At 45.0% G+C, this 72,089-nt stretch overlaps 2 protein-coding genes across 2 annotated transcripts; both read left to right on the top strand.

The window, feature by feature from the left end:
- Window positions 1–25,496: 25,496 nt before the first annotated feature.
- LOC136500536 (ADP-ribosylation factor GTPase-activating protein AGD3-like) lies at window positions 25,497–67,625 on the top strand. Its single transcript, XM_066495911.1, has 6 exons — window positions 25,497–25,619; window positions 65,555–65,655; window positions 65,825–65,857; window positions 65,955–66,048; window positions 66,788–67,284; window positions 67,511–67,625. Exons 1-6 carry the CDS (start codon window positions 25,506–25,508, stop codon window positions 67,623–67,625), a joined length of 954 nt encoding a protein of 317 aa, XP_066352008.1. The 5' UTR covers window positions 25,497–25,505.
- On the top strand, window positions 26,046–32,193 carry LOC136500535 (chitin elicitor receptor kinase 1-like). Its single transcript, XM_066495910.1, has 11 exons — window positions 26,046–27,086; window positions 27,956–27,992; window positions 28,234–28,385; window positions 28,843–29,039; window positions 29,126–29,215; window positions 29,937–30,030; window positions 30,112–30,263; window positions 30,337–30,431; window positions 30,533–30,671; window positions 31,166–31,264; window positions 31,507–32,193. The coding sequence occupies exons 1-11, from the start codon at window positions 26,441–26,443 to the stop codon at window positions 31,669–31,671; spliced, it is 1,866 nt and encodes a 621-aa protein (XP_066352007.1). The 5' UTR covers window positions 26,046–26,440; the 3' UTR covers window positions 31,672–32,193.
- Window positions 67,626–72,089: the final 4,464 nt, after the last annotated feature.

Raw genomic sequence — 72,089 nt, 5'->3', positions numbered from 1 at the left:
TTAGAAGTAGTGGTGGTAGTAGTAGAACTAGTGGTAGTAGTAGTAGCAATAGTGGAAGTAGTAGTAGAAGTAGTGGTACTACTTGGATATATTCTTCTGCATGGATTGATATCCAAACTACATGGCTTCTCTTGAGACATATGTGCTTGTCGGCCATCGTGCCGTTGTTTTTTACAGGTTTTAGAAACCTCACCGTGCAGAGGAGGTTCTGCCAATTTTTTTAAATGACAGTTTTTTGTTCCATTTTTGTAGAGAAGAGCCCGTCGGAGCCGAGTCGGAGTTCCCGTTGCCGTGCCGGTCTGCCTGCACCGTGTCGCCTCGCCACTGCACTGACCCGTCATGGCCCCGCTAGCCTGACTCTGCCGCCACCCTAGGTATAACCCCTCTTTCCGTATCATGGTCGTAGATCACATAACCCAATTAGGCGTCTTCCGTTCGAAAGAGATACGGCTGGAGGTATGCAGATCTTTGTATATCTATGACCGTATCTGTTTTGGATTATCCACATTTTTTGGATAGCCCGTGGATGCGCAGATGGGTTAGTTTCTATGGTCTGCTCCGGTCCGAGACAGAGTTTCGGCATCACCTCCCTGTTGTTCTCCGGATACGCACTCTATTTTGGTAGGACGTGTATCTAGAGAACAGCGGGGAGGTGCTGCCAAAATTCTATCTCAAATAGGAGTAGAGCATGGAAACTAACCTCATCTACGCATCCGCGGGTGGGATTAGGACCTATCCTCACCAATTAGACAGTAGGAACACCATGTAGATGCAATTGATGGTTACATTACTCGTTAATACATATGTTAGAGGATGGATGACCGTCAGTGGATGTACACGGGCTGGAGAAGTCAGAGTGATTACACCATGGAATGGATGAACAAGACCGATGCTTTCATGAACAGTGCATTTGGCAAGGCTGCTAAAGGACATTGCCTAGTTTTGTGTCCCTGCAACAAATGTGGAAACAAGAGAAGGGTAAATAAGGTGGAAATGGGTAAACATCTTGTGAAGAATGGATTTACGCCGGACTACACCCAGTGGGTCCACCATGATGAAGCCCATCGTACGAGAGAGGAGGTGGTGAGACCACGGGTGGAGGCTTTTGATGCTGATGTGTAGGGTCGAGATGGCAGACTAGAGGGGGGGGGTGAATAGTCATTTCTAAAATTAATCGCGTCGGCTAATCAAAACAAGTGCGGAATTAAAACTATCGGTCTAACCAAGACTACACTCCTCTATCTATGTTCTCTAGCACCTTCCAAAGATACTAATTAAGCAACAAAAGTACCGGGCTAGCTAGAGCTCACCTAACCAATTCTAGAAGCAAGGTCACACAAACCTATGCCACTAGTAATTTAAACAACAAGGGAGTTCTTATACAAACTAGTAAGCAAAAGCACAAAGCTATCTAAGCTTACTAGCAATGCTCAATAACAAGGCAACCAATGCCAATTTAAGGAGCATAATTACTTAGCTACACAAACTAAGTAAAGTGACTAACAAGGTTATACAAACCTAATTAGCCACGCAAGGGAGCTACTTCTATGCTACACAAGCAAGAAGGTAACTGTAACACCCCTGGTGTTAGTCTTGCATAATTGCACTTGCATTTCAGGAACATGGGCATCATTCATCCATTCATGAGCCTATAACACACGAAACATGTAATCGAAACATTGCAACATACTCTATATTTCATGAAGTGTTGTTTTAGGAAATGAATAGTGTGCAACACCCAAGTGCAACATGTGCAACTCATTGTAGTGGAACCTAGATAGTTAGAACTATGCAACAAGATCATGAAACATGTGAAACATGGCCTTGAAACAAATATAACATTTGTATTGTTTTTCATCGTTTCAGTGCATTTTGTGCTTGATTCTTGCGTGACCAATGTGTGGTATGGCTAAATATATTTTTAAACACCTTAGCTATGCTTAGAAAGTCATTAGGAACAATGTTCATGTTGACCATTTTGACTAATTAAGTTTTCAAATAGTGGTTGACTTGTTTTGACTCCTGGACTCTTTAGTTTGACTGTTTAAAAAGTATAACTTAGAGTCTATGCATGTCTGAGCAACCTAAAACAAAGTTGTAGCAAACTTTATAAGGAACAAACTTTGTTTAGAAACCAAGTTATGAAAATGTGCACAACATGATCAAAAAGGGCCCACAAGCCAGAATTTGGGTTGGGTTCAACACTTAGAAATTTTCTAAGTACAAAACTCCATTTTTCAGTTTCATGAACACGACTTTGGCATGAATTTACTCTCTGTCCTTTGCGAATTAGCTTAAGATTTCTATAGAACAATTGTAGCCCTAACATAGCTTTGCAACTTTCATGTATATGATTTGCACTGATTCACCACGATTTGGGAGATCTAGCGCTATCAAGTAACGCTGTCAGTCAACTCGTTGTTTCAACTGATTGCTGAAATTTTGAACTCGGCACAGTGCCGACCGGTGACAGCTCCTGTCCGCCGCGTGGCTGCCACGCGCCATGGCCGGCCTGACGCTGTTGCTCGCTGGCGAACGCTTGAAGGCCGCGCCCGCCTGCCAACGCACTCGCACTCGCCCTCTATTTCTTTCTCTCGCGCGCGCTGGAGCCACCGAGAAAAGCCACCGCCGTGACATTGCTCCGCCGAGCCCAGGAACCCTCGCCATTGCCTCACTTCTCACTCCGGCTAGCCCGCGACTCCATCATCATCATCTGGAGCTCGTCCATCTCGCCACTGAGCAGGAGAGTCAAGGTAGGCGCTGTTTTTCTTCTTCCCCGCAGCGGAGCACCATTTCCGCCGGCGTCGGAGTTGTGCTCGCCGTGGACAACCACCACTGGAGCCCTCTCCCTCCTTCCTCTCCCTTCCCTCGATTTCCCTGAGTAACCTTGATGCTCACGCCAAGCTCTGATCGGACCGCCATGGCCGGAGTTGGCCGGCGCACCTCGCGCAGCGCCGCCGTGATCGCCATTGTCGTCGGCGACCTCCTCCGCTGTAGCTAGGGGGTTCATTTTCTACTTCCATCGGTGCGGGACAACCTGCTGTGCACGCTGGTGCCACCCCCTTCGCCGGACTCCTCGCCGTCGTCGAGCGGTGGCCGGTCAACCGACCTCCCCTGTCTCCGGTCGGCTGACCAGTGGGGCCGGTTGACCCGCTGGGACCCGCTTGTCTGTCTCCCAGTAGCAGTCTTGGGTGCAGATCTGGGTGCGCATAGCAGTTTTGGATCCAACTGATTTTCGTTTATTAAAAAAAAGGATTTTTCAGATTTTTGTTAAAGACTTTGGAAAATGTTTGAGTACTCAAATTTGCTCCAAATTTGTTGAAACAAATTTTGCTAGGTTCCTTATCACCAGATCTACTAGGGAAAATTATTGCATGCCATTTTTGAAATACTTTTCTGTGGAACTTTATTTAATCATGAATATTGCTGATAACTTGAAAAATATGTAGAAAAATCTATAGGATTCAGAAAAATATGATTCCAAGTTTGTTAATCTTCTAGTGTCATGTACTTCTTAGGAAAAATATGTTTCATGCATGTGTTGTGGGAAAATTTTGAGGTGTAGTTCAAATACCTTTAATGGCTGAATTCTGTTATTTTTGTTAGAGAGCAAACTTTGTATAAAACATGCATGTGATAATTTTTGTACAGTCATTATATGCTATTAAGAACCTAGGAAAAATACTAATTCTGTTGTTTGACACTTTTCATAGTACAAAGTAATTTCATGCTCATTTTTATGCTATAGCTTGTCATTTTTGTGTAGGATAGTTTACTTATCCAAATTCCATGAAATTTTTATGGTAGTCTGTTTAGGGTAGTAGTATGCTACTGTAATTTTCTCAGATTTTTAGGAACATCAGAAATATATGTTGCTATTCAAACCTATTATTAATTTAGAGTTTAAGCAAGTGTTGCTTTAAGTGTGATTAGGAAATTAGTAAAGCTTTGGTGTATCTTTGAAGCATTTCATAAGGTATGTTAACTTAACATATTAGTAGTAGAAGAGAATGCAGTAGATGACATGTGCTTGTAGTATAGTTCTTGGATGATGTTGACTACCTTGCATTTCAACATATCCATTACATTCATCTCCTTCGATGCACCGTTTGCATAATCACTTACGCGCATTGCATCATACAGGATCGCAAACCGAGAACCCAGTCGTCATACCCGAGGAGCCCGAGGAGCAGCCCGAGGTGCAGCAGCAGGAAGTGCCAGAAGTCGACGAGGAGGACGTTGAGGAACTTCCGGAGTGCCCCGATCACCGTCCGAGCTCCTTCAAGAGAGGCAAGCCCCGGAGCATTTTCTCCCGGTTTGCAATTATTTAATTAAATACTTTACTTTAAATTGATGCATTACGTTCAGGAGTTGTTTGCAACCGTTGCTGCATTATACCTTGCTTACCTTTGTTATACTATATCCTTGTTACCCTAGTATCCGCAGTCGAGTCAATGCTTAGCTGGCTTAGACCGGTAGAAGTCGGGTGATTTCCTGTCACCTGCGAGCTATAGGTGGTTACCTGGATCTGCTTGGATGACTATGAAGTCATGGTATAACTAAGTGTTAAATGAAGTTGAGACCGGACGGAGACTTGCAGAGTTTTGGACTGTAGTGTTTCCGTCTGTGTCGATTAAGGACCGACCGTTGTTGGGCCTCGAGTCATGTTGAACGCATGCCTTACATTTAGCTGGCCGGATAAAGTACCTTCCGACCGCGAAGCTGGGAGATTTTTCGGGCCGAGTAGATTGCCCGCAACGCACTGTACCGGAGCAGGTGTGGTAGGACACGGGGGCGGGATGACAAGACCAAAGTGCAGTCGGTCGGCCCTCGGGTACATGTGGTTCCTGGCAAACTCGAGATTCCTGGAAAGTTGACTCGGTGATCAATATCTCACTTTAGCGGGTGAGTGAGGTTTGTGTAAGGAATAAATCACCAGCTGGTTAGGAATCAATTCGAATCGCCATCGCTCCTGGATAGTGAGCACTTGACTTGAGTTACTTCATCGTAGTAAATGTTATGGAACACTTGGACAGTTATAGTGAATATGACAGTATGGAAGTTGCTTAATGATCATTGGTTATCATTATCTGCTTAATCACATGTTCACTCTAGTATAGGTGCAAATCTAGTTGACAGGTTAATAATAATTAACTTGGCAATAATGCTTTTAGAAAGGTTCTTGAAATGCTAAAAATGCTTCTTTCTGCAAATGAGTCAGCTACCCTACTATAAAGCCCTTCATAATCCTTGGTGTCAATTATTTTCGGTTATGACGGGTAAGTCTGGCTGAGTACCTTCTCGTACTCAGGGTTTTATTCCCACTTGTTGCAGATGGGCAGATGTATTATGGCTACTGTATCAACTGCCTTTATCCTGCGATGGGTGATGCTTAGGACCATGGGCATGGTCATTCCTTACGTCTCATCTAATGCTTTTGTTGGAGATGATCATCCGCTGGCACTGTATTTAAACTCCGCGTGAGTGTGTGTGTGGTTTGAACAAATGAATTCCGCTACTTTTATTCGAACTGGTTTGTAATAACTATGTTTAAACTCTGATGTATCTGAGACCGCGAACTTTTATGTAATATGTGATGGTGACCGCTAAACTTACTATGATCATGGCTGGGACACGAGTTGGTTTGAAATCCTTCGTGATTTCACGGACTACCGGGTTATACGGGCTTAAGTTGGATAAATTGTCTGCTCTAGTGGATGATTTTCTCACTTAATTTCGTATAATTGGTCGGTTCTGTCACAGCTGGTATCAGAGCATGGTTTAGCGTGTTACTCTTCACAAGTGTATTTAAAACAAAAAGGCATTTGGAAAACGTGATTTTAAAACTATAAAGTGTGCTAGTGATCATATCCTTTATGCCCAGTTAAGAACTTTAGGTGGCTTAATTAAGTACTGACTGGGGTTCTTGCATCATATTTCTCTTTCGTCGCTCATACGGCGTGCTATTGTATGAGTGCCACTTGTTTGAGTGGTAATGAATGGATCATTTGCCTCTACGCCTCGGTAAGTGTGAGTTGTGAGAGCATGATCGGATACACTGCCGATCTAGGGTGAATGCTTATATGATGCTGGAGTAATTACATGTTCTACGCATGTTTTACAAAGGTGTCCCATGTAAGGGTCTTCCGTCGGTGGAGGCGATGCCGTCAATAGGACGATGGTTCGGGTAGTTACTACCGTTGTACACGTATCTGGGGATTCGTGTAGAGCGTGTAGATAAAACTTTACTGCTTTTATGCATTCATTGGGAATTGGGCTGAAATGGATCTTCTGCAGGTACATAACAACGCTATCGTGTAGAACGTATTAACTACGTATTTGAGAGATCGTTGTTATGCCACCGAATTCGTCGTTAGAAATTATTATTTCCTAAGTTTGTGAGAATGTACGAACCGTACATACATCATGTTACTTGGGCATCTCATTCATCTCGTGCATACCTCCCCTTATAAATTGATTATCTCATTTTGATAAAAGTGTATCACCTAAAATATGTTTCCCCGAAGTAATAAGAGAACTTTTGCTACAGATGGCCCGCATGAAGCAGACCGCCCGTAAGTCCACCGGAGGAAGAGCACCTCGACGTCCGTTGGCCCTAAGGGAGCACCGCACCACGGACACCTTCTTGAGCGAGTTTGGCATGCCGACTTTGCTTTGGAGAGTGCTCCATGATGTGGGGTACCCAGAGGGTCAAGAGCCAGTGTATTCTTGGAATGAAAGCCAGTGGGCAGATGATGGACTTGCAGTGGTGGAGATCACGGTTCCTGCTCTCGGTGATGCTCCAGATTGGGATGGTTGGCATTTGGAGTTTGAGGGTCGCACTCCAGCTGAGGGTGCAGAGGGAGCAGCCTTCCGTGTCATCAGGGACATTATGAGCAGATTTCCTAGTGAGCTTGCTGCAGCTCTAGCTGGTACTTTTCCTAGGGATGATCCTCGTGATGCCATTTGGGTTTAGCCTCAAGGAAGTGCATTGGTCAGAGGTCCAGCTGAGGGATAGGCTAGCGACAACCAGGCAATGAGTGCTATGTTCGCCGCCATCAGAGCGTATGAGGGTCTCGAGAGTACCTACTGGACTTTGACTGGCTTGCGTAGTGAGGATAAGCTCAAAGGGAAGAAGCAGAAGAAGAGACAGGCACGAGCTATAGCTAGCTTGCAGGAGCAGTTGGCTGATATGAACTTACAGCGAGACCAAGCGGTTGAGAGAGGTGATAGAGCTATGCAGCGAGTGCATACGTTGACTCAAGCCAACAACAATGCAGACCGCATGATTGGACAGTTAGTTCAAGAAAGGAATGAAGCCTGGAACGCAAGAAACCTTCTGCTGCAGAGGGTCGATGAGCTAGAGGAATACAACGGCTACTTGCACGAGGAGTTTCACGCGCTCTACAATGGGGTTGGCCCATATGCTCCACCGAATGTCGCTGGTATGGACGTTGACAACGACAACGAGGACGAGCCTGTAGTTTCACCTGGGGCGATGGTGACGTCTCCGATCCCGACGATAGCCCCGCGGAGTAGGCTAGTTGCTTTGTGCTAGTATCTAGGTCTTGTCGCGATGACCTTTCTTTTGTTGGCATGTAATCTATCGTATGTTGCTTCGAATGTATGAGACTTGGCATATGGTTGGAACTTGATTTTAGAATGCGATATCTGAACGCATAAGAAGTCCAGTGTATGTATACTGGCAATGTGATTGTATGGACGCAATGGTTGCCGTTGAAGTAATTTGATTAAGTGCTGTTGTTTTAATTGGAATGCGATTGTTGTGCCTCTGTTTTTATTGTATGAATTTATTCTCTCCAGTAAATTCAGTATGGCATAATTTTTCCTTCACTCGCAATTATTACAGCGTCACTCAATCGTACTTGTTGCTGAAATATGCAGATGACAAACACTTGCCGAACTACGTATGAGGCCGCTGAGCCCGGTGCCAACGGTGCGGGGACCGGTGGTGGTGGTGGTGGTGGAAACCACAGCAACAACAATGAACCTCCCCATGAACCGCATTTGCCACCTCCTCCCCCGTTTACCCCCGAAATATTCCTCGCACAGCTGCTCGGGAGTCAGCGCAACACAGAACAATCTCAGAAGAACATGGAGGATCTTCTCAGAACCATCGCCAACAACGTTCAACGTGGTAACAATCAAGGTGGTGGCATAGGAGTGAACCAATATAGCAGCTTCAAAGATTTCATGGACACCAGGCCACCAGTATTCAAGGAAGCAACAGAGCCACTCGATGCTGAGGAATGGATCAACACGATGGAAGATAAATTCCGTGTGTTGAGAATGACTGAGGTGCTGAAAACGGAATATGCTGCACTTCAATTGCAAGGACTGGCGGGAATGTGGTGGAAGCACCATCGCACCACCTTCCCTCCAAATGCTCAAATTTCTTGGAGAGAGTTTGCTGAGGCCTTCCGTGGAGTCTATATTCCACCCGGACTGACCGAGATGAAGTTGGAAGAGTTTCTGGCATTGAACCAGGGCACCAAAACCGTGACGCAATACCTGCATGCCTTCAACAACTTGTGTCGCTATGCTCCCGACATGGTTGACATAGATGCTAAAAGGATAGCCAGTTTTAAGAGGGGTCTTAATCCAAAAATGATGAAGCATGTTGGTATCAACAACCGCGTCAGATTCAACGACTTCATCAGCGACTGTCTGAAGCAGGAGAAGAATAACAACGCCAGCACCGCAGCCAAGACACGCAAGAGAGCCTTTGAAGGTGGGCCGTCTCAAGCTAGGGCACCTATGGGAGGTCGTCCTCCTTATCGCCCATCGGCACCTGGCGCTAGATTCAGGCCACCTCAGCCAAGAAGTCAGAATTTCTGTGGACCTCAAAAGCCGTACAAGATGGCAGTACAGCCCAACAAAGCGGCCGCAACTGCGGTACAAGGCAGTTCCAAGGGAGCTGTGGGATCTGCCGGGACAGTAAGAGGACCCTGCTATAACTGTGATCAACCCGGTCATTTCTCGAGGTTTTGTCCGTACCCGCCTAAGAAGAAGCAGCAGACTTATAATGCTAGAGTGCATAGTACAACAGTGGATGAAATTCCAGAGGGAGAGCCCGTCACTGCCGGTAAGTTTCCTGTCAACGAAAACCCTGCAGTTATTCTATTTGATTCTGGATCATCACATTCTTTTATGAGTCAAGCATTTGCACAGAAACATGGACAACTATGCACATAATTGGGTTATGGGTACCATATAAGTTCAGCAGGGGCTGATGTTTTGACCAACCAGATGGTTCGAGGGGCAACCCTTGAATTAGGTAGCAGGAAGTTCCAAGTGAACTTGATAGTTATGCCTGGGTTAGTCTTGGATGTCATTATAGGGATGAATTGGATGAAGGATTGGGGAGCAGTCATAGATACTGGAAGTCGAGTACTTACCCTTAAGGATCCCCTAGGTGAGGGTACTTTCCAAGTACCATTGCCTCGAAGGACAGACCTTATAAGTGTTACATGTGCTACGGCAGTCACACCTATTCATCAGATTCCGATAGTGTGTGAATTCCCGGACGTATTTCCGGATGAGCTACCTGGTCTTCCGCCAGATAGGGAGATTGAGTTTGGAATCGAGCTAGTCCCCGGAACAGCTCCGATTTCAAGGAGACCTTATCGGATGCCTCTAGATGAGTTAGCTGAGCTAAAGAAGCAATTAGAAGATTTGTCGAAAAAGGGGTTTATTTGGCCAAGCAAGTCTGAATGGGGATGTCCCGCTTTGTTTGTGAAGAAAAAGAAAGAGGGCACGTTGAGAATGTGCGTAGATTATAGGCCACTCAATGCTGTGACCGTCAAGAATAAATATCCCTTGCCACATATTGATGTTCTGTTTGACCAATTATCCAAGGCCAAGGTATTCTCAAAAATAGATTTGAGATCCGGTTATCACCAGATTAAGATTAGGCCACAGGATATACCAAAAACTGCATTTTCCACCAGATACGGGTTGTATGAGTATCTTGTCATGTCTTTTGGCTTGACAAATGCTCCTGCATATTTTATGTTCTTGATGAATACAGTTTTCATGCCAGAATTGGATAAGTTTGTGGTAGTATTCATCGATGACATTCTGGTGTACTCCGAGAACGAAAAAGATCATGAAGAGCATCTGAGAACTGTCTTGACCAGACTTAGAGATCATCAATTGTATGCTAAGTTTAGCAAATGCGAATTCTGGTTGAAGGAAGTTCCTTTCCTTGGTCACATTCTGTCAGAGAATGGAGTTTCAGTCGATCCAAGTAAGGTGCAAGAAGTTATGAATTGGAAAGCACCGACCACAGTTCCTAAGGTTAGAAGTTTCTTAGGATTAGCAGGTTATTACCGTCGCTTTATACCAGATTTCTCGAAGATCGCCAAACCGATGACAAGCCTCCTACAGAAGGATCACAAGTTTGTGTGGACAGAGGAGTGTGACGCAGCTTTCCACACTTTGCGGAAACTGTTGACCACTGCTCCGGTTCTAGCACAACCAGATATTGAGAAACCATTTGATGTGTTTTGCGACGCATCAAAAACTGGATTGGGTTGTGTCCTTATGCAAGAAAGGAGAGTCATTGCTTATGCATCACGACAGTTGAGAAAGCACGAGGTCAACTATCCAACACATGATCTTGAACTTGCTGCAGTTGTGCACGCCCTCAAAATTTGGAGACATTATCTACTTGGTAATGTGTGCAATATTTTCACGGATCATAAGAGTCTTAAGTATATCTTTACCCAACTAGAGCTAAACATGAGACAACGTAGATGGTTGGAATTGATCAAGGATTACAACTTGAATGTGCAATATCATCCTGGTAAAGCCAATGTAGTGGCAGATGCTTTGAGCAGAAAGTCACATTACTTGAATGTGCAGTCATTACTTGAAGATGGATTCGATCTAATGCATCCTGCTGTGTTACATAGTATTCAGATTAGTTGCTCATTGGAGAGTAAGATAATAGAAGGCCAGAAAACTGACAAGGGGATATTTCACATCAAAGAGAAAATAAAAGAAAAGCCATCTCAACACTTTAAAGTGGATGAACAGGGCGTGTTGTGGTTTGACGACCGTCTTGTGGTTCCCAAGGATCGAGAGCTTAGGAATAAACTCATGGATGAAGCTCACCTTTCTAAGCTATCTATCCATCCTAGAAGTAGTAAGATGTATCATGAACTAAGGTCTCGCTATTGGTGGACCAAAATGAAGAAAGAAATTACAGCATATGTTGCCAGATGTGACACATGTTGTCGAGTGAAAGCCATTCACATGAAACCTGCTGGTATGTTGCAACCCTTATCAGTCCCTAGTTGGAAGTGGGACGATATCAGTATGGATTTTATCACGGGTTTGCCCACTACTCAAAAAGGACATGATTCGATTTGGGTAATTGTGGATCGTCTTACCAAGACCGCTCATTTCTTGCCGGTCAAAACAGATTATCGACCACCTCAATATGCCGAGAAGTATATCGCAGAAATTGTGAGGTTGCATGGTATACCAATGACCATAGTATCTGATAGAGGCTCACAGTTCACGGCTCATTTTTGGGAACATTTACACAAAGGCTTAGGAACTAGTTTAATTCGCAGTACCGCTTATCATCCTCAGACAGATGGTCAGACTGAATGAGTAAATGCTGTTTTGGAGGATATGTTGAGAGCCTATGTATTGTCTTCCAAGGGATCATGGGAGTCATGGTTACCGTTAGCTGAGTTTTCTTATAATAATAGCTATCAAGAAAGCATCAAGATGGCCCCATTCGAAGCTTTATATGGCAGAAAATGTAGAACACCATTGAATTGGATCGAGCCTGGTGATAGAAGGTATTATGGCATTGACTTTGTAGAAGAAGCCGAGAAGAAAGTTCATATTATTCAGCAGAATATGAAAGCTGCCCAATCACGTCAGAAAAGCTATGCAGACAAAAGAAGGAGACCCCTTGTGTTTGAAGTTGGTGACTATGTTTATCTGAAAGTCACGCCAATGAAGAAGAAAAGGTTTGGAATTTGAAGAAAGCTTGCCGCGAGATTCATAGGACCATACAAGATCTTGGAACGAAGAGGTCCAGTAGCCTACAAGTTAGAGTTACCTGAGACAATGAGTACCGTTTTCCCAGTTTTCCATGTATCACATCTCAAGAAATGCTTGCGTGTTCCGGAGGAAAGAATAGAACCTCGAGGTATTCAACTCAAATCAGATTTGGTGTATCGCGAGCAACCAGTCCGAGTGTTAGACACTAAGGAACGTGCTACTCGGAATAGTGTGGTGAAAACATACAAGATACAGTGGGATCATCATGATGAGGGAGATGCAACTTGGGAAACAGGAGAGTATCTACAAAAAGCTTATGAAGATTTTTATAACAAATGGTTCGTAACCCAAATCTCGGGACGAGATTTTTATAAGGGGGGAGGGCTGTAACACCCCTGGTGTTAGTCTTGCATAATTGCACTTGCATTTCAGGAACATGGGCATCATTCATCCATTCATGAGCCTATAACACACGAAACATGTAATCGAAACATTGCAACATACTCTATATTTCATGAAGTGTTGTTTTAGGAAATGAATAGTGTGCAACACCCAAGTGCAACATGTGCAACTCATTGTAGTGGAACCTAGATAGTTAGAACTATGCAACAAGATCATGAAACATGTGAAACATGGCCTTGAAACAAATATAACATTTGTATTGTTTTTCATCGTTTCAGTGCATTTTGTGCTTGATTCTTGCGTGACCAATGTGTGGTATGGCTAAATATATTTTTAAACACCTTAGCTATGCTTAGAAAGTCATTAGGAACAATGTTCATGTTGACCATTTTGACTAATTAAGTTTTCAAATAGTGGTTGACTTGTTTTGACTCCTGGACTCTTTAGTTTGACTGTTTAAAAAGTATAACTTAGAGTCTATGCATGTCTGAGCAACCTAAAACAAAGTTGTAGCAAACTTTATAAGGAACAAACTTTGTTTAGAAACCAAGTTATGAAAATGTGCACAACATGATCAAAAAGGGCCCACAAGCTAGAATTTGGGTTGGGTTCAACACTTAGAAATTTTCTAAGTACAAAACTCCATTTTTCAGTTTCATGAACACGACTTTGGCATGAATTTACTCTCTGTCCTTTGCGAATTAGCTTAAGATTTCTATAGAACAATTGTAGCCCTAACATAGCTTTGCAACTTTCATGTATACGATTTGCACTGATTCACCACGATTTGGGAGATCTAGCGCTATCAAGTAACGCTGTCAGTCAACTCGTTGTTTCAACTGATTGCTGAAATTTTGAACTCGGCACAGTGCCGACCGGTGACAGCTCCTGTCCGCCGCATGGCTGCCACGCGCCATGGCCGGCCTGACGCCGTTGCTCGCTGGCGAACGCTTGAAGGCCGCGCCCGCCTGCCAACGCACTCGCACTCGCCCTCTATTTCTTTCTCTCGCGCGCGCTGGAGCCACCGAGAAAAGCCACCGCCGTGACATTGCTCCGCCGAGCCCGGGAACCCTCGCCATTGCCTCGCTTCTCACTCCGGCTAGCCCGCGACTCCATCATCATCATCTGGAGCTCGTCCATCTCGCCACTGAGCAGGAGAGTCAAGGTAGGCGCTGTTTTTCTTCTTCCCCGCAGCGGAGCACCATTTCCGCCGGCGTCGGAGTTGTGCTCGCCGTGGACAACCACCACCGGAGCCCTCTCCCTCCTTCCTCTCCCTTCCCTCGGTTTCCCTGAGTAACCTTGATGCTCACGCCAAGCTCTGATCGGACCGCCATGGCCGGAGTTGGCTGGCGCACCTCGCGCAGCGCCGCCGTGATCGCCATTGTCGCCGGCGACCTCCTCCGCTGTAGCTAGGGGGTTCAATTTCTACTTCCATCGGTGCGGGACAACCTGCTGTGCACGCTGGTGCCACCCCCTTCGCCGGACTCCTCGCCGTCGTCGAGCGGTGGCCGGTCAACCGACCTCCCCTGTCTCCGGTCGGCTGACCAGTGGGGCCGGTTGACCCGCTGGGACCCGCTTGTCTGTCTCCCAGTAGCAGTCTTGGGTGCAGATCTGGGTGCGCATAGCAGTTTTGGATCCAACTGATTTTCGTTTATTAAAAAAAAGGATTTTTCAGATTTTTGTTAAAGACTTTGGAAAATGTTTGAGTACTCAAATTTGCTCCAAATTTGTTGAAACAAATTTTGCTAGGTTCCTTATCACCAGATCTACTAGGGAAAATTATTGCATGCCATTTTTGAAATACTTTTCTGTGGAACTTTATTTAATCATGAATATTGCTGATAACTTGAAAAATATGTAGAAAAATCTATAGGATTCAGAAAAATATGATTCCAAGTTTGTTAATCTTCTAGTGTCATGTACTTCTTAGGAAAAATATGTTTCATGCATGTGTTGTGGGAAAATTTTGAGGTGTAGTTCAAATACCTTTAATGGCTGAATTCTGTTATTTTTGTTAGAGAGCAAACTTTGTATAAAACATGCATGTGATAATTTTTGTACAGTCATTATATGCTATTAAGAACCTAGGAAAAATACTAATTCTGTTGTTTGACACTTTTCATAGTACAAAGTAATTTCATGCTCATTTTTATGCTATAGCTTGTCATTTTTGTGTAGGATAGTTTACTTATCCAAATTCCATGAAATTTTTATGGTAGTCTGTTTAGGGTAGTAGTATGCTACTGTAATTTTCTCAGATTTTTAGGAACATCAGAAATATATGTTGCTATTCAAACCTATTATTAATTTAGAGTTTAAGCAAGTGTTGCTTTAAGTGTGATTAGGAAATTAGTAAAGCTTTGGTGTATCTTTGAAGCATTTCATAAGGTATGTTAACTTAACATATTAGTAGTAGAAGAGAATGCAGTAGATGACATGTGCTTGTAGTATAGTTCTTGGATGATGTTGACTACCTTGCATTTCAACATATCCATTACATTCATCTCCTTCGATGCACCGTTTGCATAATCACTTACGCGCATTGCATCATACAGGATCGCAAACCGAGAACCCAGTCGTCATACCCGAGGAGCCCGAGGAGCAGCCCGAGGTGCAGCAGCAGGAAGTGCCAGAAGTCGACGAGGAGGACGTTGAGGAACTTCCGGAGTGCCCCGATCACCGTCCGAGCTCCTTCGAGAGAGGCAAGCCCCGGAGCATTTTCTCCCGGTTTGCAATTATTTAATTAAATACTTTACTTTAAATTGATGCATTACGTTCAGGAGTTGTTTGCAACCGTTGCTGCATTATACCTTGCTTACTTTTGTTATACTATATCCTTGTTACCCTGGTATCCGCAGTCGAGTCAATGCTTAGCTGGCTTAGACCGGTAGAAGTCGGGTGATTTCCTATCACCTGCGAGCTATAGGTGGTTACCTGGATCTGCTTGGATGACTATGAAGTCATGGTATAACTAAGTGTTAAATGAAGTTGAGACCGGACGGAGACTTGCAGAGTTTTGGACTGTAGTGTTTCCGTCTGTGTCGATTAAGGACCGACCGTTGTTGGGCCTCGAGTCATGTTGAACGCATGCCTTACATTTAGCTGGCCGGATAAAGTACCTTCCGACCGCGAAGCTGGGAGATTTTTCGGGCCGAGTAGATTGCCCGCAACGCACTGTACCGGAGCAGGTGTGGTAGGACACGGGGGCGGGATGATAAGACCAAAGTGCAGTCGGTCGGCCCCCGGGTACATGTGGTTCCTGGCAAACTCGAGATTCCTGGAAAGTTGACTCGGTGATCAATATCTCACTTTAGCGGGTGAGTGAGGTTTGTGTAAGGAATAAATCACCAGCTGGTTAGGAATCGATTCGAATCGCCATCGCTCCTGGATAGTGAGCACTTGACTTGAGTTACTTCATCGTAGTAAATGTTATGGAACACTTGGACAGTTATAGTGAATATGACAGTATGGAAGTTGCTTAATGATCATTGGTTATCATTATCTGATTAATCACATGTTCACTCTAGTATAGGTGCAAATCTAGTTGACAGGTTAATAATAATTAACTTGGCAATAATGCTTTTAGAAAGGTTCTTGAAATGCTAAAAATGCTTCTTTCTGCAAATGAGTCAGCTACCCTACTATAAAGCCCTTCATAATCCTTGGTGTCAATTATTTTCGGTTATGACGGGTAAGTCTGGCTGAGTACCTTCTCGTACTCAGGGTTTTATTCCCACTTGTTGCAGATGGGCAGATGTATTATGGCTACTGTATCAACTGCCTTTATCCTGCGATGGGTGATGCTTAGGACCATGGGCATGGTCATTCCTTACGTCTCATCTAATGCTTTTGTTGGAGATGATCATCCGCTGGCACTGTATTTAAACTCCGCGTGAGTGTGTGTGTGGTTTGAACAAATGAATTCCGCTACTTTTATTCGAACTGGTTTGTAATAACTATGTTTAAACTCTGATGTATCTGAGACCGCGAACTTTTATGTAATATGTGATGGTGACCGCTAAACTTACTACGATCATGGCTGGGACACGAGTTGGTTTGAAATCCTTCGTGATTTCACGGACTACCGGGTTATACGGGCTTAAGTTGGATAAATTGTCTGCTCTAGTGGATGATTTTCTCACTTAATTTCGTATAATTGGTCGGTTCTGTCACAGTAACTAGTAAGCTACACAAGCTAACTAGTTACAAGAGCAACTACATAAGCATAATGTATATGAAAGTAATTACAAGCTTGTGTAAAGAGGATGCAAACCAACAGGAAGAACAAGGTTGACACGATGATTTTTCTCCCGAGGTTCACGTGTTTACCAACACGCTAGTCCCCGTTGTGTCGACCGCTCACTTGGTGGTTCAGCGGCTAATTGGCATCACCCACCAAGCCCGCACGTCGGGCACCGCAAGAACCTACCCCAAAAGTGAGGGTAGCTCAATGACACGCTCAACTAGAGTGGCTCTTCGTGGCTCCCGTGGGGCGAGCACAATGCCCCTCACAAAGCTCTTCTCCGGAGCACCGCACAAGCTTCTTGTGGGCTTCGACGGAGACCACCACCAAGCCGTCTAGGAGGTGGCAACCTCCAAGAGTAACAAGCACCACCGGCTTGTAACTCAATCACCTAGTGCCACTCGATGCAACCTTATGATGCAATCGCACTAGAATCGCTCTCTCACACAATCGGATGATCACTATCAAGCATATGTAAGATGGAGGGCTCACAAGCACTCTCAAGCATAGACACAAAGTCCCCTAAGGTGCTCAGCCCTAGCCATGGCTGAGGCCACCTTCTATTTATAGCCCCATGGGCTAAACTAGTCGTTACCCCTTCACTGGGCAAAAGTCGAGACGACCACACGCTCTGGTCCGATCGACCGGATGCTGGACCTCAGCGTCCGGTCGTGCGATGCATGCCATGTGTCCCCTTCTTCAAATGCCGTTCATCTGATCTCAACGGTCTTCTGATGACCGGATGCTCTAGCTTGAACTGACCGGACGCAGGCAACCCCAACGTTCGGTCGTTTCCAGTAAGGTACCGAGCATGATCAGATGCGTCCGGTCAGTTATGATCGGACGCAGCACTAGCGTCCGGTCACTTCCAGCTTCTCTGCTATGCCTACATCATCACATGTCACCCTGACCGGACGCACCCTGTCAGCGTCTAGTCACTTCCAGCGCCAGCGTCCGATCGAAGACCGACGCCTGCATGCTCTCTGCTGCCACTGACCGAACACAGGACCCTAGCATCCGGTCACTGCATGACCAGCATCGGGTGCACTCTGTGAGACCCTGTCTTTTCTGTATAGCGCGCCGGTGGCACCGTCGGACTATCTGCACTCTACGGGCGGACACTCCGCTGGTGGAGTTTTGAACCCTTCTCACCTCCGTTCCTTCGTCGAGTTGATCCACATCAACTCTAACTTTATCTCCTTTATAAATGTGCCAACACCACCAATTGTATACCACCATGTGTATGTGTGTTAGCATTTTTACAATCATATTTCAAAGGATTAGCCACTTAACTTGCCATGCCACTCAATCCTAGCGACGATGCACAGTTAGATCACTCAAGTGGCACTAGATGATCGATATGCAAACAAGTTTGCCCCTCTTGATAGTATGGTCATCTATCCTAAACCCGGTCATAAACTTCTCTACATACCTATGACCGATGAAATGAAATGCCCTAGGTTATACCTTTGCCTTGCGCATTCTATTCCATCTCCTCCAATGTCGATGTAACACATGCACCAACACAATCAACAATAATATGATCCACTTTATATCATCACATGATCATATTGGTTCATCGATCTTGACTTCACTTGCTTTTCACCATTGCCTTCGTTCATCGGCGCCAAGTCTTGTTTAAGCTTCACCGCCACGCAGTCCATCGCTCCAAAGCCTCCGACTTACCCTTCGTGCTTGCAACCGATCCATCAAGCCAAGTCTTGTCTTGATCTTCTCCACCTTGATCACATGACTCAATGTCATGTCTCATGTGCAATGAGCTCCTTCATCATCACATGTGTGAGCTTTGCAATATCTCTAAGCTATTTTCACCTTCATGGCATATGTTGCTCACACATATGTATCTGTGGACTAATCACCTGTGTATCTCACATAAACATAATTAGTCCACCTAGGTTGTCACTCAATTACCAAAACCACATAAGGACCTTTCAGGGAGGCGGCAGGCATGGGTTTCGCTTCCTCCGACTCCTCTTTGAGTGTCTACTTGCGAGGTCCCGCGAGCCTCCCACAGGTTCCGCTTCCTCACCAATGCCTAGTGATTCGCTCCAAAGGGCAAAAGTAAGTAACTTTATATGTTATCACCACCACTTCATATGATATGATGAAAAAAACTAATAATTTTTCTTAATCACTTGTGTAGGAACTGGGTGGTTGTGTCGGGTGGTAGCGCACGACTAGTCAACGGCATCCTGGGTCTTCTGTGCAGGCAACACTTCCCCGGCATTGTCACGTACGCATCGAAGACGGAGCCGGCCTACTCGTTTGACCACTATGCCGTCGCCCTCGATGCAGAGTACCCCAACAAGGCGGCGCGGGTGAAGGCAGAGTTTTGGGTAAGTCTCCCTCGTACAACATTGCTCAATACATCGCATTAATTGGACTTTTCTTGAAATGATGAATGGATACATCGCTTTTGTATGCAGACTTATTACAGATGCGAGGAGGGATTTGAGGCTAGGGCGGAGTAGGTGACTACCAAAGCCTGTAAAAAACTCGTCACTGACATGCATCACGAGGTGCGCATCTAGGCCATCGTAACCTACTATGGGTCGAAGCTTGGAGAGAGGAAAACTAAGAAAGACGCAAGAGAGATGCAACTGACCCGGGAGCAATACCTTGAGGTAAATGAAGAACATCAATATTGATTCGTTTTGAGATTAAGTTGGTTTAATTTGATCTTCTTATATGTCCAATACTTGATGACGTATAGATGATTCCCTAGTGGTGCCAAACGTATCTCGAGTGCTGGGTGATGATGGTGGAGAGGTGGTTCACGGAGGAGTACCTCAAGATGCACAGGGATACCTGGGACCATCATTTGCAGATGCAAGGTCCAACACACCATCAAGGCAGCCACAGCCTCGCCGGATACAAACAAGCATAGGTACGCGAATTCATTTATCTATTGTGATGCTCAGTTCTACCTGATTTCTAATCATCATGCTGTCTTTCTCACAGTCGGCGTCACATAGTGGCCAGGCTTGCTCGGACTTCTAGGCATGGTGTATGACCCACAATAGCAAGGCGACGTCCGACGTCTCCTTCAACCTGGAGGACCCGCCCGAGGCATACACGAACCCGAGCGTCCACTCCCACATCAGTGAGTACACTGAGGTGGCGAGGTCGCTCCACGGGCCAGACCACGATCCAAGCACACAGGACTTCGATGGAGAGACCGTCATGAGGGCGGGGCAGGGCAAGAAGCATGGGCGTTTCTGGCTTGGCGACAACGTCATCGACATAGACTCTACTCCCTCTCTCTCTCTCTCTCTCAGATCCGAGCACGGAGCACGAGCGAGAGTCCGGCCATTCGCACACGGCCGACCGCTGCACAGCACCGGGTCGACGCACTCGAGGTTATTCCTATTTTACTCGTCATACATTGATCTTTACACACCTTAATTAGCTTTGCATTACTGAAATATTGGAGTGAAATATTGCAGGCCTGGCTAGAACAAGAAATGAGGCAATGTCAGGAGCAGGAGGCTGGGCAGCAAAGGATGGTGGCCTAGCTGGAGGCCGAGCGGGCTGAGCGGCAGGCCCAGGCGCAGAGGCTGACGGACATTACGGAGTTCCTACAAGGGTTTGAGTAACATGTGGACTTCTCTCAGCCAGCTAGGTTGTTGGTTCCACCTCCGCGTCCTGCAACTGCAGCTACTCCTGTGAGTATGAAAGTTTTTTTACTTTCGCTTGTGCTTTGCTTGTATGGCCTCTACCTTCCCAGATTAGCTATCCAAATAATCTTGTCTCACATGCAATCTTTTCTTCTTTGTGCAGTCTTCATCTGACGGTGGTTCAAAGAATTTTTTTTTAAAAAATTCAAATTTTGCCGAGTACCGGCCAAAGGGCACTCGATAAAGAATTTTTTTTAAAAAAAAAATCAAACTTTGCCGAGCGTCGGCCAGGGGGCACTCGGCAAAGAATTTTTAGAAAAAAAATAAAACATCTTTGCCGAGGGCCGGATAGAGGACACTCGGTAAAGATTTTTTTTTAAAAAAATAAAAAATCTTTGCCGAGTGCCTGCAGGGTTGGCACTCGACAAAACGACCGTCAACCGTGACGGTCGCTTTTCTTTGCTGAGTGCCCCCGGAGCTCTCGGCAAAGCCTTTGCCGAGTGCCCGATAAAAGACACTCGGCAAAGAGGACTTTGCCGATTAATTTTTTGCCGTGTGTTCTTTGCCGAATGCCGCACTCAGCAAAGGCTTTACCGAGTATAATTTGGTCCAGCACTCGGCAAAGAACCTGAATCCAGTAGTGGCTCGAGCTGGAGTGCCTGTCGTCGACGCCGCCTCAGAGTCGGATTGTGAACGCCAACGCCCCGTCCGAGTCCGTCGAGGATTCGGTCGAATCAGGCTGCATATAATGGCCCCGTTCGCGTGCTCTTAACCCCGGTTTAATCCGTTTATTTTTTCATCCGGACTAGTGTTTTTCTCTCACAAATTTCTCCAGCATTCCTCCAAACTATTCAGATTCCTCCAGAATTCAGACGAGCGAACCGGCCCAATATAGGGAGTAGTTGAAAATTAGCAATAGCGGCACCGCATAGTCCTTTTTCGGCAAGTAAACTCGTGTCCGTCAGCCGCCGCCTGCGTTCTGCCCGAGCACGCCTCGCCCCCCGCCGTCGATCCGCCCCCTACCGCGCGTGGATGTGAGGTGAGCCTAACCTAACTCCCAAACTCGTCGTCCTTCTCTCTGTCCCGCGCTCTCATTCGGCCGCGCAACATCTCCGGGCTTCCGCCGCCCAATTTGAGATCAGACCTCTTTTTTTTTTTTGGTCAACTGTTAGTTTGATTCTGGGCTCTGGCCAAGACTGCCTCACCAGTCGGGACACCAAAGTCTCCCTCGCCGACAGCAATGACTTCGACCTCCAGGAAGAAGAGGAAACATGCTTCTCCTCCGGCAGGAACGATATCGACCCCGTGGAAGAGGAAGCGTACGTGCTTCTCCGTCGGGGCCAATCGGGGACTATGAACTGATCTCATTGCTGCTTGAAACTCCCTCCGGCTTTGCCATTTTCGCTATGTATGGGCACCACTTCAACGACCCAGACGCGCTGGAGAATATTTGGGCACACTTCGGCGAGGAGTATAGGGCAAAAGATATCGTTTGGCTGAAAGAGTTCAAAGCTTTCAAGGACAAGTCCAGTGCCATTATTCAGGATACTGGTGTCAATGGGGAACTTACTGGTATGATCATGAGATGTTGCCATCCTTCACGGACATTGGCCGTCGGAAATATGGAATCCAAAAGAATCATTGAGAAGAGCTTGCCTGTACGTTGTCTGTTCAATGAAACTGTGATGGAGGCGATGTGGGGCCTGAAGAATCTCATGCACGTTTTAGTACCAGCAGAAAAACTCGAGCTGACAAAGAAAGATCGCCTACCAATGAGCCAAGGACTAAAATGGCTGCTGGATCGTTATGGCTTCGGTGTGAAACCAGAGATGGTCTCTGAAGCAATGATCATGGCGGCATGTGTCTTGTACGATTCTTATATTTGTGAGAGGAATCTTTCTACCCCGCTGCGCGAAGGTGGTGACCTCCTTCAGGTGGTGTCTGGCGTTAACTATAACATTATCTCCAAGAACGTCACCTAAAATACGAGATCCATTTCATATTTGATTAGAGCTACGGGTAAAGAATTCAATACCCATTTTTGTTTTTTCTCCAACAACAGGATTGAAAAGAGAACTCTTTCTGCAAATGAGTCTTCAAGAGAAAGAATAATCATATTTAGATTGTGAGTCTGCTACAACCCAAAATACGTTTCGCATATAGGTAATATGTTGGAGGCCGAAATAGTACCATCTAATACCCATTTTGGGTTTGGGTACCCAGGCCCAGTTTAGTTCCAAAATTTTTGGCAAAATAGGCACTGTAGCATTTTCGTTGTTATTTGTCAAATAGTGTCCAATCATAGTCTAATTAGGCTTAAAAAATTCGTCTCGTGGATTTCGTCTAAACTGTGTAATTAGTTTTATTTTTTATTTATATTTAATGCTTCATGCATGCGTCCAAAGATTCGAATGTGAAAAATTTTGCAAAGTTTTTGGCAAACTAAACTGGACCCCATATGGATAAGCTGTCAGAGACAGTAATGTTGGGATTTGATAAAACTTGCGACGGCTCTGAAGATCATATGCTTGTGTTTGGTTTGTTGGTCCATCGTAGCCTGGCCAGGAATCCTAGCCTGGGCACCGCAGGCCTGGTTTCCAGGGAGCCAACAGGCGTTTGTTTGGTTGCTTGCGCTGCTGAGCCTGGCCAGGACGAGTTCGTGTTTGGTTTGCTGTGCAAAGGGCATAGAGTCACCTCATCCTTCAACCTCTCAGTCATTTCATCAAACACCTGGAGCTCGTCCGCCCGCCGGCACCCTGGAGCACATCCGTCCGCCATGGCCGACACCAGGAGCTCGTCCGCCCGCCGGCACCCTGGAGCACATCCGTCCGCCATGGCCGACACCAGAGCACGTCTGTCTGGCATGGCCGCGCGGCCTCACATCACCACCGAGGAGCCGCCTGCCCACCTGCACGGGCGACGACGGTGGCCATCGACGAGCCGCACTGCCTGCCTAGACAGGCGCTAGGCAGGTCGCATCGCCCCACTGCGCTCCCGACGGCGGCGTCGCGGCCGAGGCGGCTGCCGCGGAGGTCGCCGCCACCGCCTCCCTCTGCCGCTGCGCGGCCTGCACGGACACTAGGTCGAACCGGTGCAGCTTCTCGACGAGCGCCGCGGAGAGGAACGACGGGGAGGCGGCGGCGGACGGGTCGGCGTCGATGGGAAGTTGGTGCGCGCGCGTGGCGCCGCCGGCCGGTGGGGTGGAGTGGAGGAGCAGCAGCAGGGCTCGTTCACCCCGGATCTGGAGGAGGAGGACCGAAGCCGGAGTGAGAGAAGAAGACCCAAGGTGACGGGAACGGCCACTCGCCCCTGGCCAAGCTAGGCTCCGCGAGAACGCCCGAATCGGGCGTTTCCAGCAAGACAGCAAATCTGTACGAAATGGGCCTGTAGAAGCCTGGCTAGGAACCAAACAAGCCCAAGTTGTATTATGGAAATCTGGCTAGGGCCTAGGCCAACACACCCTATGTGACCCTCCAGGAACAATTTTGGCTGAAAAAAAGTTGTTTACGGGAGATGAGCTATCAATGTTGTTGATGGATGCACATAAATATATAAATAAGTTTGCTAAGGGCACTTGCTTGGAAGTCCACAAAAGAATGATCAGCGTGTTCGTTTAGCTGTGGCGTATCGTAAACGATTATAAATTTTTAGCCGGAACAATATTTTTTCTCTCACATAAACCAACCAGCAGTACTTCTTTACGAACCAGCAACGATATGAACCAGCCAACCGAACAGGCTTGATGATGGTCCATGATTTTAGGGCTCGGGCCCAAAAATTAATGGTGCTGTTCGTTACGGATGCCAAAAGAACATTTGAAGCCAAAAGAGCATTGCAAGCTAAAAGAAGGGTTATAAAGCAGCAGCTATCTGTGAAGCTTGGACTGTGGCCAAAAAAATACTGGTGGTTTAGGCTCAGTCCAAATAAGTCTCATGTTGCTACTTTGAATGGGTAACTGGTTGGTTTGCATAAAGCCACCATGAACCCAACTGTTAGACATCTTGTGTTTGTGTTTCGGTTACTGCACTGGGAACTTCTATTATGTAATATTGACCAGTGTCTTATTTACTCTATCGTGTTTTGAAACTTTACTTTACTCCTACCTCAAAAAAAAAAAAAAAAAGACCACCTTACCAGTCACCTCGGGTGCGTCGTCCTGGCCTAACAATGGACGTTGTGGTCAACTGCGGCCATTTGCAGTTTGGCCCTTTTCTCATGGCGCAGTTCGCCTGTGTATTGCAGCTTTTGCTCGCAAACCTTGTAGCTTCAATGTGTGGCTGAGTCTAATTTGTATAAAATATCCACAATTTATGTTTCTTCTCAGTTAGTATGCCTCCTGCTGCCTTGTTTAGTGGTTAGTGCATAGCATCAGCATCTTCATTTTAATTCAATTTTGAGCCGTTCTTGCACGAAGCAATGTGTACGGTAGTTTAGTACGCTTGATGAGGTGATGATCGGTAACACTGTTTTCTTGTTCTTTGTAAAATATAAACATTTTCCTTGTGCAAAATAATATATACTAGCGTGGGTGCCCACGCTTGGCATGGGAAGGAGGTGGGAAAAAAAAACTAGGAAATTTTGTATCGGGCTGACACTGTTCCTTAAAAAAAAGAAGAAGAAAACTTATAGGTCGTCGGGTGAACAGTAACGCGACCGGTACTGTTGATCGACAGGATTCTGAGTCTGTGAGACCGATGGATGAACAGTGCGCGACGATGTGGCAGTCCTCAAATTTAAAGTTCTTACTTAGCAGGTAACCCCGCACGGTGAATGCTTAAAAAGAAGGAAGAGGGGAAAAAAAGAAGGGTTGGTACTGTTACATAGCGGGTCGGGTACTGTTCAGTGGGATCCGCTACTGCTCAGCAAAAAGGTGGAAATGTTACTTAGCGGGTCGGGTACTGTTCATCGTGGTCCGTTACTGTCACCTACAGGGTTCTGAGTCTGTGTGCGCCCCGGATGAACAGTCTGCGTGATGGGACCCCCCTCAAATTTATAGTCTTTTATAGATAGATATAGATACAAGGGACGATTGCCATGAATTTGAACCTTCCGTAATCGATGATTTAGTACTGGAGTACTCTGGAAATGGGTAGCATGATGTCAGAGGCACACATCATCACAGAACTAGTAAACCTGAAAAACCAATTGACTTGCTTAGGAAAGTTGATGGCAATAATATGTGTGCTGACTGTGGTGCTTCAGAACCTGATTGGGCATCATTAAACCTTGGCGCACTTCTATGCATAGAGTGTTCTGGGGTGCACAGAAATCTTGGAGTGCATATATCAAAGGTAACTACAAAACTTTTAACTGTCAGTTCTTTTTAATAGACGCTTGTTTCTCTTGATGGTCATGCACATAGATTGATTTCTGCATTCATTTATTCTTTAAAGTTTAGAGGTTTCAGTGTGTGCATGATATCACATAAATTTGGGCTTTGGTGCAGTGGTGCTATCACACTGACAGCTACACCTAAAGCTACAGCACGTGTTTTGCATAGAGAAGGAAGTGAAACATGATTGCACTTTTGGACCAAAAAAGTGTCAACACTTAAATGGCTAAAGATTCTAAAATATGAACCTGTCGTCCAACTGTCCAAGACAGTTAGTTTTTCAGACTTGTGAAGTCTGGAAATAGGGACCGCATCCCGTGGGCCGTGGCCGACTGGCCCAAAATTATTCCAGATCCCATTGACGACGGGTTGGCCACGGCGGCGCCGCCGTTGATGGCCCCGTCGTCGCTGGCGACTTCGCCACGGCGCCTCCCCGGAACGACCTCCACGTGGTGGGCCCTCCCCCGCGTTCCACACCTGTCTCTGTCTGTCCGTTGGCAGCGCATCGAGCCTGCCTTTGCCCCCACCTGCCAGTGTCAACGCGAACACGGGGGTGGGGGCCACCGGGAGCCCCCGCACCTGTGTGCGCGCCCGGGGTCAAACTCCCGCCGCGTTGTCGCCCCCGTCGTCGCCGCGTGCTGTGCTGTGCTCTGCTGCTGCTTCCCCTACCCCAAACTCCCCGCACCGCACCGCACCTCCCCCAGCTGCTCCTCCTCTCCTCTAATGGCTACACGCTTCCGCGGCTAGGTTCCCTCCTCCTCCTTTTCGCCGTCCGTCCACATGGCGCCGCCTCACGCCCTCGCGCTCCTCCTCCTCGCCGCGTCGGCTGCGGCGGCGGCGGCGGCGGGGGACGGCTGCCTCAACGCCGGCTGTGTCGCGCTGGGCTCCTACCTCATCAGCCGGAACCAGAACCTGACCTACATCGCCAGCCTCTTCGGCATCGACGACTCCAAGACGCTGGCGCCCTACAACCCCGGCAACACCAACATGGACTACTACATCCAGGTCGGCCAGAGCGTCAACATCTCCTTCACCTGCGGCTGCCACACGTTCCCAAACTCCGACGCCACCTACCTCGGCGGCTCCTTCCCGCACCGGGTCGTCACCGGCGACACCTACGGCAGCATCGCGCAGAACTACCACAACCTCACCTCCGAGGCCTGGCTTGAGCGCACCAACCCGTTCCCCGCCAACAACATCACCAACACCAACACCACGGTGAACGTCATGGTCAACTGCACCTGCGGGGACCGGGACATCTCGCCGGACTACGGGTTCTTCCTCACCTACCCGCTCATGGGCCAGAACCTCTCCGCCGTCGCCGCTAACTACAGCTTCAACTCCCCGTCGCAGCTGGAGCTGCTTCGCAAGTATAACCCCGGCATGGACACCGCTACAAGCGGGCTCGTTTTCATCCCCGTCCAAGGTGCGCATTTCTAATCGATTGCGGAGGATTCAGTTCAATTTCAGCTTGTACGATTTCTGGGGGTTACTAGTTAGGTTATTACTGCAGTGAATTGTGGGTGTTCTGCGCCGCCCAACTGAACTGAATGGTAATCTAGTATGCCAGCTACGATTCGAGTTGTTTTCTTCTTAGTTTGTTGTCAGGTGGTTGATGATGATGGGGTGCATGGATTGATTGATTCGGGCTTGCTTCATGAAGGAAGGGCCATTTGCATTAGCTAATGTTCCTATATACAATCGCATTGATTGTGTCTGTCTGTTTACCATTAGATGAACCGACTGAAGTTATGGCACTGTAGTGACATTCCTAAATTGTTTGATGTTTCATGCATGCTACCATTTTCATTTGTTGGTTCATGGCATCTCTTCATGAATAGCAAGTAAAAGATTCCAGGTCTCGATAGACAAATTCCCTTGAAATCATCTACGCATCTACTCCCTCTGTCCTGAAATAGAGTGCATTGTGGCTTCTAAAATTTGTACTGAAATATAGTGCATTCTACATGTGTCAATGCCTAGATTTGGCAAAGTTTATTAAAAAGGAAACCATAATTTGGGGAGGAACACCTTAATTGGTATTAATCTGTGGGTACATGCGTCTTTTGCGGATTCCTTTAAGTTGTCCTAAAATTTTTGGAATGCACTGTATTACATGACAAAGGGAGTACATTCTACACATGTCTCATAGTATGCAGTTGCAGTTCTGTGAAATGCAGTTATTTTGTTGCATTTTAACTTTGAAAATGCTGTTAACATCAATGCGAACTCTGTTGGATTGATCTTTTCTTGCTAAAATGGTTTGCTCTGTCTTTTTTTCTTTGGCTTCTCCAGATCGCAATGGAAGTTACCATCCTTTAAACACACCAGGGTAAGTTTTGCTGCCAGCTGCATTGTGTCGTATAGTATTCACTTGAATATTATCAACTCTTGTGCACTCATGCTGATAAGCATCCTCATCTTGTGCAGTACAGGCAGCTTCTGTCCTTTTGCAAGTTAATTATGCTTCTGCATTAAGTTTTTCGCAAGAAAAACTGGATGCCAGCTATTCTTGTGAGAAAAAAGGGTGAATATTTTACACATTGTCAATCTCATCATCGATTCGGGGCAGGAAATGGAGGTTCTGTTGGACCTATAGTAGGAGGAGGAGTTGGTGGTGTTGCTTTTCTGGTCCTGGGTGTCTTGTTATGTATCATGTTCTATAGGCGAAGAAAGGCAAACAAGGCTGCCATATTTCCATCTTCTGAAGACTCTACCCAACTTGGTAATGACATTGTATGCTTCTCTTTCTATGTATATTATCCTGCAACAGAATTTTTTTTAACATCTTCTGTACAAAAAAAAAAACATTCATAATCCTGATTCCACTGTTGCATGTTCATTTTTTCCTTTGCTCATATAAGTATTGTACAAGCATAAATATTGATTTCAGTGTTTTGAGGTTCTGATGCTTCCGATTCGTAGAGGATTACCCTGTGAAGCTATTATTTATCTGTCTGGAAACCTGAAAATCTTGTTTAGTAAATAGACTTTCTCCTATGTGTTTTTTTTATGTGCTAAAAGGTCTCTGTTACATTTCAAGCACCCATAAGTGTACTTCTTAGCACACAGAAGAGTTAACACTCTTGAATGCCGTGCCCTCTTCCCATTTTTTTCATAAGTGTGCAATGTGAGTGGAGCTTCCACAACTTTCTAAACTACTACTATTTATTTTTCTCCAGCTACTACATCCATGGATAAATCAACACTGTCAACCAGTCAAGCTGATAGTGCCTCTGGAGTTCCAGGAATTACTGTTGACAAATCAGTAGAGTTCTCGTATGAAGAACTTTTTAATGCCACAGAGGGATTTAGCATGAGTAACAAAATCGGGCAAGGTGGTTTTGGCGCTGTCTATTATGCTGAGCTCAGGGGCGAGGTTAGTCCAATGTTCAAACTTCTTTTTCAGCTGCATATAAGCATATCTATTCTTCATTTGAAATGTTTTGCTTTGGGTGTCTCTAGAAAGCTGCTATAAAGAAAATGGATATGCAGGCTTCTCATGAGTTCCTTGCTGAGTTAAAGGTTTTGACGCATGTTCATCATCTGAATCTGGTTAGTGACTTCTTTTTATTTACTGCAACAGCATATTTGATATGCGGTTTTCCCCTTAGATTTGTTTACTTTCTTACATATAAAGCCAATAGGCATACATTTATGTTTGGAGTACATGTTACTCTGATGTACACAGCAATTCTGATTGTAAATTTTGTCATTACTTGTATAGTTGTTTATTTTGCCTGGATTTCAATATTCTCCTTTGAATTCTAATTGATACGGAGCTGAAAAGTTCTGAAACAATTTAAACTTACTTCATAGGCGAGGTTAGTAGAAAATTCAACATCCTATGGATAAACTAACAACTTTTAGATTGAGTGTCAGGTTGCCCTGGTTGTGGGAAGTAGGAACTCTCAAGCACAATAGTATGGGTGCATGCCTTGATGAACTGCTTTTCATTATTGTTAACTTTTACAAGTCACATTTAACTGGGAAAGAGTGTCACAGGATGAGATTGTGTGTTATCTTGCTTATTGATGATGGACAGCATCACCCTTATACATGAAGATTGTGCACATCAATATCTTTCACATAATTTAAATCAAGTTGGGGAAATATATGGGTTTAATCCTTGTAGCTTTACCTTGCATTCCTGTCTTCCGGAATAGTATTAGTTTTGTGTGGGTAGGAACAATCATGTAATTTCTCTGTTATCTCCATTCAAGTTAATCCTTGTATCTTTCCTTTTGCTGTGATTACCGATGTTTATTTCACACAGGTGCGCTTGATTGGTTTTTGCACCGAAAGTTCCTGGTTTCTTGTCTATGAGTTTATCCAGAATGGGAACTTAAGCCAGCACTTACGTGGAACTGGTAATGTGTCGCCTCTTAGGTTGGCTGGTGTGCCTATCTGATGCTTCCTGCAAATTAATCACCACACATGTTCATATATAGGTTATGAGCCTCTGTCATGGGCTGCCAGGGTTCAGATTGCACTAGATTCAGCAAGAGGTCTTGAGTACATTCATGAACATACTGTTCCAGTATACATACATCGGGATATCAAATCAGCAAATATCTTGATAGACAAGAACTACCGTGCAAAGGTTTGACTAGTTCATGGGTCTTTTTAAACATGTTTCCTGAATCCTTGATGAAATAATTATGTCTACCTTCCAGGTCGCAGATTTTGGTTTAACAAAACTTACACAAGTTGGTAATACATCATTACCCACACGTGGAATTGTGGGCACATTTGGTTACATGCCTCCTGAGTACGTGTCGTAAACGTTTATATGTCATGGCATGGTTGTGCGATTCCAGAGTACCACCATCTGTGATGAATGTTGACATCTATGGGGTATGACATTTGCAGATATGCTCAGTATGGCGATGTTTCTCCAAAGGTCGATGTTTATGCCTTTGGCGTTGTTCTCTATGAACTTATTTCGGCCAAAGATGCTATTGTCAGATCAACCGAGTCTTCCAGTGATTCAAAGGGATTGGTTTATCTGGTAATTGTCTGCTAAATCAACTCTTTTACATTCTGTTTCTAGAGAAAAGACCAATGGTCTAGTTAAGCACAGGCGCTAGTTCTGGTATTGGTTTGGTTTCTACTGTCATTTCTTAAATGCCGGAGTTCGTGGCCTATTTCTTGTGCAAAGAAACAAAACTTTCAGCTCTTGTGCTTCATTACCATGTGGATATTTGTTACTTCCCAGTGTAAAATATGAATCAGTAGTTTAATACATCCAGTTTTGAATAATTGTTTCGACCTGATCATCTTTTATTCCTTTTGCGTTACATGTTTATAAATGGGGTTAATTATACTTGCTGTCTTTTGTTGTCATGTGTTCGTGGATGATATTAGGCAGTAGACAATGGAGCAAACTCTTCTTCTTTTTTCTTGCCAGCAATATTTGTAACACTACGGCTTCCAAAGCTATAGTACAGGCTTTGGATGCTTTGCTGCTTGATGACTCACCAATCATCGTATTGCAAAGTGCAGTTTGAGGAGGCTCTCAACACACCGGATCCTAAGGAAGGCCTTCAGAGACTGATTGATCCGGCGCTAGGCGAGGATTACCCCATCGACTCAATCCTCAAGGTTAGACCACGCACAAACTGATCAATATAATGCTGCTGCAGAAAAAAACCTCTGCCTATAAGAAAGCAACGTATCTGGTACATCATGCTGGGGATACCAGCATCAACAAAGCAAAGATCAACAGCCAACTAGCCCTATTACAAGCATTATATTTCAAACTGCTGCAGAATTACCTTTACCCTCTTTGCTATGTTCGCAAAATTCCCAGCCTAACAGTAACACGTCATTTGCCCTTTTGGCAGATGACAGTCCTGGCAAGGGCGTGCACGCAGGAAGACCCCAAGGCAAGGCCCACGATGAGATCCATAGTCGTGGCGCTGATGACGCTCTCATCGACGAGCGAGTTCTGGGACATGAACGCTATCCAGGAGAACCAAGGTCTGGTGAACCTCATGTCCGGGAGATGACTCTTGTGATATTCTACCTGCCTGCCTGCTCCTGGGTAATTGTACATTAGGCCCCATTTGAGCCGCCTGTTGATGGCCAGAGAGGAGGGCAGCATTGCTCAGCACTACTATAGGCATTTACAATGTAATTTCTTCTGTCAGTCTAGGGTTTTGTCTTATGTTGGTTTCTTTCATTTTGCTCCTGGAGAGCTGTGTGAGTTTAAGTGAACAGCTCTGAGTTACCTGCAAGATGTCTAATTTTACATGGAAATGCAAATAAATGATCTCCTGTAGATAGATAATCCTTGATAGTACATCCGTCTAAAATGAACCCATTACCCATGTATTGGTTCTCAGTTGTATCAACAAAGCATATCGGCGAGAGCGCTGCAAGATGAATCGCCAGCTGCTGCTGCTGCTGATACCCCAGCAGCGCTATGACCATGCTTGCCAAGCTAAACAGAAAGTACTGTCACACAGTACTAGAAGACATCTTGCCACGCACCTATGATAAGAGGTTTGATGTATTTTCGGTTGGATGGTTTTGTTTTGCATTCTATAATACTGGTGGCATTCATTTAATATCATTTTAAATTTATTTTAAAAAATGAAATTTGAAAAATAGGTCTTTTCCCTTTTTTTCCATACCTATAGTACTTTGTACTTGTTGTATGTAATATGGGCTTGGCCCATATAATATTTAATGAATCAAATAAAATTCTATGGTACGTAACATTAAGTGTTGCATGGTTTAATACCATATGAGATTTTGACTGAACGCTGACTCAACTTATATGGTTGGAAATTATTCATCTAAATTGAGAAGCTGAGAAAAGGACAAAGGCGTGCCACGCGCGCCGCCGCCGCTGGCCGGGCCATGGCGGGCATGGCCAGTCTTTTGCCACTTAATCCACATAACAACGGGAGTTACTCCCCTTGATGGTGGAGGCAAACTGATTGCGGCAGTTACTGTCTCTCCGTCTCCGTCTCTTGGGATTCTCCGCTGCCTCTCTTCTCCCCGTCCATATATCTGAGTCCTACGTCACTCCAGTAAAAGTCCTTCCGCTTCCAGTCCTTCTGCTTCCGCAGCCTTCTGGTTTCCCCATCCCGTACCTCTGCGCGCACGGAGTAGCAGGAGAGCAGGTGTCTCCGGAACCCTCGTCCGCTGGAGAACCTTGCACGGGGTGCACGGCGATTAGGTTTTTGGGGAGCGATCCGCGACTGCTCGTCCACGTACATCTTCTTCTCTGTGATCGCCTGCGGAACGTCAAGACGTCTAGTTCCTGGTGATCCGTTCATGGGACTGCACTACGAACATCTTCCTGCATCGACTGTGGTCCGCGACTTCGAGCAACGCACTATGTCAACTAGTGCGAATGGAGTCTCCGATGCCCTCGGCATGGGACCCTCCGCTGGGTACAATCTAATATCTGTACTTTGTGTTTTTACTGTATTCACCAGTATGTTATCTCTGCATGCTGTAGTGTTCATAAGAAATATACACATGCATATATATGTCGTCACAAACCTGCTGATGTTATTTTCTGGATTAAACTGATAATGAAATTGTCTAAATTCCTAACAATCCAAAAACCTAATGTTAGGCAATTTTCTGTCAGTGGTTTTGCTGCTGCTTTGAAGCCAAATAATTTTGATGGCAAGAATTTTATGATATGGCATGCCAAGATGGTATTGTGGTTAACTGCGATGAACTGCTATCACGCCGCACAGGGAAAGCCTGAACAGTTTACTCCTGAGGAGGAGCGAAAGTTCTTGGCCGCCGATAACCTGTTTCGAGGCGCCGTGATTAGTGCACTTCATTCCAAGTACGAGAAAAACTACATATCTTGTACATCAGGCAAAGAGTTATGGGATGCTCTTGAGGCAAAGTTTGGGGTTTCTGATGCTGGCAGTGAGCTGTACCTTATGGAGCAGTTGTATGACTACAAAATGGTTGAAAACCATTCAGTGGTCGAACAAGCTCATGAGATACATGCGCTAGCAAAGGAACTAGAACATTTCCTGTGTTTGTTACCCAACAAGTTTGTGGCCGGCGGTATAATCGCTAAGCTGCCACCTTCTTGGGGGGATTTTGCTACTTCTCTAAAACACAAGAGACGAGTTTAGCGTGGCTGAGCTTATTGGATCTCTTTATGTTGAGGAGAGGGCGAGAGCAAAAGACAACCGTGGAAAAGGAGTTGAGTCTTCCGCTGCCAATATGGTGTAGAAGAAAAACTCATTTGCATTTCGTAATAAAAAGAAGAAGAACATGCAAAAGAACAACAATGCAAAGCCTAAGCAGACTGCACAGTTTAAGAAGAAAAACAACAAGAAAGGTGGATGTTGCTTTGTTTGCGGGAGTGATGAGCATTGAGCAAGTGCGTGTCTAGACCGCAAATATAAACAAGAAAAGAAATAAGCAAACATGGTAATTAGCGAGACTGGAGGAGGAATATCTGGGTATGGTAATTCTTTACCTTTTGTTCTTTCAGTTTGTCTTTCACCTGAGTGGTGGATGGACAGTGGTGCTAATATTCATGTGTGTGCTGATGTTTCATTGTTCATTTCCTATCAGGCCGGCAGGAGTGGAGCCTTGCTGATAGGAAACGGTTCGCATGCGCGTGTTCTTGGTGCTGGTACGGTCATTCTGAAGTTTACTTCAGGAAAGACGGTGCTATTAAAGAACGTGCAGCATGTCCTCTCCATCAAGAAGAATCTTGTTAGCGCTTCTTACATGTGTCGTGATGGCTTTAAAATTGTGCTTGAGTCCAATAAATGTGTTGTGTCGAGACATGGAACTTTTGTTGGAAAAGGTTATGATTGTGGAGGCTTGTTCCGCTTATCTTTGCTTGATGGTGTGTGTAATAAAGTGGTGAACAATGTTAATGTTTCAGATGAGTCGAATATATGGCATTCACGACTTTGTCACATTAATTTTGACTGTCTCACGCGGCTTGCAAATCTGAATTTAATCCTGAAATTTAACTTAGTCAAAGATTCTAAGTGCCAGGTGTGTGTGCAATCGAAGCAACCGCGCAAGCCTCACAAGGCTGCTGAGTCGAGGAACTTGGCACCATTAGAACTCGTTCATTCTGATTTATACGAAATGAATGACGAATTGACTAAAGGCGGTAGACGATACTTCATGACATTTATAGATGATTGTACTAGATTTTGCTACGTGTATTTGAAAGGTCCTAATGGCTAGAGGGGGGTGAATAGCCTAATAAAATTTCTACAACAACACTTAACAAAATAGTTAGACAATTATGAGGCAAAGCAAGTGTTGTGCTAGCCTACTCAAAATGCAAGCCACCTACCACAATTCTAGTTTAGATAGTGTTGATTCACACAAGAGCTATGACACTACCCTATGTTAGTGTGCTCTCAAAGACTAACTAAAGAGCCACACTAACCAAGCAAGCAAGCTCTCACAACTAGCTACACTAAAGAGCTTGTCAACTAGTTTGCGATAAAGTAAAGAGAGTGATCAAGATAGTTATACCGCCGTGTTGAGGAGTGAACCAATCAATCACAAGGATGAATAACAATGAAGACCAATCACCTCGGAATCAAAGGATGAACACAATGATTTTTTACCGAGGTTCACTTGCTTGCCGGCAAGCTACTTCTCGTTGTGGCGATTCACTCACTTGGAGGTTCACGCGCTAATTGGCTTCACACGCCAAACCCTCAATAGGGTGCCGCACAACCAACACAAGATGAGGATCACACAAGCCACGAGCAATCCACTAGAGTACCTTTTGGCTCTCCACCGGGGAAAGGTCAAGAACCCCTCACAATCACCACGATCGGAGCCGGAGACAAACACCACCCTCCGCTCAACGATCCTTGCTGCTCCAAGCCGTCTAGGTGGCGGCAACCACCAAGAGTAACAAGTGAAATCCGCAGCGAAACACGAACACCAAGTGCCTCTAGATGCAATCACTCAAGTAATGCACTTAGATTCACTCCCAATCTCACTATGATGATGAATCAATGATGGAGATAAGTGGGAGGGCTTTGGCTAAGCTCACAAGGTTGCTATGTCAATGAAAATGGCCAAAGATGGTGAGCTACTGCCGGCCATGGGGCTTAAATAGAAGCCCCCACGGAATAGAATCGTTATACCCCTTCACTAGGCATGACACGGGCCGACCGGACGCTCCGGTCCAACTGACTGGACGCAGCCCCTCAGCGTCCGGTCGCCTGATTGCGTGCACGTGTCCCCTGCGTTCAACAGTGAACGTTTGATCTCAACGGTCGACATGTTGACCGGATGCTCCGACAGAGCTGACCGGACATTGGACCCCCAGCATCCGGTCGTTTACAGTAAGGGTCCAAAACAAGTTTTTGCCGATCAGACGCGTCCGGTCATGCTTGACCGGACACAGCCCAATGTCCGGTGCTAAACCCTAATCGCTGCGTCGACCGACAACATGATCGGACGTAGCCCTTCAGCGTCCGGTCGCAGAGCGACCCAGCGTCCGGTCAGTTGACCGACACCAGCGTCATTGCAACCAACTCCATTTCACCTCTAACTTCTTTACCCTTGCTCAAATGTGCCAACCACCAAGTGTATCACCTTGTGCACATGTGTTAGCATATTTTCACAAACATTTTCAAGGGTGTTAGCATTCCACTAGATCCTAAATGCATATGCAATGAGTTAGAGCATCTAGTGGCACTTTGATAACCGTATTTTGATACGAGTTTCACCCCTCTTAATAGTATGGCTATCAAACCTAAATGTGATCACACTCTCTAAGTGTCTTGATCACCAAAACAAAATAGCTCTTACAAGTTATACCTTTGCCTTGACCTTTTTATTTTTCTCTTTCTTCTTTTCAAGTTTAAGCCCTTGATCATCGCCATGCCATCACCATTGTCATGTTATGATCTTCATTAGCTTCTCTACTTGAAGTGTGCTACCTATCTCATGATCACTTGATAAACTAGGTTAGCACTTAGGGTTTCATCAATTCACCAAAACTAAACTAGAGCTTTTAATCTCTCCCTTTTTGGTAATTGATGACAACCCTTATACAAAGATATGAATTGAAATTTAATTGAATCCATGTTGCTTACCTAGGCATATTTACCATGTGTAAAAGGATATGGATAAGTTTCATAAACTCTAAATGGTAGCAATTGCTCCCCCTACATATGTGCTAAGAGTTTGGATTATAGCTTACACATATGCTTAGATAGGAAATGTAGGAGTCAATGTCTACCATATGATGCTAAGGTATAAAAGATGGACCTTTGAAGTATGATACCAATCGGAGTGCACCAATATACCATCCTTAGCACCATGGTTAGCTCAATACCACTTAGAAACAATACTTAAAATGAAAGTTATCTAGTGGTTTCATTTCATCATTCAATCTTACAACTAACACACATCACACAAGTATGGATGTTTTAAATTTAATACTTGTGCCATGCAAGCAAACATTTGAAATGCACATTCAAATGCACCATACAAGTTCATGAGCTTGCTCCCCCTACTTGTGTGCTCAAAATTTTAGTTGATCCCTTTCCTTTTTCATATCTCTCCCTTTATAATATTTCTTCCCCTTTTTTACTATCTTTGCTACTATCTTTGTTTCTCTCCTCCTTTGTCATCAATGACCACAAAGGTTCTAAATATAAATAGTATTACTTGTAGGGTCGAGATTATCAATGTCAATCAATGGGGTGATGATCATTTTCCTAAATTTGGTCTAATTCTAGATTATTTGCCAAAGATATTTAACTCGGTTTGATCCAAGGACAAGCTTCTTTACACCTCCAAATAAGGGTTATCTTGTATCATGTTGAGTTAAACACTTATGGTTTATTTTCTAGATTAAACACTAGGTTTACAAGCCCATAAACATGTCATATGCCATCACTAGATTAAGTCAAGCATAGAAGCAATAGTGATACCATATAGACATCAAAATCATTTGATTTTCATGAATGAGCCTAATAAAATAGAACCACTTGAAAAGTCCTAATAAGATTGAAAATATGACTAGATGCACTAAACATGTCCTTAGCAAGGATGTATGCTATGCCAATTAATTTTTACCTTGGATTGCTCGAAGGAGAGGCATGTCATATGAGTGGGGGTGCATCAACACATATTTGAGAAATCTGATATGTTCAACTCATTCCTTAGCTTGCAAAACCTTTTATCATCCAATGGCTTGGTGAATATATCAGCAAGTTGATCTTCGGTGCCTACACTCTCAATTCAAATATCCCCTTTTTTGTTGGTGATCTCTTATGAAATGGTGGCGGATATCAATGTGCTTTGTTCTTACATGTTGAACCGGATTGTTAGTCAACTTGATTGCACTCTCATTGTCACATAGCAATGGCACTTTCTTGAACTTGATTCCAAAGTCACACAAAGTGGCCTTCATCCAAAGTATTTGTGCACAACAACTACCGATGGATATGTATTCGACTTTGGCGGTTGATAATGCAATACTATTTTGCTTCTTTGATGACCATGAAACAAGTGATCTTCCCAACAATTGATATGTGCCTGAGGTGCTCTTCCTTTCAACCTTGCATCCCGTATAATCCGAGTCGGAGTAACCAACTAGCTCAAACTTTGCTCCTTTGGGATACCACAAACCAACATTTGGTGTATGCTTCAAGTACCTCAATATTCTCTTTGTAGCCTTCAAATGACTTTCTCTTGGTGAGGCTTGAAATCTTGCACACATGCATACACTAAACATGACATCCAGCCTTGATGCAATCACATAGAGTAGGCTTCCAATCATAGACCGATACAACTTTTGATCCACCATGTTTCCACTTGCATCACTATCCAAGTTGCCATTGATTCCCATTGGTGTACTAATGACTTTGCTATCAATCATGCCAAACTTCTTGATCATGTCCTTGATGTACTTGCCTTGACTCACAAATATACCATTCTTCAATTGCTTGATTTGAAGACCAAGGAAGTAACTCAATTCTCCAATCATGAACATCTCAAACTCATTAGCCATTATCTTTCCAAACTCATCACAAAATTCTTGATTTGTTGATCCAAATATGATGTCATCAACATAGATTTGCAATACAAATAGATCTTCTCCAATCTTCTTGATGAAAAGAGTGGTGTCAACCTTGCCCATTGTGAACCCTTTAGAGAGGAGGAAGTCCCTCAATCTCTCATACCATGCTCTAGGTGCTTGCTTCAAGCCATACAATGCCTTCTTCAACTTGTACACATAGTTGGGCTTCTTGTCATCTTCAAAACCGGGAGGTTGCTCTACATATACTTCTTCATTGATGTAGCTATTGAGAAATGCACTCTTAACATCCATTTGATAGAGCTTGATGTTGTGGGCACAAGCATAGGCTAACAAGATTCTTATTGCTTCCAATCTAGCAACCGGGGCATATGTTTCTCCAAAGTCAAGACCTTTAACTTGTGTATAGCCTTATGCTACCAATCTTGCTTTGTTCCTTACTACTATTCTATCTTGATCTTGCTTGTTTCTAAAGACCCATTTGGTTCCAATCACATTGTGTCCCTTTGGTCTTTCTACCAACTCCCATACTTGATTTCTTGTGAAGTTATTCAATTCTTCATACATAGCATTCACCTAATCAACATCCTTCAATGCTTTATTTATCTTCTTTGGTTCAATGGATGACACAAATGAGAAGTGTTCACAAAATGATGCCAATCTTGATCTTGTTTGTACCCCTCTTGAAATATCTCCAATTATAGTGTCCAAAGGATGATCTCTTGCAACATTGGTTGGTTGGAGGATTGGAACTTGATTGCTTGCACTTGCTTGATTATTGGGTTGAGATAATGTACTAGCCACTTGATCTTGTTTATTGTCATGAGATCCACTTGCACTAACTTGACTTATATCATCTTGCACATTTGAGTTAGAGAGCACTTGCACTTCATCATCTTCATCATCATTCACTTGTTTAGGCCTCAATTCACCAACATCCATGTTCTTCATGACATTTGAAAGTTGAATGCCTCTAATATCTTCTAAGTTTTCATCCTCTACTTATGAACCCTTGGTTTCATCAAATTCAACATCATGAACTTCCTCAAGAGTACCATTATCCAAATTCCAAATTCTATATGCTTTGCTTGTGGTGGAATAGCCAAGTAGGAATCCTTCATCACATTTCTTGTCAAACTTGCCTAATCTTGTGCCTTTCTTCAAGATATAGCATTTGCAACCAAAGACCCGAAAATATGCAATATTTGGCTTTCTACCATTTAAGAGCTCATATGGTGTCTTCTCTTTCAATCGGTGATAATAGAGGCAGTTGCTACAATAGCAAGCCGTGTTGATAGCTTCAGCCCAAAAAGATTGACTCACATTGTACTCACTAAGCATAGACCTTGCCATATCAATGAGTGTTCTATTCTTCCTCTCAATAAGGCCATTTGATTGTGGAGTGTACTTGGCCGAGAATTAATGTCTAATTCCAAATTCATCACATAACTCATCAATTCTAGTATTCTTGAACTCACTACCATTGTCACTTCTAACTCTCTTGATGGTTGTTTCAAACTCATTGTGAATGCCCTTGACAAATGATTTAAATGTTACAAACACATCACTTTTGTCCACTAGAAAGAATACCCATGTGTATCTAGTGTAGTCATCCACTATCACAAAGCCATATTTATTACCACCGATACTAATGTATTGTGTTGGCCCAAACAAATCTATGTGCAATAACTCAAATGCTTTACTAGTGCTCATCATGCTTTTCTTAGGATGGGTGTTTCCAACTTGTTTACCGGCTTGACAAGAGCTACAAAACTTATCCTTTTCAAACACAACATCTTTCAAGCCTTTAACTAAGTCATGCTTAACCAATCTATTCAATTATTTCATTCCAATATGACCAAGCCTTCTATGCCATAACCAATCCATGCTAGACTTAGTAAACAAGTATGTAGATAATTGAGCTTCACTAGCATTGAAATCAACCAAGTATAGATTTTCATATCTAAAACCTTTGAAGATCAAGTTAGAGCCATCTACACTTATGATCTCTACATCATCTACTTCCAAATATGCATTTGAATCCAAGATCACACAATTGAGCCATGGATAGCAAATTAAAGTTCAAGCTTTCTACTAGCAACACATTTGATATGCTCATGTCATTGGATATTGCAATCTTACCAAGCCCTTTGACCTTGCCTTTGCCATTATCACCAAATGTGATACTATCATAACCATCATTGCCATTGGTGTTGATTGAGTTGAACATTCTTGTATCACCGGTCATGTGTTGAGTGCACCTACTATCAAGAACCCAATGCCTTCCTCCGGCTTTGTAATTGACCTACAAAAGAAGATCAATTCCTTTTAGGTACCCAAACTTGCTTGGGTCCTTGAAGGTTAGTCACTAGGCTCTTTGGTACCCAAATGGACTTTCTTCTTTGAGCCCATCCATGGTTTACCAATGAACTTAGCCTTTACACCATTTTTACCCTTAGTAAGCATATAGCATGAATCAAGCTTAATGGAGGATACATTAGCATTTTTGCTCTTATTTTTACATTCTTGCTCTTTGTGACCCACTTGCTTGCAACTAGTGCAAAACCGACCATTGTTCTTCACAAAACTAGTCTTGTGAGGAGCAAAGGCCGCTTTGTCTTTCTTGGGGGTATAGCCTAATCCCTCTTTTGTAGAGAGAAGCTCTTTGGCTACCCAAGCACATAAGCAAGCGGTTCCTCACCACCATAAGCCTTAGCTAAGGTGTGAGTGAGCTTAGTGACCTCCTTCTTGAGGTTCTCATTCTCAACCACTAGTGTGACATCACAAGTGAGACCATCACTACTAGATGAGGTAGAAGTGGAAGTGCTACAAGAAGGGTTAGAAGGAGCAACAATGATAGGCATAGATAGTGATTTATCAATTATTTCACAAGTTAAACCTACATTGCAAGTTTCAACATACTTCTTTTTATTTTGCTCATCAAGCAAAGAGGAATGAGCCTTTTCAAGCTTTTTATGAGCTTTGCCAAGCTTCTCATTGGCTTCCTCTAGCCTCCCATGAGATGCATTGAGCTCATCAAAGGCTTGCTTAAGGGCTTTTAGTTCCTTACGCAAGCTTTTGCATTCCCTTCTCTTGATATCAAAGTGTTCTCTAGCATCTTCTAGCATGTCAAATAATTCATCCTTAGTAGGTTCATCATCATCACTATCACTATCATTTTCATTTTCATGTTCATTATCATCAACATGTTCTTCATCACTTTCATCATCATAAGATTGTACCTTAGTGGCCTTAGCCATGAAGCATGATGAAGATTCAAAGAGAGAAGGCTTCTCATTTATAGCAATACTTGTAAGAACCTTCTTCTTGGTGGTCTTGTTATCATCACTATCATCATCATTATCACTTGAGGAAGCATCACTATCCCAAGTGACTACATATGAACCACCCTTCTTCTTCTTGAATGCCATATTGTCCTTTTTCTCTTTCTTTTCCTTCTTGTCCTTCTTCTTGTTCTTCTTGTTGTCATCATCATTATCGCTATTGTATGGGCATTGAGCAACAAGATGATCTTTGCTTCCACACTTGAAGCACCTTCTTGACTCTTCTTTGTTCTTGAATGAAGATTTCTTTCTTCTTGCATGGTAGCCCTTCTTCACCATGAACTTGCCAAATCTCTTGACAAATAGAGCCATCTTCTCATCATCATCATCATCCCAAGATTCATCTTCTTCACTTGATGTTTCTTGCTTTGCTTTGCCCTTGGATGATGTGGCTTTGAATGCCAAGCTCTTCTTCTCATCCTTCTTCTCATCTTTCTTCTCCTTCTTTTCTTCCTTCTTATCATCATCTCTATAAGTATCATCGGTCATTATATCTCCCAACACTTGGTTTGGTGTCATGGTGTCCAAACCACTCCTCACTAGAATAGTGACCAATGTACCAAATCTTAAAGGTAAGCATCTCAAGAACTTGTGGGAGAAGTCCTTGTCCTTCACTTCTTCTCCAAGTGCTTTGAGATCATTGATAAGCACTTGAAGCCTATGGAACATCTCTGGCACACTCTCATCATCCTTCATCTTGAAGCTTGCAAACTTTTCTTTGAGAATGTAAGCCTTTGCACCCTTCATGGCTTGAGTGCCCTCAAATGATTCTTCCAACTTCTTCCATGCCTCATGAGCCATTTCAATATTTTTGACTTGCTCAAATGTTCTTTCATCAATTGCATCATGAATAGCACTTAGAGCAATATCATTGTTTTGGAGAAGTACTTCTTCGGCCGTGGTGGGATTCTCCGGATCTTCAATCTCAATTTTTGTTTCTACCACCTTCCAAACTTCCTATTGATTGACTTGATATAAGTTGTCATCTTAGCCTTCCAATAGGGATAGTTGGAGCCATCAAATTGGGGTGGCTTCTTGGTGTTGTTGATTTGAGCCATTTTAACACCGAAGGTTGTTAAGCCTCAAATAACGGTGACCTCGGCTCTGATACCACTTGAAAGGTCCTAATGGCTAGAGGGGGGTGAATAGCCTAATAAAATTTCTACAACAACACTTAACAAAATAGTTAGACAATTATGAGGCAAAGCAAGTGTTGCGCTAGCCTACTCAAAATGCAAGCCACCTACCACAATTCTAGTTTAGATAGTGTCGATTCACACAAGAGCTATGACACTACCCTATGTTAGTGTGCTCTCAAAGACTAACTAAAGAGCCACACTAACCAAGCAAGCAAGCTCTCACAACTAGCTACACTAAAGAGCTTGTCAACTAGTTTGCGGTAAAGTAAAGAGAGTGATCAAGATAGTTATACCGCCGTATTGAGGAGTGAACCAATCAATCATAAGGATGAATAACAATGAAGACCAATCACCTCGGAATCAAAGGATGAACACAATGATTTTTTACCGAGGTTCACTTGCTTGCCGGCAAGCTACTCCTCGTTGTGGCGATTCACTCACTTGGAGGTTCACGCGCTAATTGGCTTCACACGCCAAACCCTCAATAGGGTGCCGCACAACCAACACAAGATGAGGATCACACAAGCCATGAGCAATCCACTAGAGTACCTTTTGGCTCTCCATCCGGGGAAAGGTCAAGAACCCCTCACAATCACCACGATCAGAGCCGGAGACAAACACCACCCTCCGCTCAACGATCCTCGCTGCTCCAAGCCGTCTAGGTGGCGGCAACCACCAAGAGTAACAAGTGAAATCCGCAGCGAAACACGAACACCAAGTGCCTCTAGATGCAATCACTCAAGCAATGCACTTGGATTCACTCCCAATCTCACTATGATGATGAATCAATGATGGAGATGAGTGGGAGGGCTTTGGCTAAGCTCACAAGGTTGCTATGTCAATGAAAATGGCCAAAGGTGGTGAGCTATAGCCGGCCATGGGGCTTAAATAGAAGCCCCCACGGAATAGAACCAGTTATACCCCTTCACTGGGCATAACACGGGCCGACCGGACGCTCTGGTCCAACTGACCAGGACGTAGCCCCTCAGCGTCCGGTCGCCCGATTGCGTCCACGTGTCCCCTGCGTTCAATAGTGAACGTTTGATCTCAACGGTCGACATGTTGACCGGATGCTCCGATAGAGCTGACCGGACGCTGGACCCCCTAGCGTCCGGTCATTTACAGTAAGGGTCCAAAATGAGTTTTTGCCGATCGGACGCGTTCGGTCATGCTTGACCAGACACAGCCCAGCGTCTGGTGCTAAACCCTAATCGCTGTATCGACCGACAACATGACCGGACGTAGCCCTTCATCGTCCGGTCACAGAGCGACCCAGCGTCCGGTCAGTTGACCGACGCCAGCGTCATTGCAACCAACTCCATTTCACCTCTAACTTCTTTACCCTTGCTCAAATACGCCAACCACCAAGTGTATCACCTTGTGCACATGTGTTAGCATATTTTCACAAACATTTTCAAGGGTGTTAGCATTCCACTAGATCCTAAATGCATATGCAATGAGTTAGAGCATCTAGTGGCACTTTGATAACCGTATTCCGATACGAGTTTCACCCCTCTTAATAGTACGGCTATCAAACCTAAATGTGATCACACTCTCTAAGTGTCTTGATCACCAAAACAAAATAGCTCTTACAAGTTATACCTTTGCCTTGACCTTTTTGTTTTTCTCTTTCTTCTTTTCAAGTTTAAGCCCTTGATCATCGCCATGCCATCACCATTGTCATGTTATGATCTTCATTAGCTTCTCTACTTGAAGTGTGCTACCTATCTCATGATCACTTGATAAACTAGGTTAGCACTTAGGGTTTCATCAATTCACCAAAACCAAACTAGAGCTTTTCAGTATTTATTAAAAACAAAAGATGAAGCATTGCATTATTTTAAGGTCTATAAAGCTGAGGTAGAAAATCAACTTGAGAAGAAAATCAAGTGTTTGCGGTCCTGATGGCGGGGGAGAATATTTCTCAAATGAATTTTTAGAGTTTTGCAGCGGTGCATGGAATTATTCATGAGAGGACGCCACCATACTCACCATAGTACAATGAGATTGCAGAGAGAAAGAACCGCACTCTAACTGATTTGGTTAATGCCATGTTGGAGACTATGAGACTATCTAAGGAATGGTGGGGTGAGGCTATATTGACTAGCGTGTCATGTCCTGAATAGAGTGCCCACAAAGAACAAAGAAATCACACCATTCAAGGAATGAGAGAAGAAGAGATTAAATCTCTCTTACCTATGAACTTGGGGTTGTTTGGCAAAGGTGAATGTGCCAATAAATAAAAAGGCAAAGCTTGGACCAAAGACTGTTGATGGTAGTCTTTCTTGGTTATGCTATTCACAGCATGGGTTATAGATTTTTAATTATAAACTCTAGTGTTCCTGAGATGGCTGTTGATACAATCATGGAATCTAGAGACGCTAGCATTTTTTGAGAATGAGTTTCCCATGAAAAATGCACCTAGCACAACTGGTCATGAATTTATAATTCCCCATGAGCATGAAAATTTTATTATGATAGAACAAATTGAGGAACTCTATGTGCAAAATCCTGAGGAGGATAACACTATTGTCACCAGAAAAAGCAAGAGACAGAGGACTACAAAGTCTTTTGGATGATGACTATATTGTGTACCTTATGGATGACACACCAATGACCATCGAAGAGGCATATTCCTCTCCTGATGCTGACTTATGGAAGGAAGCAGTACGGAGTGAGATGGATTCTGTTATGTCTAATGGAACTTGGGAAATAGTTGATCGTCCGTATGGATGCAAGCCTATAGGTTGCAAATGGGTGTTCAAGAAAAAGCTTAGGCCTGATGGTACTATTGAGAAGGTACAAGGCAAGGCTTCTGGTCAAGGGTTATACTCAAAAGAAAGGTGAGGATTTTTTAATACTTATTCACCGGTTGCCCTGATTGACCACAATTCGAGTTTTGCTTTCCCTGGCAGCCTCTTATGGTCTTATCGTTCATCAAATGGACGTTAAGACAAGCTTTCCTAAATGGAGAGTTGGAGGAGGAGATCTATATGGATCAGCCTTGATGGGTTTGTAGCAAATGGTCAACAAGGCAAGGTGTGTAAATTATTAAAGTCATTATACAGCCTAAAACAAGCTCCTAACCAATGGCATGAGAAGTTCGATAGAACTTTAACATCTGCTGGCTTTGTTATGAATGAAGCTGACAAATGTGTGTACTATCGGTATGGTGGGGGTGAAGGAGTTATTTTGTGCTTATATGTTGATGACATACTGATCTTTGGATCCAACCTCAAAGTGATCGAGGAGGTGAAGGAATTTCTATCTAAAAATTTTGAGATGAAAGATTTGGGAGAGGCTGATGTTATTCTTAATATCAAGCTTCTAAGAGAAGGTGATGGTGGGGTAACTCTGTTACAAACCCATTATGTGGAAAAGGTGCTGCGTCGCTTTGGGTTCAGTGACTGTGCACCTGCTCCTACACCTTAGTGACCCTAGCGTGCTATTGAGGAAAAATCAAAGAATAGCAAGGGATCAGTTGAGATATTCCTAGATCATTGGTTCCGCTCATGTATCTAGCTAGTGCAACAAGGCCTGCCATCTCATTTGTAGTGTGCAAGCTGAGCCAGTTTGTGTCAAACCCAGGAGATGATCACTGGCGTGCTCTTGAGAAAGTAATGCGCTACCTAAAAGGGACCATGAGCTATGGTATTTGTTATACCAGATATCCGAAAGTGCTAGAAGGCTATTGTGATGCCAACTGGATTTCTGATGCTTGATGAGCTTTATGCCACAAGTGGATATGTGTTTTCGCTTGGAGGTGGTGCTGTCTCCTAGGAAGTCTTGCAAGCAGACTATCTTAACGAAGTCTACAATGGAAAGCAGAACTCACATCATTAGACACTGCTAGATCTGAGGCTAAGTGGCTTCAGTGATCTCCTTATGGATTTACTGGTTGTTGAAAAATCCATTACCAGGCTATTTCTATGAACTGTGATAACCAGACTTGTGATTACAAAGGTTAACAGTTCTAAGGACAACATGAAGTCCACAAGGCATGTTAAGAGACGACTAAAATCTGTCAAAAAAATTGAGAAACTCCAGAGTAATAGCGTTAGACTATGTTCACACGTCTAGCAATCTGACAGATCAGTTCACTAAGGGTCTATCACGCAATGTGATAGAAAGTGCATCGAGAGAGATGGGTTTGAGACCCACTTAAAATTTACTATAGTGGTAACATGTTCTATGTGATCGGAGATCCCGTGAAGTAGGACGGTGAAACAAGCTAGTAGTAAATTGTGAGAAAAGATCCTTAGTAAGACTCATTTCTGATGCATATCTTTCTTTTCTGTAAGGCAGGCTGGGTTTTGCCTTAATGTGTTCCAAGTGGCTTATTAAAGCAAAGATATTGTCCTACAGAACATCTTTTGAGGAAACACACCTATATGAGTCAGACTGCTGGTCACAGTCTATGAGATTTGGGTGATCTCTAAATACTCATGAAAGGCACTGAAGTATGACTTATATGCTTCAAATAGAGGGGATGCTTTTTGCTGCCCAGTATCAACTAAGGACTTTAGTGACATTCACCTCACACAAAACTGTCAATTCAATGCTTAGTCCATTGTTCAGTTGTGACTGAGTGAAACTATTGTTCTAGATGGATGTTCAACTTAACAATCTCCATCGAAACACTGGTATATAAAAGAAATGTGGTTCTGAGACTACTTTGTTACAAACCCTAGAGTTTGATGGAGATTGTTGGATATAATATGGGCTTGGCCCATATAATATTTAATGAATCAAATAAAACTCTATGGTGCGTAACATTAAGTGTTGCATGGTTTAATACCATACGAGATTTTAACTGAACGCTGACTCAGCTTATATGGTTGGAAATTATTCATCTAAATTGAGAAGCTGAGAAAAGGACAAAGGCGTGCCACACGCGCGCGCGCCGCCGCCGCCGGCTGGGCCGTGGGCGCGGGCGCGGGCCGGGCCGAGGGCGTGGCGAGGTAGGCAGGCAGGCGGGCGGCGAGCAAGCGGACGTGGCCAGTCTTTTGCCACTTAATCCACATAACAACGAGAGTTACTCCCCTTGATGGTGGAGGCAAACTGATTGCGGCAGTTACTATCTCTTCCGCTTTCGTGTCTCCGTCTCCGTCTCCTAGGATTCTCCGCTGCCTCTCTTCTCCCCATCCATATATCCGAGTCCTCCATCAGTCCAGTAAAAGTCCTTCCGCAACCACTCCCGAGAGAACCACACTTCCGCAGCCTTCTGGTTTCCCGTCCCGTACCTCTGCGCGCACGGAGTAGCGGGAGAGCAGATGCCCGAGAGAACCACACTTTCGCAGCCTTCTGGTTTCCCCGTCCTGTACCTCTGCGCGCACGGAGTAGCGGGAGAGCAGGTGCCTCCAAAACCCTCGTCCGCTGGAGAACCTTGCACGGGGTCAAAGCGATTAGGTTTTTTGGAGCGATCCGTGACTGCTCGTCCACGTACATCTTCTTCTCTGTGATCGCCTGCGGAACGTCAAGGCGTCTTCTTCCTGGTGATCCTGTTCGTGGGACTGCACTGCGAATATCTTCCTATATCGACTGTGGTCCGCTGACTTCGAGCAACGCACTATGTCAACTAGTGCGAATGGAGCCTTCCGATGCCCTCGGCATGGGACCCTCCGCTGCGTACAGTCTAATCTCTGTACTTTGTGTTTTTACTGTATTCACCAGTATGTCATCTTTGCATGCTGTAGTGTTCATAAGAAATATACACATGCACATATATGTCGTCATAAATCTGCTGATGTTATTTTTTTGGATTAAACTGATAATGAAATTGTCTAAATTCCTAACAGTACTCTATGCCCCACGAAATAAACGGGAGATATACTATATGTTACTTATGTGACTAGAAGCCACCTTGCCGTGCATCTATATATGACATGATTTATGAACATTTTTTTTTCCTATGATGGATCGTTAGATCAAATATGCTCTAGTTGGAAGGAAAATTGTTCCACATCCAAGGGGGAAAAAGTTGCATAGCAAAATGACTTAACCTGAAACAAAAATTGCTCCACAAAGAAAAATTACATCTGATTGTTTCGAAGAGACTAACTAGAACGATACACATCCCCTGCATTTCAGCCAGCAGGAGGCAGAAATGCATGGTGGAAACGGATGCACAAAATACTAAAATCTCCAATTTATTAAATATAGTGCTATCTATATATTCGGCAGGTCAATTAGGATCAACTTTTTCACCATTCGAAATTCAAGTACGAAAACTAAGAAGTTGCACTTTTAACACAAGAAAAAAGCCTACATGAAAAATCGAAAGCTTGGGAAGATGGTGATACACCTTTAGACGAGGGTCTATAATAATTCATTAATATTTATAGATTTCCATGGCTTAAGGCTTCCACCGCACTATTGTCTTGTACTTTAGCCAAGTATAGCGAAAAAAAAAATGGACCTCACTATGGGTACGGTGCGCTAGAAGCTAGATGGCCTCTCCGGTCACATGTTCACGTGTATTATTTTGCCTACCGAACCCATCTTCTATTCTTCTGGTTGGAACACATGCGAAGTACTGCTGGGCATGCATGTATGCATGAGGATGGGATCCTCACTTTCCTTCTCTTTGGACCGTGGAGTGGGAACCAACAACGACATGATGTGCCCCCTGCCGTGTGGTTGCAGCCAAGCATATATTAACGTCATTCGCCGTGTATATATTCCATTCCTAGTGAAAAAAAAATTGTAGGATAGTGCCAAACCAGACGATTTAAAGCTTGACTAAGTTTATAAAAAAATATTAGTAATATTTATCACACTAAATAAGTACTATTAAATTCTTCGTATATGTATTTTTATGGTATAGTATCTATTTGAGTTCAATAAGATAAGATAAATATATTTTTTTTTCCTTTTTCCCTTGTCGTCTGAGTTTGGGCCGAGGCCACAAACCGCCAAAGCCCAAAGCCTCTGCTGGAGACTCGAGTCAGCCGTGGTTCTCTTCTTCATTCCCCAGCGGCGGCCCAGCTGCAGAGGCGAGCTCACTACTGGAAACAGGGCATTTGTCGAGTGCAAATTTGTTTGTCGAGTGTCAAAAATTGGACACTTGATAAAGATATTCTTTGCCGAGTGCCGCACTCGGGAAAGAATTGCACTCGACAAAGAGTTATTTGCCAAGTGTCGGACACTCGACAAAGGACTTATTTGCCGAGTGCCAGACTCTCGGCATAGGCTGCCCCGCGTAACGGTGTTTGGCCACGTCCTTATTTGCCAAGTGCCTGTTATTAGGCACTCGGTAAAGATTTTTTTTTGAAAAATACTTTGCCGAGTGCTTCTGACACGGCGCTCGGCAAAGATTTAATATTTTTTTGAAATGTCTTTGCCGAATGCCCCTGTGAAGGCACTTAGCAAAGAGGAATTTTTTTAAAAAAAAATTCAAAAATCCTCTTTGCCGAGCGCCTTATTCTTGGCACTCGGCAAAGACCCCCTTTGCCGAGTGCCATGCCCCGGCGCTCGATAAAGTTTTTTTTGCCTCCAAATTTTTTGTGCAGCCCTTTTAAAGTACCAAGAACTCCTCGTTAGAATTTGGAGATTTTTTGTGGCTTTTTGATACATTTAGTTACTTTATTTCATTTACTTGAATTTTTTTGAAAAATATAAATTTGAATTGCACGTGGTACGAATAATGGAATTTAATAATTCAAAAAATGATAGTCATGTTACTGAGTATAGTGTGAGGCCGTATCTAGGAACGGACCCAAAATTTTGGACATCTTGTTCACGAAACATGACCGTGAACTTGTGTGCGAAGTGTTTTTAAATTCTATAAAAAACAAACGAAGTCCGAAAATCATGAAACTTGTTGAGAGGTCATGATATCATATGAGGAGACTATGATAAAAATTTCAGAAGATTTCGTGCACGTTGTCATGTACGATGCTTACAAACCAGGACACTCGACAAAGAGGCGGTTAAAAAAATTAAAAAAAACCTTTGCTGAGTGCCAGATCAAGGGCATTCGACAAAGGGGGATTTAACCCCGCCGGCTGGGCCGGCCCACACACCCCGCACACATGCCCGCGCTGCCAACGCCTGCGCGCATGCGCTGCTTGGCCGCCCGGCCACCCGCGCGGCCGCGTCGCCCGACCGCCTGTGCCCCCGCGCCGCCACCGCCCACGCCGCTCGGCTGCCCGCCACCGCCCGCGTGCCCGCGCCGCCACCGCCGTGCCGCCCGTGCGCGCCCGGCCGCCCGACCTCCCGCGCCGCCCTTCCCCGCGCCGCGCGTCGCTCGCCGCAGCCCCTCCCCGCCCTCGGCCGCGCACCGTGGACCGCCCGCCCCGACGCCGCCCGTGCCCGACCCCGTTCCCAACTCTGGCGATCTCGACCCCGACGCCGCCCCGCCCCCTACCCCGGCGCCCGTCAGGTATGCCCTCTCTCTGTTGTTGTCGTGGTAGTGATAGTTGTAGTAGTATTAGTTGTAGTAGTAGTGCTAGTGGTAGTAGTAGTATTAGAAGTAGTGGTAGTAGTAGTAGAACTAGTGGTAGTAGTAGTAGCAATAGTGGAAGTAGTAGTAGAAGTAGTGGTACTAGTTGGATATATTCTTCTGCATAGATTGATATCCAAACTACATGGCTTCTCTTGAGACATATGTGCTTGTCGGCCATCGTGCCGTTGTTTTTTGCAGGTTTTAGAAACCTCACCGTGCAGAGGAGGTTCTGCCAAATTTTTTTAAATGACAGTTTTTGTTCCATTTTTGTAGAGAAGAGCCCGTCGGAGCCGAGTCGGAGTTCCCGTTGCCGTGCCGGTCTGCCTGCACCGTGTCGCCTCGCCACTGCACTGACCCGTCACGGCCTCGCTAGCCTGACTCCGCCGCCACCCTAGGTATAACCCCTCTTTCCGTATCATGGTCGTAGATCGCGTAACCCAGTTAGGCGTCTCCCGTTCGAAAGAGATACGGCTGGAGGTATACAGATCTTTGTATATCTATGACCGTATCTGTTTCGGATTATCCACATTTTTTGGACAGCCCGCGGATGCGCAGATGGGTTAGTTTCCATGGTCTGCTCCGGTCCGAGACAGAGTTTCGGCATCACCTCCCTGTTGTTCTCCGGATACGCACTCTTCTTTGGTAGAACATGTATCTAGAGAACAGCGGGGAGGTGCTGCCAAAATTCTATCTCAGATAGGAGTAGAGCATGGAAACTAACCTCATCTACGCATCTGCGGGTGGGATTAGGACCTATCCTCACCAATTAGACAGTAGGAACACCATGTAGATGCAATTGATGGTTACATTACTCGCTGATACATATGTTAGAGGATGGATGACCATCAGTGGATGTACACGGGCTGGAGAAGTCAGAGTGATTACACCACGGAATGGATGAACAAGACCGATGCTTTCATGAACAGTGCATTTGGCAAGGCTGCTAAAGGACATTGCCTAGTTTTGTGTCCCTGCAACAAATGTGGAAACAAGAGAAGGGTAAATAAGGTGGAAATGGGTAAACATCTTGTGAAGAATGGATTTACGCCGGACTACACCCGATGGGTCCACCATGATGAAGCCCATCGTACGAGAGAGGAGGTGGTGAGACCACGGGTGGAGGCTTTTGATGCTGATGTGTAGGGTCGAGATGGCAGACTAGAGGGGGGGGGTGAATAGTCATTTCTAAAATTAATCGCGTCGGCTAATCAAAACAAGTGCGGAATTAAAACTATCGGTCTAACCAAGACTACACCCCTCTATCTATGTTCTCTAGCACCTTCCAAAGATACTAATTAAGCAACAAAGGTACCGGGCTAGCTAGAGCTCACCTAACCAATTCTAGAAGCAAGGTCACACAAACCTATGCTACTAGTAATTTAAACAACAAGGGAGTTCTTATACAAACTAGTAAGCAAAAGCACAAAGCTATCTAAGCTTACTAGCAATGCTCAATAACAAGGGAACCAATGCCAATTTAAGGAGCATAATTACTTAGCTACACAAACTAAGTAAAGTGACTAACAAGGTAATACAAACCTAATTAGCCACGCAAGGGAGCTACTTCTATGCTACACAAGCAAGAAGGTAACTAGTAAGCTACACAAGCTAACTAGTTACAAGAGCAACTACACAAGCACAATGTATATGAAAGTAATTACAAGCTTGTGTAAAGAGGATGCAAACCAACAGGAAGAACAAGGTTGACACGATGATTTTTCTCCCAAGGTTCACGTGTTTACCAACACGCTAGTCCCCGTTGTGTCGACCGCTCACTTGGTGGTTTAGCGGCTAATTGGCATCACCCACCAAGCCCGCACGTCGGGCACCGCAAGAACCTACCTCGAAAGTGAGGGTAGCTCAATGACACGCTCAACTAGAGTGGCTCTTCGTGGCTCCCGTGGGGCGAGCACAATGCCCCTCACAAAGCTCTTCTCCGGAGCACCGCACACCTTCTTGCGGGCTTCGACGGAGACCACCACCAAGCCGTCTAGGAGGTGGCAACCTCCAAGAGTAACAAGCACCACTGGCTTGTAACTCAATCACCTAATGCCACTCGATGCAACCTTATGATGCAATCGCACTAGAATCGCTCTCTCACACAATCGGATGATCACTATCAAGCATATGTGAGATGAAGGGCTCACAAGCACTCTCAAGCATAGACACAAAGTCCCCTAAGGTGCTCAGCCCTAGCCATGGCTGAGGCCGCCTTCTATTTATAGCCCCATGGGCTAAACTAGCCGTTACCCCTTCACTGGGCAAAAGTCGGGACGACCAGACACTCTGGTCCGATCGACCGGATGCTGGACCTCAGCGTCTGGTCGTGCGATGCATGCCATGTGTCCCATTCTTCAAATGTCGTTCATCTAATCTCAACGGTCTTCTGATGACCGGATGCTCTAGCTTGAACTGACCGGACGCAGCAACCCCAACGTTCGGTCGTTTCCAGTAAGGTACCGAACATGATCAGATGCGTCCGGTCAGTTATGATCGGACGTAGCACCAGCGTTCGGTCACTTCCAGCTTCTCTGCTATGCCTGCGTCATCACATGTCACCCTGACCGGACGCACCCTGTCAGCGTCTAGTCACTTCTAGCGCCAGCGTCCGATCGAAGACCGACGCCTGCACGCTCTCTGTAGCCACTGACCGGACATAGGGCCCCAGCATCCGGTCACTGCATGACCAGCATCCGGTGCACTCTGTGAGACCTTGTCTTTTCTATATAGCGCGCCGGTGACACCGTCAGACTATCTGCACTCTACGGGCGGACACTCCGCCGGTGGAGTTTTGAACCCTTCTCACCTCCGTTCCTTCGCCGAGTTGATCCACATCAACTCTAACTTTATCTCCTTTATAAATGTGCCAACACCACCATATGTATGTGTGTTAGCATTTTTACAATCATATTTCAAAGGATTAGCCACTTAACTTGCCATGCCACTCAATCCTAGCGACGATACACAGTTAGATCACTCAAGTGGCACTAGATGATCGATATACAAACAAGTTTGCCCGTCTTGATAGTACGATCATCTATCCTAAACCCGGTCATAAACTTCTCTACACACCTATGACCGATGAAATGAAATGCCCTAGGTTATACCTTTGCCTTGCGCATTCCATTCCATCTCCTCCAATGTTGATGTAACACATGCACCAACACAATCAACAATGATATGATCCACTTTATATCATCACATGATCATATTGGTTCATCGATCTTGACTTCACTTGCTTTTCACCGTTGCCTTCGTCCATCGGCGCCAAGTCTTGCTTAAGCTTCACCGCCACGCAGTCCATCGCTCCAAAGCCTCCGACTTGCCCTTCATGCTTGCAACCGATCCATCAAGCCAAGTCTTGTCTTGATCTTCTCCACCTTGATCACATGACTCAATGTCATGTCTCATGTGCAATGAGCTCCTTCATCATCACATGTGTGAGCTTTGCAATATCTCTAAGCCATTTTCACCTTCATGGCATATGTTGCTCACACATATGTATCTGTGGACTAATCACCTGTGTATCTCACATAAACATAATTAGTCCACCTAGGTTGTCACTCAATTACCAAAACCACACAAGGACCTTTCAGGGAGGCGGCAGGCATGGGTTTCGCTTCCTTCGACTCCTCTTCGAGTGCCTACTTGCGAGGTCTCGCGAGCCTCCCACAGGTTCCGCTTTCTCACCAATGCTTAGTGATTCGCTCCAAAGGGCAAAAGTAAGTAACTTTATATGTTATCACCACCACTTCATATGATATGATGAAAAAACTAATAATTTTTCTTAATCACTTATGTAGGAACTGGGTGGTTGTGTCGGGTGGTAGCGCACGGCTAGTCAACGGCATCCTAGGTCTTCTGTGCAGGCAACACTTCCCCGACATTGTCACGTATGCATCGAAGACGGAGCCGACCTACTCGTTTGACCACTATGCCGTCGCCCTCGATGCGGAGTACCCCAACAAGGCGGCGCGGGTGAAGGCAGAGTTTTGGGTAAGTCTCCCTCGCACAACATTGCTTAATACGTCGCATTAATTGGACTTTTCTTGAAATGATGAATGGATACATCGCTTTTGTATATAGACTTATTACAGATGCGAGGAGGGATTTGAGGCTAGGGCGGAGTAGGTGACTACCAAAGCCTGTAAAAAACTCGTCACTGACATGCATCACGAGGTGCGCATCTAGGCCATCGTAACCTACTACGGGTCGAAGCTTGGAGAGAGGAAAACCAAGAAAGACGCAAGAGAGATGCAGCTGACCCGGGAGCAATACCTTGAGGTAAATGAAGAACATCAATATTGATTCGTTTTGAGATTAAGTTGGTTTAATTTGATCTTCTTATATGTCCAATACTTGATGACGTATAGATGATTCCCTAGTGGTGCCAAGCGTATCCCGAGTGCTGGGCGATGATGGTGGAGAGGTGGTTCACGGAGGAGTACCTCAAGATGCACAGGGATGCCTGGGACCATCATTTGTAGATGCAAGGTCCAACACACCATCAAGGCAGCCGCAGCCTCGCCGGATACAAACAAGCATAGGTACGCGAATTCATTTATCTATTGTGATGCTCAGTTCTACCTGATTTTTAATCATCATGCTGTCTTTCTCACAGTCGACGTCATATAGTGGCCAGGCTTGCTCGGACTTCTAGGCATGGTGTATGACCCACAATAGCAAGGCGACGTCCGACGTCTCCTTCAACCTGGAGGACCCGCCCGAGGCATACACGAACCCGAGCGTCCACTCCCGCATCAGTGAGTACACTGAGGTGGCGAGGTCGCTCCACGGGCCAGACCATGATCCAAGCACACAGGACTTCGATGGAGAGGCCGTCATGAGGGCGGGGTAGGGCAAGAAGCATGGGCGTTTCTGGCTTGGCGACGACGTCATCGACACAGACTCTACTCCCTCTCTCTCTCTCTCTCTCTCTCAGATCCGAGCACGGAGCACGAGCGAGAGTCCGGCCATTCGCACACAGCCGACCGCTGCACAGCACCGGGTCGACGCACTCGAGGTTATTCCTATTTTACTCGTCATACATTGATCTTTACACACCTTAATTAGCTTTGCATTACTGAAATATTGGAGTGAAATATTACAGGCCTGGCTAGAACAAGAAATGAGGCAATGTCAGGAGCTGGAGGCTGGGCAACAGAGGATGGTGGCCTAGCTGGAGGCCGAGCGGGCTAAGCGGCAGGCCCAGGCGCAGAGGCTGACGGACATTACGGAGTTCCTACAAGGGTTTGAGCAACGTGTGGGCTTCTCTCAGCCAGCTAGGTTGCTGGTTCCACCTCCGCCTCCGCGTCCTGCAACTGCAGCTACTCCTGTGAGTATGAAAGTTTTTTTTACTTTCGCTTGTGTTTTGCTTATATGGCCTCTACCTTCCCAGATTAGCTATCCAAATAATCTTGTCTCACATGCAATCTTTTCTCCTTTGTGCAGTCTTCATCAGACGGTGGTTCAAAGAATTTTTTTTAAAAAAATTTAAATTTTGCCGAGTACCGGCCAAAGGGCACTCGATAAAGAATTTTTTTTTAAAAAAAAATCAAACTTTGCCGAGCGTCGGCCAGGGGGCACTCGGCAAAAAATTTTTAGAAAAAAAATAAAACATCTTTGCCGAGGGCCGGATAGAGGACACTCGGTAAAGATTTTTTTTTTTTAAAATAAAAAATCTTTGCCGAGTGCCTGTAGGGTTGGCACTCGGCAAAACGACCGTCAACGGGGCCGGCGCCGTGACGGTCGCTTTTCTTTGCTGAGTGCCCCCGGAGCTCTCGGCAAAGCCTTTGCCGAGTGCCCGATAAAAGACACTCGGCAAAGAGGACTTTGCTGATCAATTTTTTGCCGTGTGTTCTTTGCCGAATACCGCACTCAGCAAAGGCTTTACCGAGTATAATTTGGTCCAGCACTCGGCAAAGAACCTGAATCCAGTAGTGGCTCGAGCCGGAGTGCCTGTCGTCGACGCCGCCTCAGAGTCGGATTGCGAACGCCAACGCCCCGTCCGAGTCCGTCGAGGATTCGGTCGAATCAGGCTGCATATAATGGCTCCGTTCGCGTGCTCTTAACCCCGGTTTAATCCGTTTATTTTTTTCATCCGAACTAGTGTTTTTCTCTCACAAATTTCTCCAGCATTCCTCCAAACCATTCAGATTCCTCCAGAATTCAGACGAGCGAACCGGTCCAATATAGGGAGTAGTTGAAAATTAGCAATAGCGGCACCGCATAGTCCTTTTTCGGCAAGTAAACTCGTGTCCGTCAGCCGCCGCCTGCGTTCTGCCCGCGCACGCCTCGCCCCCCGCCGTCGATCCGCCCCCTACCGCGCGTGGATGTGAGGTGAGCCTAACCTAACTCCCAAACTCGTCGTCCTTCTCTCTGTCCCGCGCTCTCATTCGGCCGCGCAACATCTCCGGGCTTCCGCCGCCCAATTTGAGATCAGACCTCTTTTTTTTTTTTTTGGTCAACTGTTAGTTTGATTCTGGGCTCTGGCCAAGACTGCCTCACCAGTCGGGACACCAAAGTCTCCCTCGCCGACAGCAATGACTTCGACCTCCAGGAAGAAGAGGAAACATGCAGGAACGATATCGACCCCGTGGAAGAGGAAGCGTGCTTCTCCGTCGGGGCCAATCGGGGACTATGAACTGATCTCATTGCTGCTTGAAACTCCCTCCGGCTTTGCCATTTTCGCTATGTATGGGCACCACTTCAACGACCCAGACGCGCTGGAGAATATTTGGGCACACTTCGGCGAGGAGTATAGGGCAAAAGATATCGTTTGCCTGAAAGAGTTCAAAGCTTTCAAGGACAAGTCCAGTGCCATTATTCAGGATACTGGTGTCAATGGGGAACTTACTGGTATGATCATGAGATGTTGCCATCCTTCACGGACATTGGCCGTCGGAAATATGGAATCCAAAAGAATCATTGAGAAGAGCTTGCCTGTACGTTGTCTGTTCAATGAAACTGTGATGGAGGCGATGTGGGGCCTGAAGAATCTCATGCACGTTTTAGTACCAGCAGAAAAACTTGAGCTGACAAAGAAAGATCGCCTACCAAAGAGCCAAGGACTAAAATGGCTGCTGGATCGTTATGGCTTCGGTGTGAAACCAGAGATGGTCTCTGAAGCAATGATCATGGCGGCATGTGTCTTGTACGATTCTGATATTTGTGAGAGGAATCTTTCTACCCCGCTGCGCGAAGGTGGTGACCTCCTTCAGGTGGTGTCTGGCGTTAACTATAAGGGTTGGGATTCGATCAAACTTGCGACGGCTCTGAAGATCATATGGGTGTGTTTTGTTTCCATCGTAGCCTGGCCAGGAATCCTAGCCTGGGCACCGCAGGCCTGTTTCCAGGGAGCCAACAGGCGTTTGTTTGGTTGCTTGCGCTGCTGAGCCTGGCCAGGACGAGTTCGTGTTTGGTTTGCTGTGCAAAGGGCATAGAGTCACCTCATCCTTCAACTGGTAAGTCCACCTTCTCTCAGTCATTTCATCAAACACCTGGAGCTCGTCCGCCCGCCGGCACCCTGGAGAACATCCGTCCGCCATGGCCGACACCAGGACCTCGTCACCTGGAGCACGTCTGTCCGCCATGGCCGCACAGCCTCACATCACCACCGAGGAGCCGCCTGCTGTGACAAAATCGCCTAATCTAACGTTTCTCAGGAGTACTTGTCTTTCATTAGACACTAAGAACTCAAAGGAGTACACCAAATTATACAGTTCCGTCGAGCACACCCCAGGGGAGAACTCGAAAATCCACATTTTTCTATCAGAATCACAAATGATAGAATAAAGCTTACAATATTTTAGCCATTTCTTACATCACTTTTCATGCAACATCAGAGTATAATATTTATTATTATAACAGCGAAATGTAATCATGTTATCAGAGTTATGAAAAAAATTAATTTAACAGCGGAATATAAACATGTGATCAGAGTTACAACGGAAATAAATATATATTCCTGACATGATGAAGTATTGATATATAAACTATGACAATATATTATAAAACTTCTATTTATAAAAATATTTAGTGAGAGTTATAAATAAAAATTATGATCGCAGCGTAAAAGAATCCTCTCTGAGCCCAAAGAAGGAATCCACACACAAGGGTCAGCTCTAGCATCCACCTGTCACCTGCAACAGAAGAAAATAAAGCCCTGAGTACTCAATTGTACTCAGCAAGACTTACCTGACAGGAGGAAAGAAAAGACTCTAAGGATATACAAGGCTATATGGCTTATGGGTTTATTGCATCTGCAGGAATCATTACTAAACGTGCATCCTTATATTTAGTTTTTATTAACAGTCAGCATTAGTTCATTAACTAACCATTCTATATAAGCACATGTGCTACTTTCAAATAGGTGGAAAGCAATCAGAATTATTTTACCACCTTTTATCTTTCAGTTCTTACTACAGTGCTAGATTGTAAACAAGTCGTATCGGATCACCAGCGATTTGTGAATCAATGTGCCTAGCTGGGTACCCTGAAACACACGCCCCGCTTGTACCCTAGGCACAAGCAGGACCGACCCACTACCCTTCTATCACGGGGTTCAGGCCCCCGTCCAAACTTAGACTCCAAGCCTCCGCTCCTGAGTTCCGGACTCAGTGCGGTGCTTAGACCTCCACCATCCTCGCCTCCAATCAGTCGGTCCGGAAAGAGCCAGAGCCCATGACAAGATAGCAATGAGCCTTCCCGCGCCCATACACAAGTATGTGTTCAGGATAATAAGTCTGTGACCTGCCTAGAATCTAATGCAACGACCTATCCTTAACTGACATAGACGGAACAAATGCAATCCGAGCCTCGCTCGAATGCCAAACCAAGCACAAATCCAAAGTACCATTCCACCCGGTCTCCAATTATCATTCATATATATTCCAGGTGATAATAATATAGTAACAACAATAATATATTTACTATATCTCGCGAGTGACAGACAATCACTCGACTTCTACCGGAGTCCTGTAGTATAGTAATCTACACGATCATGTCATACTAGTAAGACTCATAGGATAAAGATATTTATATGCAAGTAGGTTTCATTCAACTCCTTGAAACTTAATGCACAAACATAATATAAAAGTGCAGAAAAGTAGGAGTTATACATCGGGGCTTGGCTGGGTAAAATATAGCCGAAAGTTAGCATTCCATCTTCGTGACATGATCCAAAGCACCATCTTTTCAGCTACCCCCGATGACTCCGCAATCCATCGACGTCCCTATTATGGTATGCAATGTGATTCAGAAATGATACAACATATAATTAACAAGGCAACAACAACTCTTAAAACCGAGTACATAATACGAACTAACAAGCTAGCTCTAATGACTAACGTACTAATCTACGTATCACGTCGCCAAGTAATGCTTGTTCCAGAAAATGTTTTGTTCTACCAACCCTCAATTATTTTTGACATTTGATTGACTAACTATATACTTTTGGACTAAGGCTCATTTAGTTACCTTAACAAACTAATTTCTATGGGGCTACAAAAATTACAGTGAGCACTTAACCATATGATGAACCTACCATAAAAAATTCATAGCATTTGGAGCAAGAAAACTAATTTAATTAATTACAACAACAATAGATTAATTTTTAAGGCAAATTATTTTGCACTAAAGCATGTGATTTTATGCGTTCACTGCATAGTACTATTTGTGTAGAGTTCAACAAAAATTGGATTTGTCATTTTACGACTTTTATTTGATTTATTATGAATTTTACAAATCACAGCCAATTTAAAGGGATTAATAAAAGTGATAAAAAGGAAAAAGGCTTCGCCGTCCAATTCGGCCCAAGTCGGCCCAATCCGACGGGAGGCCAGCTCATGCGACCAACCGGCGTGGCCCAGCCAGAGCAGGTCGGCCCATGTGGGGTGTGCGACACCAGGCCTAGGGGCGGCACAAGGCCGGCCCAGCTCGGAAGAGCCCAGGTGGGGATGCACTTTTTGCATAAGAGACCCTATAGTATTGTGAAAACCAACCCGAGATCTAGAGCACTATTTATATAAGTCATCCAATTTGTATCAAGCACCCTTGAAATGTTTGGCTTTTCCATTCCCCAGTCCTCGCGAGCACCAGAGCAGAGGACGCTGGCGTGCGGTGGCTGCTCGGCGGCCAAGCTCAGTCGGGGAAGGCTCTGCGACGAGGTGGTGGTGCAGGGGCTTTATGGGGTCGCGCCGCACCGGTGGGCGTAAATAGCGCCACTAGAAAAGCCCCATGGCGGCTCGACCATGTGCGGCAGAGGAGTGTAGGGGCGGTGGCGAACGACACGCGCGACGGCGAGGGCGTCGGGCTTGGTTCCACCCCAACGACGTACGCGTGGGGCACAGGAGGTCGAGGCGGAGCCGCTACTAGTCGTGTTTGGCTTGGGGGTGCTCCGAGCTGAGCTGGTCATGGACACACCCATGGCGGCGTCAATGGGATGACTATGCGCGGCGGCCAGCGACGAGGCTGACCCGATGAAGCGGTGGCAATACGGGGAAAACAGTGAGGCGGGGAATGATCAGGGGCTCACCACAAATGCCGCGGTGGGATTGGTTCGGGTGAAAACCGTGTGGAAGGTGCTGGCCACGTGCACGACGGAGGTGGCAACGTTCCGCAACGGACATGGTCGCGTCACCGTGTCGACGACAAAGACCCTGGCCAAACCGACGCGAGCACAAACTATAGGGGGTCAAAACGAGTATAGACAAGCCATCAATTGAATCTTTGACCTTCGGATGGGGACTTACCCCCAAACCCCTAGCCGCGGCGGCGCCCATGGTGGCCAGCGGCGACGGTGATGCTTCTTGCGCACTCTCTGGTGGACGATTTCCACCACGATTTCGTTCATGAGCAAGCTAGAAACCTAAAGCACTCCTGGCTGGAAGGAATTGGATGGAGATGCTTTGTACTTGATGAATTTGGAGGAGAGGGAGGGACGGTCATGGTGACTAGCGACGACGAAAATGACTTAAAGGCTCTGAGCTGGGCGGGTTAAGGCGGAGCGATCCGATTGACAGTGGTCATGAGCACGTGGCGCGACTAGCGAACAGGGAAGGACTTGGCGCGATGCATTGAATCGTAGCAGCAGGGTCCGAGTGGGGTCACTGGCGTCGGCTAGCGGCAGAGTAGGGCAGGGAGATGTCCCGTCCTCGCTGTGGCTGGGCCACCGATCAAACGCCACAGCAGAGGACACGGGCAGGAGCGAGGTAGGTGATATAGGTGGCGAAACAGGTGCCACGTCAGCCATCCCACGTCGGCTAGCGGCACCAGCTCGGCCCGTGCACCGTAAGGCCGACAATGTGTATACGATGGCCGCGCCGCAGCGGCCATGCAGCTTAGCCTGACCTCGCGAAGACGATTGTGACCAACACTAGCACGATGTGTGGCCGGGACAGCAGGGCCGGCCACAGGCACGACCACGGCCTAGAACGACAACGTGCGCGCGCGGTGGCTATGGCTTAGGACGACCAACGACGAACGATGACGAGCACAAAATTTAAAGCAACGCTAAAACTACTAATGATCACGATTGAGGTTCAACTAATTCCATGATTCTAAAGTTGATCTTATCAGCTATCTAACGGAGCAATCCGCACAACAAAAGGACCACCCGAGAGGAAGATACACGCGTGCCAAAATGAGTTCGTCCTCGAAGTTCTGGTTTGTGACAGAGCGTTGACACAGAGCTCACAGCGCATTCTAATGAACTTAGGCAAAATTTTCCGAGCTCCACGTGACACTCAACACGACTATAACCTACACCAGTCTCGAGTGCTCACCTTGGGACAACCAATAGTACCAAAAACACGAATCTAGTGCCTAATGATTTTTGTTAGAATTCGAATATCAAATCGGCATTGTCTACTACCATCGTTTCCGACTTAAAGAGAATAATAACTTAGCTAGAACTAACAACCTTTAGCGCTTTTGTCGTAATTTTTAATATGCCTAAACCTAATTAATTCCAACCACTACGTATTTCATACACTAGTCCATACGTCATACTGGCTAGTAGAAACAAAACATCTATGAACTAATTAACCCGTTGTTCAATATAATTCGCTAAAATGACACTTTTAAACATAAGTTAAATTTTAAAATCCGAGAAAATCGTTTCGGTAAATCCTCTTAGGTCTAAATCTTCGTGCTAAGCAAACTCGTAACACCAGAGGTGTTACACCTACCCACCTGCACGGGCGACGACGGTGGCCATCGACGAGCCGCACTGCCTGCCTGGACAGGCGCTAGGCAGGTCGCATCGCCCCACTGCACTCCCGACGGCGGTGTCGCGGCCGAGGCAGCTGCCACGGAGGTCGCCACCACCGCCTCCCTCTGCCGTTGCGCAGCCTGCACGGACACCAGGTCGAACCGGTGCAGCTTCTCAACGAGCGCCACGGAGAGGAACGACGGGGAGGCGGCGGTGGACGGGTCGGCATCGATGGGAAGTTGGTGCGCGCGCGTGGCGCAACCGGCTGGTGGGGTGGAGTGGAGGAGCAGCAGTAGGGCTCGTTCACCCCGGATCTGGAGGAGGAGGAGGAGGACCGAAGCCGGAGTGAGGGAAGAAGACCGAAGGTGACGGGAACGGCCACTCGCCCCTGGCCAAGCTAGGCTCCGCGAGAACGCCCGAATCAGGTGTTTCTAGCAAGATAGCAAATCTGTACGAAATGGGCCTGTGGAAGTCTGGCTCCCAGGCCAAACAGGGAACCAAACAAGCCCAAGTTATATTATGGCAGCCTAGCTAGGGTCTAGGTCAGAGAACCAAACACACCCTATGTGACCCTCCAGGAACAACTTTGGCTGAAAAAGAGTTGTTTACAGGAGATGAGCTATCAATGTTGTCGATGGATGCACATAAATATAGAAATAAGCTTGCTAAGGGCACTTGCTTGGAAGTCCACAAAAGAATGATGATGGTCCGTGATTTTAGGGCTCGGTCCCAAAAATTAATGGTGTTGTTCGTTACGGATGCCAAAAGAACATTTGAAGCCAAAAGAGCATTGCAAGCTAAAAGAAGGGTTATAAAGAAGCAGCTATCTGTGAAGCTTGGACTGTGGCCAAAAAAATACTGGTGGTTTAGGCTCAGTCCAAATAAGTCTCATGTTGCTACTGTGAATGGGTAACTGGTTGGTTTGCATGAAGCCACCATGAACCCAACTGTTAGACATCTTGTGTTTGTGTTTCGGTTACTGCACTGGGAACTTCTATTATGTAACACTGGGAACTTCTATTAGCTTCAATGTGTGGCTGAGTCTAATTTGTATAAAAGATCCACAATTTATGTTTCTTCTCAGTTAGTATATGCCTCCTGCTGCCTTGTTTAGTGGTTAGTGCATAGCATCAGCATCTTCATTTTAATTCAATTTTGAGACGTTCTTGCACGAAGCAATGTGTACGGTAGTTTAGAACCTGATTGGACATCATTAAACCTTGGCGCACTTCTATGCATAGAGTGTTCTGGGGTGCACAGAAATCTTGGAGTGCATATATCAATGGTAACTACAAAACTTTTAACTGTTAGTTCTTTTTAATAGACGCTTGTTTCTCTTGATGGTCATGCACATAGATTGATTTCTGCATTCATTTATTCTTTAAAGTTTAGAGGTTTCAGTGTGTGCATGATATCACATAAATTTGGGCTTTGGTGCAGTGGTGCTATCACACTGACAGCTACACCTAAAGCTACAGCTATGTTTTGCATAGAGAAGGAAGTGAAACATGATTGCACTTTTGGACCAAAAAAGTGTCAACACTTAAATTGCTAAAGATTCTAAAATATGAACCTGTCGTCCAAGACAGTTAGTTTTTCAGACTTGTAAAGTCTGCAAATAGGGTTCCTTATAGCTGAGTATCATTTTTGTATTGCTAATTTAGGATAATTATACATTTATTTTCATACAGAATAGTAGCCTAAACACAAGCATCTTACTTCAGGTAAGATATCTGACACTTGATGTCAGAGTTTGGGAGCCATCTGTAATCAATCTCTTTCAGTCATTAGGCAACATGTTTGTCAACAATATTTGGGAAGAGATGTTGCTAGTTGATAGGGTGTACCCAGTGCAGAGAGCTCCCGCTCTGTGTGGGGTCTGGGGAAGGGTGTTAGTGGCAAGCCTTACCCTCGCCTGTGCAATGCGAGGAGACCGCGACTCGAACCCGGGACCTTCCGGTCACAGGCGGTAAGACTCTACCGCTTGCACCAAGCCCGCCCTTCATGTTGCCAGATGATAATTCAAGGTAATATTATGTCTGTTTTGAATCTCTTTATGAAGTAATTCAATGTCTTCTCTATTGCTCTCCAGGTAATAAACTTGCAACATTGTTTCTTTTGCAGTGCTGATGGATCAGACACGTCACAATACCTTTCTGTTAGCAAGCCTAAACATAAAGATGTATTCTCTGCTAAGGAGAAGTTTATTCATTCGAAGGTATTCACTACATTGACAACTGCTTGTATTCCTTTGTTCTTTAGCAAATGGATGGGGTGTTAAAAACCAAATTGTCTCGAAGAGTCTCCATGTGAAGAATGGTTGCACAACAGATTAGTAAATAAAGAACTCCAGTCCCAACATGGATAGTGCCAATTAGGATGTGCTGCCAGTTCTGGACATTCCTTATGTTCATCCAATTCTTTGATGACGAGATTCAAAGCACAAGTGTCACTGTCAGCACATGATGAACAGTGCCTGGTCGGCTGTTTGTCTATTTTGTTTCATGACATCTAGGATGAATTTTAAAATGAATTGTTACAACTATATTTAACTTTATGTGTACTGCATACATGACTTTTATGATGATTTTTTGAAACATTGTAACATGGTATTTTAGCTAATAAGGGCACCCACCCCCCTGGGCGCCAAATCTGCACTCAATTCCGAAATGACACTTAGCGGTGATTGGAGGGGCTACATTCTTGGCAAGATTCTTGAGGTTTCATAAGAAATTACTTTAGGCACTAGTCAATGCTCATCCATGATCACATGCCTATGAAACCATCTTAAAACAACACTGCATGAACTAGAATCTGTATAACGTTATCACATGGTTCAATGCATGTATTTATATTTATAGGCCTATTTGAAGATCTTCAGTTTGTACATATATTTAGTGTGATATATCCCAATTTGGATGATGATTTTTTTTAATCTTTTCGGGTAAATATTGCAGTATATAGACAGAGAATTCATACGGAACCATAGCATGGATGAGAACCAGCTAGCTCAGCCGATGTGGAATAGTGTAGCTGCAAATGACAAGAAAGCAGCATACAGTCTCATTGTGAGATCACGTGCCAATGTAAATTTAGTTTATGGAGAGATGCCTTCTAGCCCATTTTTGACTCTTGGAAAAGCACTTCAGCAAGAGCAACCGGCTTCACCACCTGATGGAAGTCCTAGATTTTTCGATTGCAATTCACATGACAAGATTTCTCCTCGAGAGCCCCTTTCCCCTGCTAGCACGAGTTCACACACAGATGACATGGAGGACAGTTGTGAAGGTCTCTCCTTGCTCCATCTTGCATGCCGTGTTGCAGAAGTTGGGATGGTTGAATTACTTTTGCAGTATGGTGCTAGTGTAAATACGAATGATTCTAGGGGTCGGACACCCCTTCATCACTGCATTTTGAAAGGAAGACATCGGCATGCAAAGCTTCTCCTCTCCAGGTATGCAAGAAGCTTACTTTTCAGGAATTTGATCTTGGGCTACATGTTTGATTTGTCAACAAGGTTTATTCGAATCACTACTAGTATAATAATATATAATCATCATCAGAGCTCTGTTTTGTTTAGCGACTAGTGTGCTTTCTGCTTTGTTATGGACAGAAATGATCTAGCAAAGCGGCAGGAATCCAAACGCGAAGTCTCATTTTCTTTTTTCTTTTGTATGCAGAGGGGCTGATTCACGAGCCATGGATCGAGATGGTAGAACAGCATTACAGTATGCAATCGATGGTGGAACAAGCGACGAAGACATTCTTGCGTTGTTAGAGGACCATAGTAGATAATCTTGCAACCACACCTTCAGTAAATCGAGGTCCTCTTGTGGTCGACTCAACTAACAGGGCTCCAGCCCCGCTGCCCGGTCCCAGCTTGTCGTGTAGATAATCCAAATTTATGGCATGAAAGCAACCTATGTACATGTCGTTCTAGGGCTTCAGTATCATGATGCGCCTGTTGTTTCTTTCCCCACCTTTTGTTAGTTTAGCATCAGTGGTTCTTATTTAGTCATCTGGCAAACGGTTTGGTTTTGTTTGCTGCATATGATGCATAGTAAGCTTGTAAATGGAGTTGCTTCTCTTTAATTTTTTAGTCATCTTTCATCATGAAGTAGATGTGACATTTTGATGAAAGATGATTGTACATATCGAGATGTGCTGTTGTGGTATATGAAATATTGGCATGGTGCCATGGTGTGCATGGTATACGAAAGTTGTGATTGCTTAATCAAAATAGATTGCATTATTGCAGGGATATTTTCATATAGCATTTTATTTGTCTTGGATATACGGTGGGAATAATTTCCTGGCTCTCAAGGATATGCAGGGGGGGGGAGGGGGGGGGGGGGGGGGGGGGTATTTGACTAGCTGTTTTATTTGCCTTGTAAAAGGAGCTTACTAATAGTGCATTCTTATATTCATTTTAGCGGTCACATCATGTTTATTACCTAACCATTCTAAGTAAGCACCTGAATTACTTTCAAACAAGTGGTAAGCAATCAAAATATCTCATCTTCATCCATCTTCCAATCTCATAACCACCATCATTATGTTTCGGCTGTTACTACGACAGTGGTGAGATGGCCAAGGTATCCATATCCGAGGGTACTTGTGGCGATTCAGATCAATTTACATCTAGTTGGATAAGCCCAAACACAAGCCTGCCCGGACCATCAGCCCCGAGCTAAGACTAACCATTCCCAAACTTGTGACCAAGCTCGAACCTACCTGGCCAACCGGGAGAGCCTAGCCCAACACTACGGCCTTGTCGCAAGTTGTCACGGTGTCCCTCCAACATCCCCCGTCTCATGCCTAATCAACTGGTGTAGGCCAGTAACTCAAGGCAAGAGAGGTACCTAGGATTCTCGGCCAACCATAACTCGGGAACCCTGGTATGTGTTCGGTGCGCTCAAACTTGTTCAACGCCACCTTCAGTATGGTCCTTAATCGACACAAGCGGGACTAGTGCACCCAGAGTCTCCATACTCTGTTGCATCACTAACCACCAAATTTTCGTCCAGTCTCCAATTCATTATCCATCTCCAAAACCATGTGATAGCAATAACAATATTTTAACCTTGATGTGAGTACAGCAAATCACTCATGTACTACCGGAATCCCTAAGCATAGCATCTACATTGAGTCCTGTCATACTTGTAGGACTCATAGGATAAGAATATTTTATGCAGGTGGGTTCCAATCAACTCCTACAACTTAATGCACATTGACGTAATAATAAGTGACTGTAAAATAGGGGTTATGTACGGGAGCTTGCCTTGGGCAGGAACCGGGTTAGCGGGAAAGGCAGTGAAGGTTTCAGAAACACCATCGATGAAGGACCTCCTCCTCGTACTCCTTGACAACCTCCTCGTATTCTAGGTCCACCTCCGGCACGTCCCGGGCACTGCAGAACCTATATACATGCAACACATATACAAGACGATTTAATAAAACTGCAGAAAAAGTAGAGTGGTACACGAGGCAAAGCATTTCTTGAAAGAACACAACTCTAGGAGGCTAAAAAATCATTTTGTATTTTTTCTGATTTTTCTATGGATTTTGGTGAATTTTGTAAGCTTCCAACTACCCAAGAGAAAAACAAGAAAAGAGCCTTCTACCAAAAAAAACAAAAAACCCACGGCCCGAGCTGGGACGGCCCGCAGCCTGGGCGTAGCCCACACACGGCGGCGGAGGCAGCCTGGGCGCGCCGGCCTAGCTCAGCGAAGGCCCACGACTGGTGCGCAGCCCATGCGCGGTGGAGCGGCCCAGCGTCGAGCAGTCATGGCCGAGCGTCTGAGCAGCCCCCCACTTCCACGCACGTTTTTTGCGAAAAAAAACTTGAGTTCCGAAAAACTATAGGTTAGCCCAAACTGTTATTATTGAACTCTATTTAACATGAGTCTTTTCCTAAAAAAATAACATGAGTCTTGCGAACTGATCATAGATCAGTTGGCTGGGCTCTTTGTGGTAGAACCTGCCCACCCATGTTGTCCTCGACTTGGCAGTGTGTTCATACTTTTCTGGATTTATTCGAGAATTTAACCGGTTTGTGTACTTGTATTTATAGGGGTGAGTGTACGTGCGTATTTTGAGCGTCTACATTGTACTATGTAATTCTAAAAAAAATGAGTCTTTTCTCTGTGTGTGCCATTAAAATTTTTGCAATTTTATACGTTCCACTAAAAAAGTTGAGTGATCACAGGTGCTATTGGTCCGAACTTTTTTTTTTTTGCCCTTCACGCTATTCCGTCCACACATGCTGCTAACGGTGGCAAACGAACTGCGTAAAGGTAGAAATGCCCTTAGGCTACAGAAGCTAGTTGAAGTTAAGTTTTCCTCCTATGTCACTCCCTAGCTCAGTGTTTTAGCGCCAAACTGACTGGCGTTGGTGCCAAAACATCTCTCTATTGGCTCCTATATAATAGGCAGCACATAGGTTGCCTCGTCATTGCTCTCCCTCTTCAACCTCTCTTGTGACATGTCTCAAACTTCAAGCAGCTATGGAAGGAGGGAAAGGCGGGTCTATCGCCCGAACTGTGGTGTGCTTGCCAACTGGTTAACGTCGATGACCGAAGAAAAATGTTGTCGTGTCTTCCACAAGTGTGTATTTTGTAGTTGCAGTTTGTGTTGCTCCTTGGCTCCCATTTTTTTAGCTTTAATTCTTCTTGTTGTTAGGTTGTTAATCAAAGGTTGGAGGCTGCTAGTACTTGAGGTACATCAATGGCGCCTGCTCTACAGATAGTGTCAGCGCCTATTCTTTAGGCAATGGCAGCACCTGTTGTTGTTCCTACAACACCGCCTTTGACCATCATCCAGGAAGCTTCCCAAGCTGCTGCAGGTGTAGAGAATTGAGTAGAGGTAGATGATAGGGTTATCCAGCATCTTAGATTGATTGAGAATCTGGTCTGTGTTTACATCTTTCTTGCTTTGTATGCAATTATCATGAAGCAGAGGCCTAGGTATGTGTGTTTGTATGCATGAATGTGAAGGCTAATGAATAAATGTATGAATGGTCATCCAGACCATAAATAGCATGCCTTGATATATTGTTCATTTCACCAACATGCAAAGCAGAAGAACACATTGTTTTTAAACAAACTAAGAGTCTTAAATCCACAAGTATTGGTCACCCAAAACTTAAATTACATTACATAGTAATTTTGGTCACCTCATAGCACAACAATAGAAATTTTGGTCACCTCAAACCACAAGAGAAGAAGTTTTGGTCACCTCAAATAACAACAGGTGTTCTCAAAGCATATTACACCTCATGTCCATTCGAGCAAAAGGTCAGGTGTCCTCAAGCAATACAACATCAAATGAACATTCATGAGTCACCATTTGTTCATCACAGGTCTAGTTTCTTCTTGCTTCTGGTATTTACAGTTGGGCTAGTAGGTAAACTAGGAACCTTGCTTCTAGTCCCCATAGCTAGACTGCCAGACCCTTCCTTCCTTGGTGTAAGCATCTTCTTGATTGGCTGCTTCTTCCTAATAAGCTGCTCCTTCATAGTTTCCTATGAATCTATCTCCATTGTACCGGCTGACCCAATGTTGTCTTCACCATATGTGGCAAGGTACACAACTTGGATGAGAATAGGTGGTATGTTATTGGATCTAGTTCTATATCTTATGATGAAGATGTAAGGAAAATAGACCCTAGGCCCATTTGAAAGCTCTAGTTTGGTTTTGGTGAATTGATGAAACCCTAAGTGTTAACCTAGTTTATCAAAGTGATTATGAGATAGGTAGCACTACTCCAAGTGGTGAAGCAAATGAAGATCATAACATGATGATGGTGATGGCATGGTGATGATCAAAGGCTTGGACTTGGAAAAGAAGAAAGAAAAACAAAAAGCTCAAGGCAAAGGTGAAATTTATAGGAGCTTTTTGGTTTAAGTGATCGAGACACTTAGCGAGTGTGATCATATTTATGATCGATAGCCGTACTATTAAGAGGGGTGAAACTCATATCGAAATACGGTTATCAAAGTGCCACTAGATGCTCTAACTCATTGCATATGCATTTAGATCTAGTAGAGTGCTAACACCCTTAAAAACATCTGTGAAAATATACTAACACATGTGTACAAGGTGATACACTTGGTGGTTGGCACATTTGTGTAAGGACAACCAGACACAAGTGGGCGGCAGCATGCGGGTTCCCGCTCTAACCCAGTAAGCCGCGAAAAGCTTGCGGCGTCGCGCGGATCTGGGCCTATCTGGATCCTGGGGGAACCGTGAACCCGTCCTC

This window comes from Miscanthus floridulus, chromosome 13, assembly GCF_019320115.1.
Source record: "Miscanthus floridulus cultivar M001 chromosome 13, ASM1932011v1, whole genome shotgun sequence".
Taxonomy (NCBI): domain Eukaryota; kingdom Viridiplantae; phylum Streptophyta; class Magnoliopsida; order Poales; family Poaceae; genus Miscanthus; species Miscanthus floridulus.
The sequence above is the reverse complement of the archived record's forward strand: the minus strand, read 5'-3'. Positions and strand labels throughout refer to the sequence as shown.

Excerpts from the sequence above, each read along its gene's own strand:
- LOC136500535 (XM_066495910.1), top strand. The coding sequence starts at position 26,441 with ATGGCGCCGCCTCACGCCCTCGCGCTCCTCCTCCTCGCCGCGTCGGCT. Across the intron at positions 27,087-27,955 it reads CGTTTTCATCCCCGTCCAAG|ATCGCAATGGAAGTTACCAT; the intron begins GTGCGCATTTCT and ends TGGCTTCTCCAG. Across the intron at positions 30,031-30,111 it reads CCAGCACTTACGTGGAACTG|GTTATGAGCCTCTGTCATGG; the intron begins GTAATGTGTCGC and ends GTTCATATATAG.
- LOC136500536 (XM_066495911.1), top strand. The coding sequence starts at position 25,506 with ATGTGTGCTGACTGTGGTGCTTCAGAACCTGATTGGGCATCATTAAAC. Across the intron at positions 25,620-65,554 it reads TTGGAGTGCATATATCAAAG|GTAAGATATCTGACACTTGA; the intron begins GTAACTACAAAA and ends ATCTTACTTCAG. Across the intron at positions 65,656-65,824 it reads AACAATATTTGGGAAGAGAT|CCCGCCCTTCATGTTGCCAG; the intron begins GTTGCTAGTTGA and ends GCTTGCACCAAG.